General features: G+C 46.2%; 1 protein-coding gene and 1 long non-coding RNA gene across 4 annotated transcripts; both read left to right on the forward strand.

The window, feature by feature from the left end:
- The first annotated feature begins 1,258 nt into the window (after window positions 1-1,258).
- LOC132240226 (uncharacterized) lies at window positions 1,259-14,001 on the forward strand. The gene is made up of 3 exons (XR_009454231.1): window positions 1,259-1,898; window positions 3,286-3,457; window positions 13,922-14,001. It is a non-coding gene; the product is annotated as an uncharacterized LOC132240226 (long non-coding RNA).
- Window positions 14,002-17,288: 3,287 nt separating this feature from the next.
- Window positions 17,289-42,215, forward strand: ZNF217 (zinc finger protein 217). 3 transcript variants are annotated; one of them, XM_059705273.1, is made up of 6 exons: window positions 17,289-17,483; window positions 27,774-29,509; window positions 33,754-33,870; window positions 34,985-36,547; window positions 38,144-38,275; window positions 40,128-42,215. In XM_059705273.1, exons 2-5 carry the CDS (start codon window positions 28,123-28,125, stop codon window positions 38,251-38,253), a joined length of 3,177 nt encoding a protein of 1,058 aa, XP_059561256.1. In that variant the 5' UTR covers window positions 17,289-17,483; window positions 27,774-28,122; the 3' UTR covers window positions 38,254-38,275; window positions 40,128-42,215. The 3 variants fall into 3 exon arrangements, with proteins under 3 accessions (XP_059561256.1, XP_059561255.1, XP_059561257.1); XM_059705272.1 differs by lacking the exon at window positions 17,289-17,483 and adding an exon at window positions 17,586-17,828; XM_059705274.1 differs by lacking the exon at window positions 17,289-17,483 and adding an exon at window positions 19,158-19,178.
- Window positions 42,216-71,047: the final 28,832 nt, after the last annotated feature.

Consider the following 71,047-nt stretch of genomic DNA (forward strand, 5'->3'; position numbering starts at 1 on the left):
CAGAGTCTCATAGAATAAAATAGGATGAAATAAAAAACAAAGTAAAGCAGTTTAATAAAACAAATTAAATAACACTATTTAGATTTCCAGACGTTATGGAAATCCTCTACTGAGCTCTGAGCTCGTGGGGTGTGCCGGGCCAGCTGAGTAGCTGGATGAAATGGGAAACTCCACGCAGGAAGTGCTGCTGGTGCTAATTAAGGAATGTGGAACCCTTCCTTCTGAGTCAGCTGGGCGGTATGTGGGACTCTGTGCTGCTTACATGAGGATTGCAGGCGACTTTAGAAAGAAAACCAGAATATCTTGCCACTTAACATTTAAGAGGCAAGACGTGGTGTGTGTGTGTGTGTGTGTGTGTGTGTGTGTGTGTGTGTGTGTGTTTAAATGGTTCCTAATCTTTAAAATGGCTCGTTGCAGCTGGCCTTTTATCAGCTGATGGTATTCCAGCATCATCTCCTCCTCGGATGGCACGGAGCTATCCCATAGAATAGATATGGGCCATTTACGAGCTCACATTTTCAGGTACACAGCCTTATCACAGCATTCTGACGATTCACTACTCTTACACAGCAATAAAAACATCTCTGTCAGCCCTTACTTTTTATTTCTTTTTGTAAAAAAAAAAAATCAAGTTAATTTCATTTATTTCAAATGTAATACAGGCACAGTATAAAGACATAATTCAAGAAAAAGAGGAAATAGGGAAAGGTGGTGCAGATCTCATAATCAAAAGACAACCATTTAAAATTTTGTATATGTGGCCACTAGCCATATATGGCTATTAAAAAAAACCTACATACAATTTTTTAAAGAATTAAATCTTTATTGTTGAAAGTATTACATATATCCCCATTCCCCCCATTGACCCCTTCCAGCCCACCCCTAAAACTTTTTGAAAGGTACACAAAAGTAGAGAGAATAATAATAAAATGAACCCTCATCCCCAACACCCAGTTCTGCAGTTTCAACTTGTTAAGCACATTTGCTTCAATTCTTGTTTTTCAAAATTTGTTAAAGTATTACAAATTCCAACATATTATGTCATTCTCCTAAATGTCTCAAAAAATACATATACTTTTTCTAATAACCCATAATGCCACTATCACAGCTAATGAGTGTTCTCAGCAGATCCATACTAAAATTTCCCTGATAAGAAAACAAGTTTAAAATTTTAATATGTACCTATATCCTCCCTTTTTGCCTACTAAAAAAAAATACATATAGTTTGTTAAAAAATACAATTTTGCATCTTGATTTTTTTTTCAGTTTGATATAACTATTTCCCAATAGCATATTTTTCAAAACTTTCTAATTGCGAAATGGCTGTGTGCAAGTGTGTGTGTGTGAAGTTGGGCGATGAGTTATTCCTCTCTCGGTCTGTTTCCTCGTATATATGGAGCGAGTGTGTGTGTTTTTCTGCTTCTCACAGTCAACTTGTTGCCATGAATGTCTTTGTTCATAACACCTCTCCTTGGTCCAGGAGTGTTATTGCTGCACCCAAATGTATGAACACGGCCAGGCCCTTGACTCGTCTCCCCGAGTTGTTTACAAAAGGACTGTACCAATTTACACTTCCACTTACAAAGGATGAGAGCGCCGCTATTACAGTGTTTAAAGGCAGCGCTTTTCAGAGCTCGTATACAATCATTGGCTAGGGCTGGCTTATGTTTGTACCCATCTCAGAATAAATAAAGACACATTTTCCTCCAGCCCTGCAAACACGGCATGCGCAGACGGCCAAACAACCGCAAACTAACTTTGATTAGAAGAGAAACCGGTCTATTTGAAAATGTGGTAATGAGATAGTTTCCACCCCCCGGGAAGCCGTCCTGGCGGGGGAGGGGCGCTGCGTTCCTTCTGGCCTCTCCTCCCATCCTCAAGAAGGTAGAAATGAACAGGTCAGCGTTCTCTTCGTTTACTTTGCGATTTTCATTCTTTTTTATTTTTTTAAAGCTGGGTATTTTATTTGCTTCCATCTGGCTGGGTTGAGGATGCAGAAATACGGCTGAAAACTCGCAGAAAACTTTGGTGGCAGGCGTTTCCTGTAAACGCAGCCCCACGGTACTGGGTAACAGAGGATTAAGGCAGAGCCATTTTAGCTTCGAGTCCAAATTCTACTCTGTTTCCTTGGGGACACGTTGTTCGTATTTGTTGACTTCAAATAAAATCGCCTCAGTCGCTGTTTATTTCGGTGCATAAAATTCTTATTTTCTTTAAAGAATAGAGCATATCAGTTACAGATCCTGGTAGAAAATTCAGTTGTATGGGGCTTGAGAAGTTTATGTGACAGATTTGTGTGTGTGTGTGTGTGGCTTTTTGTTTTGTTTTGTGTTTTTTTTTTTTTTTTTTTTTGGAGTCAGGGAGAAAGAAAAAAAAAACAACTCGTTGCTGTCCTGTTTATGGGGGAGAAACAAAAAGAGGAACTTGATAAGAAAGTATTTAGCAGGATGGTCTTTAAAAGCCCAACATCTGAATCTTTATTTTCTTTTTCTTTCTTTCCCCCTTTTTTGGGGAGGTGAGGTGGGAGGGAAGTTCAGGAAAGATGGTCCTGTTATTCTCATTTGCTTTGCACTGTTTTCACCCCACTCGGAGGCTCGAGTCCTGCCTCAAAGCAAGTGGGGACAAAACATAATCTCATAAAATATTTTTGAGAGAGAGCATGCAGGCGTGGTATGTTACATACATATATACTATATATTAATATATATATAAATAATTATGTATAATATATATTGTATATATGTCAACAGAATGGGCTACCCACATTTTTTAAAGAGTCAAAGATTGCAGAGGGATTTGGTTAAGCTGAGGCTGTTTTAGAATAGGGACAGACACATGGGGACGAGTAATGGCTAATGTCATTTTGACTGGCGTTTATTGAGTGATCGCCACGGGCCAGGCAGTTTTAAGATTTCATCACAATTAGCTCATTTAATGCTCAAAAGTGCCCCATGTGCTGGGCGGCCGTGTTATTCCCAGTTTACAGGTGAGGCCCAGAGGAGGGGTCACTCGGCTGAGGTCCCCCGGGAGCGGAGCACTTGGATTCAGCCAGGTTCTGGGGCTGTTTTACTCAGTTCTGGTTCCTGGGACTAACCTGCTGTGTTGGCGTGGGGAGCTGCTGGGCCAAAGCCCCTCAGCTGAGAGTGGAGTGGAGTGGTGAGGGAGGGTAGCTCTGGGTAAGCTATTGACATGAGGGCAGCTGAGCTTGGGTCTAGAGTAGACTCATGATTTGTTGATCACTTTGGCCTATTCAAGGCGTGGCTCTGACTCTAATCTCTTCCCCAGCATTTCCCCCCAATCCCAGCATCCTCTCTGAGGGCGTGGCTGGAGAGGGCACACTATATTCCTGAGACTTGGAGCTCAGCCAGTTCACGCTCGGGCCTCGCTTGGAGAGGGTGCCCATCGGACTCCCGAAGGCCGGCGGTCTCCCAGCCCCCTGAGGACCCCCCAGATCCTGGTATGTTCTGTGCTTTGTCTACATTGGTTGGTCTATGACTGCGAGTTATTCAAGTTCTGGAGCAGACAAATCTGGGTCCAAATACGACTCTCTCTCTTGCCCGCAATGAACACACTCGCTTCTCTTTCCCAGCCCGGGAGTGAGGACCCCGCTGGGCCCTGCGGGGGTGAAACCCAGACCAGGCTGTGCAGGCCTGCGGGCTTCTGCCTGTGGGCAATGGTCTTCGTAATAATAGCATGTCTTCGTTGCGTGCTTGCTATGTGCCTAATTCCCCTGGAGAAGTTTACAAGTGAGGACTTGCTTATTCCATCCAAATATACTTGTTGGGAATGCTATTGCCTCCATCTGTAAAATGGGGACACAGAGGCAAAGGGAGCCCAAGGGCGGTGGCAGAGGCCGCAAGCCCAGAGTCTTGGTTTGAACCCAGCAAGCCAGATCCAGGAGCTCACTCCCTGTATCGCCACTCAGGCACAGCTTTCTCATCTGGGTGATGGGCACTGAGTCTGCCTAGGTATCCAAAATGGTGCTTATCCTAAGTATGTAACCAGTGTTAGCTGTTAGTATTCTCTATTTTCCTAAGGCCAAGGTCAACCACTTACTATAGATAAGAATGACATGAGTCAGCATGGGCTAGTAGACCAGGCTAGAAATCCACGTTATTCTTGTTACAGAACCTCAAGGAAGTTAGAGAAGTTGGTAAGTCAGAAAGCAGGTTAACCCCTGATGGCTACCGTTTCCTCATCTGCCCAACGAATTACATATACAGGTCATTAGGAGAACTAAATCACACTATGATTGGATCAATTGCATGTGGAGTTAAGACTGGCACATAGCAGGGGCTCAATAAATTGTATTGCTTCCCCCTTTTCTTATTCTTCTCTCTTCTTACTTTTACTATGATCGCTGTTGTTGTAAAAGTAAACCAAAAACATGAACACGGGTAAATATCCGAATGATTTCAGCAGAGGGGATTATCAGCAGTGCTGTTGTAGGCGTATCCTTGGTTTTATCAGTCTATTTAATAAGCCTCTTAATATTTGAGCCAGGTCATTATGCCTCTGCTCAGACCATTACTATGACTTTCAGTTCATTCACAGTAAAATGTGGTCTTTTTTTTTTTTGTCCTTTTATTATTATTACTTTAAATTGAATTTATTGGGGTGACATTGGTTAATAAAACTATATAGGTTTCAGGTGTACAATTTTATAGCACATTATCTGTATATTGTATCGTGTTTACCACTCCAAGTCAAGTCTCCTTCTGTCACTATTTATCCCCCCTCTATCCTGTTCTATCTCCCAACCTCCCCCCCACCTCCTAAAATCTGGTCTTTACAATAACCCAACAACCCCATCTCAATTTTCTGACTTGTCTCCTCTTCTTTTCTTTTTTTTTTTCCAATTAGCAATAATCGCGCCTTGGCTAAACCTCATTGGCACTGCGCAAAGCTTTGTCTCCTCTTACTCCACACAAGCCACAGCAGCGTGCTGGCTTCCTTGCTGTTCCCTGAGCCACTGGGCACATTGCCTCCAGGCCTTTGCATGTCAGTGCCTTAGCCTTGAATGCCCTTTCCCCAGCACTCCGCATGGCTCTCACTGTTCCCCCTTCAGATCTGGATCTGTGTCCTCACCTGTGCAGTCTTCCTGGACCCGCCCATTTAACATCACCCCCACCTCCTCCTTCTACTCTCTTCACGCAGGTAAGTAACAGCACATACCCTTCAGCCATATGCCCCAAGGCACCTAAGGCGATAGGCTCTTATTTTTCTCCATAGCGTTAACATTTGATACACGATAATCTCGTTTAATACACTATGTTAACTCCACCAGGATAGGGTTGCTTTCCTGCTGCATCCCCCGGCACCTAGAACAGTGGCTGGTCCATGGAAGGTGCTTAGTAAATATTGGATGAGTGAGAAAGTAAGTGAATGAGTGGATGACAGAATCCAGGGGCATGTTTATTTAATTAAACAGAACAGCTGTGTATTGGGACACTTCCTGTGTGCGGCCATATTCCACAATGTGGAGGAAATGGGCCCTCCCTTTGAGGGGCCTGCAATCTAGTCAGCTGGTAGGACGAGCGCACATCCAGGTCGAGGCATAACCCAGCAAATGTCGTAAAGGAGACACTGAACAAAGGGTAACTGACCAGAGACAGTGAGGGCACTGGGAGTGGGCCTGGGGGCTGGCAGGAGGGGTGCAGACTGATTTTGGCACATACATGGCATGTGGTTTAGGGAGAGTCAGTGTGGCGGAGGAAGGGGGGTCAGGCAGCGGGCACAGAGCAAGGAGATGGGTAAGCAGAGTGGTTTCTCGAGTGTTTATCTGAAGCTTAGTATATGGGAATCCTCAACATTTTATTCCCCAGGGCGTTGAACGGTTTGGGATTCTGCTAATTTAGAAAAAGTTTATTTCTTGATTTTAATGAGAGAGCGAGAGAGAAAGAATAATCAGTTTATCGTTCCGTTTATTGGTGCATTCATTGGTTGATTTTTGTCTGTGCTCTGACCCAGTGGGACCAGCAATCTTGTATTGGGACAGGCTTCAACCAACTCTACTCCCACAGGGCCATTTTTCAGCCCCACCCCCCTCCTTCCACACTGTGCCTAGGCCACGCCTCTTCCTGTCCTGGAGGCCCGCCCCTCAGTGGGATTCTATGTTAATAGGCAGCTATGTTTTAATTATACAGGTAAAATATGAATATGTTTTACCAGTAAAAAGATAAAAATATTTAGCCACCACCAGATGGTCCTGGATCCTTGCCCACAACTGAGAATCACTTTTGGTAAGGGTCTTCCCAATTTTCATATATTTCCATATTTCTTTCCTTTTTTTTTAAAAAATATGTTTTTATTGATTTTAAACAAGAGGAAGGGTGAGAGAGAAAATTGATGAAAGCCCTAGCTGGTTTGGCTTAGTGGACAGAGCGTCCACCTGCAGACTGAAGGGTCTTGGGTTGATTCCAGTCAAGGGCACATGCTTGGGTTGCCAACTCGATCCCCAGTAGGGGCCCCCGCAGGAGGCAGCCGATCAATGATTCTCTCTCATCATTGATGCATTTATCTCTCTCTCCCCCTCCCTTCCTCTCTAAAATCAATAAAAATATATTAAAAAAAAGAAAATCGACGAGAGAGACTTATCGGCTGCCTCCTATACACCCCCTACAGGGGACAGAGCCCACAACCTGGGCATGTGCCCTGACTGGGAATTGAACCAGTGACCTCTTGGTGCATGGGACAATGCTCAACCACTGAGCCAGGCCAGCTGAGCCTTTCTTTCTTTCTATTTATTTGCTTATTTAGGCACAATTGACATATTACTATATTAATGTCAGGTATGTAACATAATTATTTGATATTTATGGATTATGAAATGATCAGCATATATATTTATGTGCATGTAAACATAGGTATGTATTTATGCATAGTATATGTATATACACATGCATACCTATATATTATATACACATATACATGTTTTTCTTTTAGAAAATAAATTATGTTATGGTGTGTGTGTTTAAACAAAAAATGGTATACCTTTTTGTAGCTTGATTCCCTTTTTTTTAAACTTTTTTTTTATTGCTTAAAATATTACAAAGAGTAGTACATTTGTCTCCTTTTTTCCCCCCTTGACCTTCCCCCGGCCTCCCCTACCCTGCAGCGTCTTGTGTCCATTGGTTGTGCTTATATGCATGCGTACAAGTCCTTTGGTTGATCTCTTATCCCTCCCCCGCCCCCAGCCCTCCCCAGCCTTCCTGCTGTAGTTTGACAGTCTGTTTAATGCTGCTCTGCCTCTTGATTCCTTTTTAAAAATTTTTATTTAACGATGTCTTGGTGATTTAGCCACATGGGTACATGTGGCCTTACTTCATTCTTCCCAGGGTTGTCTATTATGTTTGGAGATACCATAGTTTATGTGGCCATTTTCCTTTGATGGATGTGTAGGTGGTTTCTAATTTTTCACGATTATAAATAAACAGTGCTGCAGTGAACATCCTTGCGTCCCTGAGGGGTTATTTATTACTCTAGAGTAGGCATTATGATTATATGCTTCTCTATTTATTTATGCTTTAATTTGTTTAATGCCTATTTCTCCTATTAAAACCTAAGTTCCACAAGGACAGAAATACAATTTGTTTTGCACCTCACTCTTTAATTACTACCTTAGTCAAGTGCCTGGGACAAAGGAGTCCTCAGTGAATATTTATGGAGTGAATTGGTAAAAATGTTGGCTGGGGTCACGGGGTGGTTTTGCATCCTGAGAGGCGGGAACAGTGACTTATGTTGGCACAAGGTGAGATCTTGGCACAGGGCAGCAGCAGGTGGCTACTAGGGGGGTTAGGAAGAAGCGTTCTGGGCTAGAGGAAGACAGATCCAGGCGGCCTGGCCATGAGATTCCTGGACTGATCAGGAAACCGGAAACAAGGAACAGGAAGGAAAGGGTGCAGTTGAGAGCTCTTGGGATGGTAGGATCTGTAAGATGTGCTAATTGACTAGCTCTGATGGAAAGGCAGGCGTGGAGGGTTAAAACCTAGTTTAGGACACTCATTTTTTAAACATTTATTGCCTCCCACTTCTATGCAAAAAACACTGCTAATTGCTTTCGGGACATGAGTTTGCACAGCCTTTCTCTCCTCCCTTCAAAGAGGAGTTGCAGTCTATTGGGGAAGATGGACAAATGCACAGGGACAGCGAGGGAGTGACTGGGGGGGAGGGACCTGACCGGGGCCACACCAAGTGGACTCCTGCTGTTCCAGAAATGGGCGGAGGGGAGGGTCTTCTCCCTGGCCCCCGGGCCACACACGCCGACTGCTGAACATTCAGGAAATGGGGTGTCCAGAAATGTGTGTCCGTGTACATTTTTAGAAATTAAGGACATTTAGGTTGGTGATAGAGCTGAGGGTTGGCCTCCGTGTAGTCTGGAAGACAGGACACGCACTGAGGCCTGGGACCTCAGGCAGGCTACTCCACCATCTGGTGCCGCAGTTTCACCTTTTTAAAGAAGGGCAGTAACAACAAAAAGGGCGGAGATTGATAAGATTGCAGCGAGCCCAGCGACAGGTGTCCTTATCAGTGACATTTCTGATTCTATGGCCGTGCCCTGGACGCCAGGACAGGAAGCTGTCCATTGAGGTAAAGGACTGCGGGTCTCAGTTTTCATGCCTCTTTGTGTAGCCAGGAGGAGATCACTGAGGAAATAGTCTGTTGAGGAAGAAACCCTTCAAGTTTAATAGTTCTCGTGGTTTTACTTCCATTTCCTTTCAGTGGCTTCCCGGGTGCCCTTGGAGTAAAATCCAGTCTTCACAGGCCAGGGGATCCTGCCAGCCACGCTCTCAGAAATTCTGTCCTGATCCTCAGAGACACTGGGAATTTTAGGCAGGGCCCTAATGTACTCAGGTTTGACTTTTGAAAAGCTCAGTGTGACAGATCTATGATTTCTGCTGGAAAGGTAGTTCTTTGAACGTGGAGTTCACGTCCTTCCAGCTGAATCCCTGGTATTGGGGAAAATGCCAGGCACATCATGGAGTCGGCGTGCATTCTATTGATTGAATGCATGCCTCGCCTCTCTGCCTTTAAAGCAAGATTTAAACTGGGCCTGGCCAGGGTGGCTCAGTGGTTGAGCATCGACCTATGAACCAGAAGGTCACGGTTCGATTCCCGGTCAGGGCACCATGGCCGGGATTCGGGCTTGATCCCCAGTAAGGGGGTGTGCAGGAGGTAGCCAATCAATGATTCTCTCTCATCATTCATGTTTCTATTTCCCCCTCTCCCTTCCTCTCTGAAATCAAATAAAAATATTTAAAAAACAAAAACAAAAAAAAAAACAACTAGCCATTTGGTTGTGTTAGGAGGAGGATGTAATGAGATGATGGAGATTATCTCATGCCTGGCACATGGTAACCATTTACTCATATTTCATCCAGTATTTAATGAACATCTACTATGTGCCAGGCATGGCTCAAGATTCTGGGGACACAGATGGGGTGTGGGGGTGAGGCTTGGCTAGTGTCTGCACAGGAAAGGAAACCCTGTGGTGAAGGGTGGTAAGGAGGCGGGGAGGAGATAGGAGCTGAGGTTGGAGACCTAGTGAGGCGGGGAGGGAGGAATGGGCTACAAGGGAGGCCCCATATCTGTGGATAAGGACAAGGCCCAGGAGGCAGGTGCTGGATGTAGACTCCTAGCTCTGCTGCTTCTGACCAGTGGGCTTTGGGAGAGCCACTTCATCCCCCTCCCCAGGTTCACCTACAAAGATGGAAAACCATAGGCTCTACCTCAGGGGGTTCCCAGGAGTTAGAGTAAATGAGTTACAGAGTGGAGAGCATACTGAGGACGAAATAAATAAACGTTAGCGCTTATCAGCCAGCCTCTTGGCACTGGTCCTGCTTTTGGCAGAGAATTTTTGGAAGTATCAGGGCTCCATCCCAAGGCAGAGAAATGCAGAAGGCACTCCTGGGTGTGGGTTTGCACAAGTCCCTGCTCTCAATGGAGTGAACAGGCTGACTCAGACCAGAAAGTAAAAGAAAATAAAAAGCCTAACCAACCAACTATATAGACAACTTACTAGGCCATTTGTGGCATCGGATTGAGAGAGCTGGGAGAAAAGAGGAAAGTGAGGTCAAAGACTCTCAGTGTTCTTCCTAGTAAACTGCGAAATCTTTCGGGTCCCAGGTCCAATGTCAATAGCATTAGGAGAGCTGACACTTGGGTGCCAGGTATATTCAAAGGCGAGTCCTACACAGCCCTTTGTGGAGTTGATACTCCGTGTAATTGACCATTGATCAACACAGGAGTTGGGGGTGCTCACCCAAGTGCAGTTAAAAATCCAAGTATAACTGCTGATGCCCCCCCAAACTTAATTACTAACAATAGCTTAGTGTTGCCTCGAAGCTTTTCTAATAATGTATATAGTCAGTTAACACATATTTTGTGTGTCATATGTATTATGGACTGTATTCTTACAATAAAGTTACCTAGAGAAAAAAATACTATTACGAAAATCATAAGGAAGAGAAAATAGATTTCCAATATTGTTCCAATAGGAAAAAAAAAATCCATGAAGGTGGATCTGTGCAGTGCCAACGCAACAAGCGTCACCCTAAAAACAACCCTTTGGCTAGGGTGCAACACAGAGCTTCCCTGTGCTCTGACTTGGGGCAACACAACTATCCAATGAGGCAGGTGACTAGAGATTATCATTCCTATTTTACAGATGAGGAAACTGAGGTCTAACCAGACCCCAGTGACTGGTTAGAAGACCCACATTTTATTTCCCTTCCCATTGGAATGCATTTTGAACACATTGATTGATCACTGCTGCAGGCAGACATCATGGAGATACAGCAGAGAATAAGACACGGTGGCATCTGTTTTTACGGAGTTTAGTAGGAGGAGGACCGGCAGGCATGAATAAATTACTGGGGTATAATGTGTAGTGAGTATAACCACGTGGGTTTGAGATCTGGGGGTACCTGGCAGGGGTGCGTGATTTAATGTTAGTGGCTAACCCATCTCTCTACCCATTCTTTCTTCGTCAACATTCCATGATACTAAATATCATTAGGGGTGGAGAGTTGTGGGAGGAGGTCTGAGAGTGAAATCGAGAATTCATTACTGGACATCTAAGTGGACACAGAGTAGGAAGTTGGAAATATGTTTTGGGAGTCGAGGTAAAGGCCTGGGTGAGAAAGATATACATTTAGGAGCCTTGTTAGGTCTTCTGAGGCACTGAATGGGATGAAATCACCCAGGGGATAAATGAGACACAGAGAAGGCACCAGCATTGAGTCCTGGGCGTTTTAAAGTCTGGAGGCCAGGGAGAGGAGAAAGGACCAGCCGAGGGGACTTAGAAGGAGCAGGGTGGGGGGGGTGGGGGTTGGAGGGGAGGCTGGGGGAAATGAGCAGGCTCCAAATCCAGGGAAGAAGTGTTTCAAGGAGGAGGAAGGGATGGACTCTGTCAAGTACAGATGTGGCAAATAAAATGAGGATGGAAAATTGACATCCTACCGCATCTAGAGATACTAGTAAAAACCAGGTCCTGCCTTATTCCCGTGAGTTCTGTCCTCCCTCCCTGGGCCCCACACACTGGCCTCCTAGTTCCTTCTGTAAGCAGCTTCCCTTCTGTCCTGAGCCTGCCCACCTTCTGCTCCCCACCTGGCTTCCTGATGGAGGGCCGCTGCTCCTCAGGGGGCCCCCACCCCGAAACAGCAGGCACCTTCCCCTCTCCGGTGACCCTGACTTTGCCAATATAACTTTCTGTGTATTGTCTATCTCCCTCCAGAACGGTGATTTTCCGTCACTGGCAGAATTTTTAAAACCTGCAAAACCTGACTATTTAGTCAGGGGCACTGACCTCTTTCCCTTAGATGGTCAAACACACAACACGCACACACAAACAATAGCCAGCACAATAGCCGCCTGGTGTGAATGAATCAAAACGACACCTGTTTTTTGTGGCCACAGAACTGTTTAGCAATTAGTGTTGGTGTGTGCCATGATATGAAAAAGGTTGAGAATCGCTGCTCTAGAAGACAGAACGAAATCCAAAGGGGCAAGAACTTCATTTGCTTGGCTTCCTCTAGGCCAGTGATGGTGAACCTTTTGAGCTCGGCGTGTCAGCATTTTGAAAAACCCTAACTTAACTCTGGTGCCGTGTCACATAGAGAACTTTTTTGATATTTGCAACCATAGTAAAACAAAGATGTATATTTTTGATATTTATTTTATATATTTAAATGCCATTTAACAAAGAAAAATCAACCAAAAAAAAATGAGTTGATAGGTTCGCCATCACTGCTCTAAGCTCTACCTCCGGTGCCTACAAAAGTGCCAGGCCCTCCCAAACTCTGGGCTTACAACTTTGCACAGTGTGTCTCATTGAATTCTCCAGTCTTATTTATTCCAGTAATATAAATATACATGTTTTCTCCAATTTTATTGAGATGCAATTTACATGTGACACTATAAGTTTAAACTGTACAATATGATTTGAGGTATGTGTATGTTGCAAAATCATTATCACAGTAAGTTAACATCCATCATTTCATAGTTTATTCCTTTGTGATGAGAATTTTTAAAAAAAGAAATATATTTTTATTGATTTCAGAGAGGAAGGGAAAGGGAGAGAGAATCATTGATTGGCTGCCTCCTGCATACCCCACACTGGGGATCGAGCCCACAACCCCAGCATGTGCCCTGACTGGGAATCGAGCCATGACCTCCTGGTTCATAGGTCCATTCTCAACCAGTGAGCTGTGCGGGCTGGGCTGTGAGAACTTCTAAATAGTTATTTTTTCTTCCTCTTCCTCCATTTTCTTCCCTTTTCTACTTCCTCTTCTTTTTCATCATCCCATTTTATGGATGAGGAAACTGAAGCCCAGAGGGATTAAATACTACTCTAGAATTCATGCAGCTTTCAAGAGGTGGCGAGGAATATTTGAGAGTCCAGAGTGACTGGAGAGAAGACATTCCGACCCCCCTCCCCCCAGAACACGCAGTTTAAACCTCTCTTAGGAGCAATAGAAGCTGATTTTCTGAAAGAATGGGAAAGGAGCGCTAGGCGGAGGGCACCGCAGATCTAAAGGCTCTGGGTCGGACAGGTTGCAGCTTAGAACCCTTAAAGGAGGGTTGGCCAAGACGAGGCTGGAGAGTTAGGCAGGGGCCAGATTACAGGCCTGGCGAGGCAGCTCTGGAGTTTGTTCTTTTTTCCTGAGGCAAAAGGAAGCCATTAAGCAGGGTGGGGACATGATCTGATTGACACTGTGAAAGCTCTCTTGGGCTGTGGGGTGGAGAATGGTAAGGCAAACCTAGAAAAAAAGAAAGAAGCTTGGAGAAACCTCACTTATTCAAATATTTGGAGGAGAGAGTGGGTTTGCGGAGTAGGCTCGTGTTAGAGAAGAAGTGGACAGAGTTGAAATATATTTAGAAATTATAGGGTTTGCTGATGGATTCAAGGTGTGTGGGGAAGGAGGGTGAAGTATAGTTTAAGCCAAATTATACGAGGTTTTGACTTGAGTAAGTGGGTGGATGAAAAGAGGGTTCCGTTTATTGAGATGAGGCCAGGCATCGGATTTCAAGAAATGTTATTTACCTTACTCTTCCCAGACTTCCTCTTAGCCCAGAGTTCCCCTTTTGGAATATCAGATGAGTGCAAAAAGCTTTAAAGAGGTGCTCCCAAAGTTAGGTGACTTTTTTAAAGAAAGTTTACATTTACATGTCGAGTGACGTCAACCTTGGAAAACCTTCCAGAATATTAGAGGAAGACAAAGTGCTTGCAGAGGGGAGGGAGGCACTGATCTATCTTGTCAATGGGACAAATGAAGTTAAAAAATTAAGTCTCTCCCCCCTCCCACTCAAGTTAATCTGATGAATTTGTGATTGGATCTAGACTCCTATTTAAATGGAGCCTTATTCTTGGCCCCTCCCTTTTTGGTTTGCGAATAAAATCCAGCAATCACTTCTCTTCCAGGATTGTTCCAAGCCAGGTGGACTGGCAGGCTCAGAGAGCAAGTTTCCAGGTTCCAGACACTGCCCCCCCCTTCCCAAAGTAAGTGCTGCTATTTATTTTTGTCATCTGTTCCGATGTTTTATAGAGGGCTTACGATTTTGAGACGACCTGAGTGAAATCAAGAGACTGAATAGAAGAGAGAGGAGTGTGGTGTTCCCTGCAGTTGTTGGTGATCCCTGCTTAATTTAGTGCATTCAGTCGAGTTACAAGGGCTGCCCCGGTTCTTCTCAAATGTCCTTTGTAGTTCGCAGGAGACTGGCAGGTTGGGCTCACTTTTTCATTCTCTTTTCCTGCTAACTCCTCACTGCAGTTTTTCAGGTTTTCCTGCTCTGAACCACTAAGTTTTTTTTTTTTTTAAGCCAAGTATCTACGTTGGCTTCATTTCAGCTCCAGGGTTTTGCACACAGTTTCCAAATTGTTTTTCTGTAATAGTTCCACAGTAAAATAAATACTTGCGAAATAAGAAGATCATACCGCATTCTGTTCTTCTTAATTATGGCTTGGTCCCCAAACATGATTCCAGTAGACGGTAAATATAGCAAACGAGAAGGGCTTTTTGTTATTAGGTCTGGAGAGAAAACCGTAAGTTGGCTAAAAGAAGAGGTCTCATATCACCAGGATTAAATCAGGGATAATGGGGCTATATTTTAAAGTGTACACTGGGAAACATCTTAAGGCGGGCTGGTCTGTTTAGATAATTGTGAAAAATGAAGTGTAGCTGACATTTGTCGCATTAAAAAGGGGTGAAGTGGGGCTTTTTCTGCCCTTTCCCTGAGTGGCGTGCCAGCTCACAGCGGAAGGGACGTTTCTGGTCCCATTCTTTGTGCTGCCTGCTTCCCTGTAGCACCTGACTCCGGAAGAATGAGCCTAAGCCAGGGAGTGATGGTAAAACAGGATTACTGGTGGGTGGGTGGAGCTAAGTAGATGCAGACCAACCTTTGATTTTCAATTTTCATTTCATACCATAACAATATGAATTCTTCGCTCTCATGACAAAACCACATGTTCCTAGTGGTCTGTTACTTTTGGAGTTTCCATTTTTAATTGTTTTAACTATACCAGCTTTCCCAACGCATCTTAAGTATGAGTCTCTCTCTTCTAAAGGGAGATTGTGTCTCACACGTGCCCTTACAGCAAATTCAGATCACTCTACGTCCATTTAAAAACACAGTATGTGTTTGCAACCCAGCACTCAGTCACTGGCAGAATTTTGCAACCATTTCCCAGTTTTTTGTTGGCGTGCCTCCAAGAATAAGGTCTTTGTAATTCCTTGCTCAAACATAAGGATCACATATAAAACTCTTAGCAGATAGATCAGTTAATACAATCATCTTTCAATTTTAAAAGCTACAACATAATAAGGTTTTTTTGGGGGGGGGATAGGGAGAGAGAAATAGTGGTTAACAGACCATATGATGTTATTATGCTAACAAAGTGGTAGCTTTGTGAGGGCATAGAGGGAAAAAAAAGCACAACCCTTTTTTGCTCTGAGAATAATTCAGTAGCAACAAGGTCTGAGAGCCAGGAGTCCTATTGTTCTTAGTGAAACGAGTATTTGTCAAAACATTTGATTGTTTCCCCATTCCTACTGAAGAAGTTTGGACTTTTCTTTCTTGCTCAGTTTTGATAGCAGGATTTTAAACTACCAGTAGTGCCATTGTGTTTACAGCATTCAGGGTTTCAGAGTTCAAAGGTTATCCATTAACATGTAGAGTGAGGCTCCTCTTAGGTTAAGACTCAACCTGGTTCCACTAGTTCATAGCTTCTTTGTTGAGGAGCGAGGGTGGAAGTCATTTGTTTTGGGAAGTTCAGTGAAGCTTCTTGTTTATGAAGAGGATGCCTCTGGACTGTGTTTCAGGATGTGACTGTGTCTGAGGCTCTGAAAAGTATCTTAAAGAGAGGTATTCATCTTCCCCGAGAAAGGGAACCTATTGCTGGAAGTAATCGGTATCAGTGTACTTGATTAAAAAAAAAAAAAAAAAAAAAGAGTTCTGGCCTAAGAATCTACTTCTGGCACTGCTAATTGATTGCAAGTAATTGGCTCATTTCTTTGGAAAAGGCTAACCAGCCCGTCTGTCTGTGGGGCTAGTAGTTCTGTATAAGACGACAGCAAAAACATCATGCTGTGTGAATGCTTCCCCTTTGCTGAGAAGCTGCCTCAAATTCCATTTCCTATTTATTAAGGATTGCATTGCTCACCAGCCAAGCACTTACGGAGTGGCTTTTTTCTCTCTTTTTTTTTTGGTCCTGATTTATTAACTGTTGTACTTCAAATGCCTTTCTTGTTATGTTTTAAGTTTTTCCATTTTGGATACACCGAAGGTAAAAACAAAACACACACGACAAAAACAAAACAAAAACGGGGCTATTTTGTTCGTGGTGACTTGCATAGCTCCGTTCGCATTTGCATTCGTTTGCATCTTGGGGCAGAAAACTTAGTGGGTGCGATTGTGCTTCCGTGATTACTCCTGGGGCTTAAAATGGGGGGGATCAGTGTCCTTGGAATCATAACCTTTTTTTTTTTTTTTTTGTGAGCAGAGAAAGAACAGTAGGAAAACGCTTTAAATGAGTTAGGCGTGGGGAGGAGGGGGAAAGCTTTTTTTATTTTTGGTTTCCATTTTAATAAGCCCGGTTTCATCCACGTGGATTTCTATCAAAGCCAAGTGGATTCTTGGAACCTAGGCCAAGTGTATAAATCCGAAGTTATAATAGCAGCGCAAACCCAGACCTTTTAGAAAAGTAACAACAAAGGATAGCTTTCTGAAGATACTCATTAAAAAACATTTTAATCGTCTTGTCTTATCGACCTTCCTCACACTTGAGGAAAACCTGAAAAATAGTGCTGTTTGTGCACCGCTGCCGGTTAACCTGCCCACATGGGTGTGAAGGCTTTTTGTTTGTTGGTAATTCTGGATGACCCAGGAGCTCGGGCGGCCAGCTCCGCCCCTGGCCCGGGCACACCTTGCAAGGGAGGGGGAGGCGGCCCGGCAGGCCTGGGTCTGCGCCTGCGCGCTGCCCTCGTGGCCCCCTCCTCGCGTACCTGTCACTGGAACCGCCGGGCGTTCGCGGTTCCACGTTCGGCCGGATGGCGGGAGGGGGGGGGGGGGGGGCGTGTGTGGGCGGGGAAAGGCGAGCGCGTGCGCGGGAATCTTCGGGGCGAGAACTGGGAGTGCGCGTGCTCGTCCGCTCGCGCCCCGGAGGCGGCTCCGGCGGCGGTGGGCGGGGCAGGGGCGCGCCTGCGGAGGTCACGTGGCCGCGGGGCGGGGCGGAGCCTCGGGGGGCGGCCGCGGCCGGTGTCGGCAGGGGGCGGGGCGTATTCGAACGGCGGGGCCGAGGGAGGGCGCAACAGCTGCTCCCTGAGCACTTTCTGACCCAACAGTCCCGGTGCGCCGGACGCGCCTCGCCCCGGCGGCTCTAGGGACCCCCCGCGCCTGCACTGTCCCCTCGCGGACGAGTAGGGGGCGCCCGAGCCTTTGCCCCCCGTGCGCACCCCCACCCCGCTCACCTTAGCCCCGCGCCCGAGGTGAGCCCGGCCCCCAAATCCTCCGGGCGGGGGTGGGTGGGGGGTCGGGGACGCGGGGCGCTCCTTTTGGGGGGGTCTTCCAAGGCTCGAGGCCCCCGTGAGGGATGGTTTCGCCCCTCGACCCGTGGCCCCCCATCTGTTTCGGGGGGCCGGGGCCGGTGAGGAAGCCGGGAGGTGTCCGCACAAAAGGCCGAGAGAAACTCCCCGTCGCCTCCCCTCCTCCGGCCTCCCCGCCCCCTCCCCTCGCCCGCTCCCTCCTCATTCAAACCTCGGCCCGCTCGTGTGGTGTCAGTTCAGTCCCGGCCGCCGCCGAGCGAGGAAATGGCCGAGGAGCCGGAGCCGCAGGTAAAGGGGGCGCGCCCCCGCCCGCGCCGGGCCCCAGGGGGCGCCCCCCCGCGCCGCCCTCGGGTCTCCGTGCTCGTTACCTCGCCCCCTCCCCGGACGGCCGCCCCGCCCGCGCCCCGGTTCCCACTCGGCTCCGCTCCTCTCGGGCGCCCCCTCCCCACCCGGCGCGTGCAGGCAGCGCTTCCCCGTCACACACTCGGGAAGCAGCCGAGCTGGCTGGGGGCGGGGGGGCTGCGTGGGGGTGCGTGGGGGCTCCCCGAAAAGTTGGGTGGCGCCGCGGGGCGGGCCTGCCCACTCGGCCGCGGGGGGCGGCGGCCGGCGCGGGGTCCCCCACGGTGGCCCGGGAGGGGCCGGGCAAGTTGGCAACGGCCAAAACAATGCGTCCTAACAGGCGTCCCCCGCAGACAATGGCCGGGACCGTCCACCCGGGCCGGCGGAGGGCGCGTCCTCCGGGGTCGGGGGAGGGGCCTGGCCGGGCCCCGGACCCCCACGCGCATCCCCGCGAGCCCCCCCGGGCGCCTCAAATCCGTGCCCGGGAGTCCCGGTCTTCTGCTCATCTCTGAGGAGGCGGCGCGCAGGGCTGTGCTTCCTGGGTGTGAAACGAGGATTTTTATTCACCCCCTTTAATTTTAAAGATTAAAAGAAAAAACACAAAACCCTAAAAATAACCCATAGATTAGGACCTTGAAGAATGTCTCCCTAACTCAGTTCTAGCGGGAGACCCCGGCCGGCTGGAGGCAGAACCAGGAACTCCGAGGGGCAGGAGGGACTGAAATGTTCGCCTGAAAGTGTGTTTTTTTCTAAAAGGGAAGTTTCTGCCAGCGGGCGCTGAGTGGCGAAACCGCGCAGTTTCAGATGTAGAGCCCTCTTCCCTCTTGATTTGGCCCCAAAATGCTAGCGGCACGGGATTGGGGTGCGGGGGGGGGCGAGGGGAGGGGAGGGGAGGGCTCTGGTGGGGGCGGCCTGGCGGGTCCTGCGCCGCCGGCCGGGCGAGAGGTGGCCCGCGGGGGGCCGAGGCCGGTACCTGCGCGCCGGGGTCCCAGCCGTTCAGGTCCTGGGTGGGACCCCACGTTTGAGAATTCGAGGTCCGGCCGCCGAGGCCGGGCAGCCGCGTTCCTGGGCGGAGGGGGCGGGCGGGCGGGGAGTTGCTCCGCGGGGAAAGAGCCACCGGTGGCCACTCGGGACCCCAGGAGCCTGTTCCCATTTGGAGCCGCAGAAACTTTTTTTTTTTTTTTTCTTTTTCCAAGAGCAGGAGAGTCGCTTCGGGGTGGAAGGCTGCGGTGTGTGGCTCCCCCGGGAAATCTTTCTGGCCTCAGTTTACCTCCGAGGCCGCTTCCGGGGCTGGGAGCGGTGAGCATTCCTGAGCGGGCGAGGCAAATGGCGGTTGGGGGCGTCTTGCGGGCGGGTCGGGGCCCGGGGCCGGCGACCCCCGTGCGCGCCGCAGCCTCGCCGCTTCCCCGGGTTTCTAGGTCGTTTGCAGCCATTACACTGGATGTTTTAAGGAGCCTCGGTCTGATTCCGTTCAGGTTGAGGCAATTACGTCTTCATCGCTTTTGAGTTGGTTGAATGAGTTGACATGAGATTAAGCCCAACAAAAGGAAGGCCGGGCCCCAGCAGCTGCCGGCCGGGCCGGGCGTAGGTAGGGGTCTCGGGAGGCCCTTTCCCTTCCCTCCTGCGTGTCAGGAAGTTCATCAGCGCTTCTTTACTGCCCCTTTTCCCGGGGGTAGATGGGCCGCCTTGGTACCCATAGACTTAAGGCGCCCAATTTTATAATATGTGGAGAAGGAGTAATAGACCTAGGGTTTCTAATGGGTTTAGGGTCTGTAGTGACAAGTGCAGAGCAATCACCTAATGGTTTTTTGTCTGAAAGAATAGAACAATCGAACCACTAGTGTGTGCTTGCTTAGTTAATGTGTGCTGAGAACTTTTAAGGTGTGTCCTGAATGGTAGATGGCTTTTTCTGAGAAGTCATGTTTATTTTAGATACTGTTTTGTTCAGTATTCCAAAGACTGTAGTAGTGTGTTTGTGTTTTTCAATCCTGGTGTTTCAGGTGAAGTCACCCCTTCCCCCCTCATTGCTGCCATATTTAATGTTATGTAAGTATTAGGTTCTAGAGACAGGGCCTTCTTTAAAAACCCAGAAGTCAATTTTATTATTTATTTGGCTCATTTGTTAGAATAGGGTTACTAATCTGATCGTTTGGAATTTTAGTTATTTGGTGTGAGGAGGAAGCCTGTAGCTCTGCACATTGATTTGCATGCCGGAGGAGGAAGTAGGGGGAAGATTACCACTTTTCTAGGTGGACACATATTTTAGTGTCCCACTTCTTTCAGTCCTTTTATCTTAACACCTTCTAACACTTTGCTGTTTGACTTTTGCCGTTTTTTTTTTTTTTTTTTTTAAGAAATAACTTGTGAGGTCGAAGTTTAGCAGTTGTCTTGGGTTCATATTATTCCCTTTCACTTCTTAATTAAAAAAAAGGGAACTAATATACCACTGAAATAAAGCTTGTAAAGTATTTTCCCCCTTCAGCCAGAAGAATCTGTTTAGATAACAGCGTAACCCCCTCCCTTCTGTGGGTAGTAGGGAGGAAGGAGGAGGAGTGAAGGTTCTGGCTCTGCCTTTACTTTTAAGGTTTAAGGTGGAGGTGGATTTGCATTCTCTTTGTAAGTAAGCCTCCATGTTTGGCAGCGGAACTTCTGGGAGGAATAGCAGCTCAGTCGTCCTTTTAAAGAGGAAATCTGAAAATAAGACTTAAGTCACTTACAAACTGATGAAATACTCAGGAATATAATGGCCTGGCAAGGACAGTCCCTTTATCTCATTTCAGATAAATGCTCATCACTTTTCTCTCATGTAACAGTGTTTATGATGAAATGGCATGTTCTTGCCACAGCGGGGTTGCCTTTTCCCAACTCCAGAGCACTCTTAATTCCGAGCCGCTTGGTGAGAGCCTCAGGGGTCCCGAAAGATGTGTTTTCCCACTTTATAAAGTTATATTCTTTTCTCTCCATTGTCACGAGCGTGATATTGGCTGATAAGGACTTTGGAGTAGTTTTAATGACTCTTGACTGCCTACAGTGTACTACTTATAAAAAAGAGATATGCTTTTATCTGACTCTGAAGGCTGTGATTGGCCTTCTCATGTTTTACAAGAAGCTTTGTTTCCACTTGCTCAAAAAAAATTTCAGTTTAAGGTGTTCCAATATGGCTTGTATGTTATGAGTTTTGAGGTTGCTGTGTATGACTTGTCTTAAATGGTTTAGTCCTAATTTCCTACTTCAATCAAATTCTGTAGCAGAATGGTTAATAGGTGGACAGTGGCTAGGTATTTTCTTTCTCTTTTTTTTTTTTATTGGCTAGGTATTTTCAAGCCTTAGGAATAAAAACATGAGGCAGTTCTACATACTGATGAGCATGCCAATAGAATAAAACAAATGTAATGAGACTTTAAATTAAATGACTAAATTGGGATAGCTAGAATAGTTTTCACATTACCGAGGTGTTACAAAATAAAAACCTGAAGGTATTTACAGTCCAGGCAATAAAGGAATCCCAATCATATCAAATGCTCTAAATAGTGAAGGTTTTGGTCCCAACCTGTGAATTAAATCCAGGGCAGTAGGAAGAGAGAAGATTTGTCTACTCATCTCCAGATGTGGGGGAGGGGTGTTGACTAGTTTAAATGCACGTGGGAGACTGAATTACACAAAGACAGCAGGAAATTTCTTAAATTTGGGTGAGGGAAGCTTGATCATTATACCTTAATGGCCTCATTTTGGGTGTAGCAGAACAACTTTACTGAAATGCTGGCTTAAGAATAAGGTGATTTAGCTTGTTTTTCTGCAACCAGTACTACAGTTAGGCACATGTGCAGTGGTATGTGGGGCAAAGGATTTTGAAGTGAGACCATGAGTGAGGGCAGATAGGAATCTGACTTTGAGGAAGTGGGAGGACAGGGACCATCCTTTCTTCAAATCTGCAGCTCTGATAAGCAAGCTCAATTCTTGTTATAATCTATCTTCCTGATAAATAAAAGGGCAGCCCTTGCCAGCGTCTGCTGTCTCCAGTTGTCCCTTTATGTCTAACATTGGGACCCTCCCGAAAAAGGGCATTGGAACACTTGCTGGCTGCCTGTTCTTCACATCCCCATTACTTCCTGCCCAGGGTAACAGCAAAGCTGAGTTACTGGAAATTTGGGGCCAGTTTGGTAATTTTATGATCAAGTTGAGAAATAAAATTACTAAACCTGAAAAGACAGCTGAGCAAGTTGTATGAGAGAATGAGTTTAATTCCTTAGGCTGTGTTCTTAAGCTTTACCAAAGATTCTGGCTTTTTTGTGGGCTCTTGTGTTTTGTGTATAGGTGTTCCTTATTTTCTAGTGTCAGAAAGCCTTTTGAATTTAAAATTGTTCAAAATTTATAGTGATATGGCCTGGAGATTGAGAGCCCAGATATGTTTTGTTCTTGAATCAGCATTAGGGTAAATACTTGTGTGTTTTTTTTCCTACCTATATCAAATCTGGATAACTTCAAAAACAGTTCACTGATACCAGAAGTATTTTCATTCTTAATCAGTGGATAAGTGTTGTTCATATATGAATCCACTGAACACTGACTATATGTATTAATTGAAAAGAGGTTTTTTTTCTCTTAATTTTGAAAGCAAACAGGTGATTTAAAAGGGCCAACTTACAACTTTAGTATTTACTCTCTACAAAGACAGGGAGGGCAGTATTTATATGTCTGTAAAGAACCACCTCATGCCTTTAAAAGGCATTGACTGCCATGTTTATGTTTAATCTGAAGTTAAGTTGGGTACAAATAAAAACACTCACTTTGGCCTTGTGGGAAAAGAGGTGTAGGGGTGTAGAGTAGTGGTATGGTATGGTATAATGCTTAAAGTTATTTGTATATCGGTTTATATACAAATATATATATGTGTGTGTACCTGTACGCATTCACTATTTTCTTTGTAGAGAGTTAAAGAATACAGGTAAAGATAGAACAATTTGCTTTTTTAGTTCTCGCTCCCTCTCTTTGGTACAGCAATATTCTAAAATCTTTTCAAAATGTTAAGGTAGTACTGGTTAAGTCATAATAAGAACTCATTGATAGTAATGCTTAATCTTGCTTAATTAAAATTCTTTTTTTATCCATTTTCCTTATAGTTCTCTTTCAGGACAAGATAAAAAATTTCAATGCCATTTTACAGACCACAGTATCTGTAATACTGATAATACTGAAACTAAAACTAATACACGGTGCTCTAAGTTCACATTAATATCCTTTAACTGACTTAATTGATTTGGAATGAAGCAGGCAGAGTTTTTTTATTTTTTCCTGAGGCAGAGTTTTTAATTGTGACATTCAAATATGCTAATGTGATTACATTTTATAGTACTACTGTGGTTTCTAATCCTATTTAGAACTAACTGGGCACTTACATACAATTTCAAGAAAATGAGCTTATAGCCTTTAGATTAGAATCTTCCCAAACTCTGCCTTTGAACAGTCATCTGGTTTTGAATAGTTTAGGTTGGGATGTTGAATATCAACTTTGAGTATTTTAATCTTTTTCTGTCACTTAACTTTTAAACATCTTTCCACAACTATTTTAGGAAAGTTGGGGGTTGACTCCTGGGTGTGACGTTGGTGATTTCCTTGAAATGGTACTGAAGGATTTTAAGTTACAGGTTTTGATTACTACTGTAGATTACTATATAGAGTTATCTCCACTAGTCAGATTAAGAAAAAATAGTATGTGTAAAATATGGAAGGGAAACTTCTATAAGAACTGTAAGTTTCCTTAACCAGATCTTGGAGATAATTTTACAGTTTAAAGGTTCAAGTGAATTCGTCAATGACTAGCAGTTTGTTTAGGTTGTATGTTTTAATAATCATTTTATTGGGCTCTTAACTGGGAGGGGGGGTAGTAGATTTACTGGTTACTTCACAATGCGTGGCTATAAATAGAATTTTTATGTGTTTTGGACAGGTTTTGAGGACCATGAATACCTTACTGCTCCATACTATGGTAATGAGTAGTCCACATCAAGAAATGTAAGATACCTCTTACGAAGGACAGCTGTGCTGTCTCAGAAGGTTAACAGTCTGGTTGCTTCCACACATAAAGAACAATATTTAAAGTTACAGCAATTATCCACCTGGTGGCATTTACTTCTGACTTGTGCTTACGCTTAAATTATTGTGCTTTTCATTAAGCACTGTATAATTGTGTAATATTTGCTGATTTCTAGATCTATAGGGAGTGGCAGAATTCACAGTAGCTTTACTCACATTGAGTATCTTAAAAAACAAAACAAAACAGAAGAAATGACCTAAAAAACATCAGACTTCTATTTCAAGCAGTTAGAGCAATAGGGTTCCTATTTTTTTTAGAAAGATGGTGTTGTGGTAAATTAAAAAAAAACCTATTAAGGTAATCACAATATAAATAAAACCCTAGTGTTCTTTCAGAATGTAAGGTTAAACTGAAGAACTTCGTGCCTTTAGTGCCTTGGATATATATGGCTGAGGGTTAAGTGCTATTTATGAGAGTAAAGGTTCTAGGAAAAGTTTTTAAACATTGAAAACCATTTTTGCGAAGTGCTTTTTAGTAGCTTAGTGTGTTTGGAATGCTCCCTTTTCTGCCACTAAAAGCATTTAGAGTGTAAGTGTTGGGTTAGAATGTCCTCCTCCCTCCCCCCTCCAGTGCTTTGTCAAGAGAGACAATTGACATTATCAATAGTCATCGTTCTGTGGCTTCTGTGTGCTTCACATGAGAGCACTGAAGGTCTGGGAAGGCTGTGTGCACTCACCCCATTCAGTTGGAAATGGTGGTTGGTTAACAGTAATTAGGGTAGAATGTCTATTTCTCCTAAGTTCTGTATTTATTAGAAAGCCTTTATTATTACAATCCCTCTAAATATTTTTGTTTAGCGGATTGGTTTTAAGTGACATAGATACTGATTTATAATTTAAGGAAGTGTTTTGTCTACATATAATTTCTAAGGCAGGCGTCGGGGCATTTGCTATTAGGTTTCCCAAGCATGGCCCGCATTTTTGTTTCAGTGGGTCTGTGAGTTGAGTGGTTGTAAACCAAAGTGATGGTTGCTTGTGCTGGTCAACTTTATGGTATGGTTACATGATTTTACTTTTTATTACTCTCTTGAAATTGCAGAGAATGGTAATGAGATGGCAGTGTGGAAGTTGTGATGAACATTCAAGTTAACAATATCAGGTGTGGTTGGTGACCTAGGCCAGAGATTCATATACTGACTGTACTATGTAGTGCTGTTCATTTATTCACCAGGAGTTTATTGAGGGCCTAACTCTGTCCGGGGCCCCTTCTAGGCGCGCACTGGAGGTGGTGGGGGAACAAGGCGACGGGTCTCTGCTCCTAGGCTCTAGGCTCTTTAAAGGGGTGGTGACCCAGGGTTTTCAGTCTTTGGGCGAGTAGCAAGGATTTCAATGACCCAGGGTTGTCTAGTGCCTGGGACAGTTAGGCAAGTTACTGACTATCAGAATCGATCTCAGAAGCCTCCCCGGAGGAAGAGCTTCAGTTTTCCCTGGGAGGGTGGTCTTCCCCCTGCTACCCTGGAGGACTCCTTGGCCTGTGCCATCTTCCCTCATCTTCAGGCCTCCACCCTGTTCACAACTCTCCCCTCTCGCCAGGCAGAAAGGAAAGTGCTTTTTCTTCCTTTACCAATCCTTTCGGTCTTTTGTTAGGCTGATAACTTAACCCAGATATTTAACATTTCAGAGATAAAAATCGAACCTACACTGTCTTTCCAGGCTGCTTTTCCAGTCTTTGCCTGGTGGGAAGTCACAGGGATACCCACCTCATGTTTCTAATCCAGAAACTGGGTGTAGGTTGTGTCTTTTGGGGAAAGATTATTTTTAGAAAAGTGGAATTCCCCAAAACTTAAAAATGTCACAGACTAGTGAATTTTCTTCAAAAAAGAAAAGTTAATAATGTTTGAGGTTTGACATGGGGGGGCGGGAGGGGGGGAGGCTAACTTTGATTTTTGCCAAATTAGGACATTAAAAAAACAACAACACACCTCTACTATGTGCTATTGCATCCTTTGTTTTTTTTAAAAAGGTTATGTTAGCACCAAAAACTAGAAAAGAGCTTAAATAGAGGGCAGTCTTTATTCAAATTGAAATGAATATGAACTCCTCGAGTTGTTTTTCTTTTTCTCACTTAGCTGTTGGCCAGTGAAAACAGTGTTGTCAGGGTTTGGTAACTGCTTTTCTAGAATACGTGCTGGTAATTTCTTCAGTTAAAATAGTACGCGGAATGCTGGCAGTCAGTAAATATTTGTTGAATGATAAATGCCTGAATAGAAACCTAAATGATCAGTCATGTATTCAAATATCATTTAGTGTTTTGATTAGTATAGTCATTAAGTATCCTTTTGACTATATCTGTCCATAAATATAGGTCTGTCCCCCAGAACCATAGAATTTTGTAACTATGAGGTGACCTATAATTTATCACCTTTTCTGCCACTAAAAGCATTAAGTAGATACGGTTGAGATAATGTGGTGACCACTTTAAGGTTGTGACTCAGGCAGGACTAGAATTCAGGTTTCCGGAGTCTTCTATGATATCCCTCCGAGTTGGTAGTCAGCCCATGGGTTGACCCTCTATTGTGATGGCAAACAAAAGACTAAGAAATTAACACAGAATACTTCAGTGCATTCTTTCTTTACTCTGATCTTTGATCTATAGTCTTATTTGGAAAAGTTTAAAGTTTAGTTTTTTTCAAAATGAAGATAAAAGGAATATGAACAGTTTCTCTTTGATGAGTGTGAAGAAATGTTTCCTCGTCTTTGAGCTTGCTCTTTGAGGAAGTGGAGAGAAGGAAAGTAAGCTTTTTTTTTTTTTTCTTTAACATTGCCTGCCTGTGGTGGGAGTAGTTAGCATGCCCTTTTGTTTTCTTGGGTAGAATGAACTGACTTCAGTTAAAGTAGTTGGGATTATTTAAAAACGGTTCCTATACTTGCTGTGAAGGTGGAGGTTTTTGGCTTTAGAGGTTAATTCTTCTCCAAGAGTGAAAATTGACTTCTAAATCAGCCGTCAGAGCTAAATGCAGTCACATTCTCCCCCCCCCCCCCCGCCCCCGCCAGCCAGTGCACATGCGAAAGGTGGCTACAAATGAAAGGACCCATTTCTGACTTCAAGACTAAGTAAGGCATATTGAACCAGTTATGTTAAGGATCTTATTTTAAACGTGTACATTCACAAAGTAGTGTTGTATGTATTTCCTTATTGGACAGGAAGCCTTCCCTGATGCTTGTTGAAGATAGAGAGTTGTCAAAAGCAAACTGGGATTGGGCAGTGGTTTGGGGTGTACAGTATCCAGTGAACCAGAATTTCTCATGGTTCCCTTGGCCAAGATGAACCACCATCTTGAGGTGTTCTGTATTTCTTGAGGGGAATTTTAGGAAAGGTCCCTATTTTGTGTGTTCGACCTGTGTAATCCCCTAGTGTGCTTTCAGGCATGTGTGTTTCTTGTCTGTTCTTTTGTATATAAGACAGTTTGAAGCTCTGGCTTTTAAAATTTTACCTTTCTTTGTCATCTTATTCTTATAGTCTCTAGATTTGTAGAGGCTGTTTATAAATATACAGATGTACAGTTCAGTGACATTTTAGATGTATTATCTGAATTGGATAGTTTCTATCCTGAAACTGCACAGTTTGGATTTACACCATTAAAGCACCATGTTTTAAGTTTCCTAACTGGATGGAATTCTAGTGATGTAATAGGTGTGCTGATTGGATAAATGAAATCGTTATTTAATCAACAAGCTTGTTTAACAGGCTGGCACTGTGTTAAGTTATGCCTTCTCTGCTACATGGAAAAGGTCCCTGTGACCATGCACCCAGCCCTCTCTTTCGGGCCGTAGCTAACCCTTTCTGTTTTCCCCCTCTAGGTTTTGGAAATCTTGTCTCCAGATTGCTGGAATTGACTTGCTCAACTGACTCATTCGCTCTCAGTGGAGACAAAGAGAAGTAATGCTTTGTGCTGACTCATATTTGAATCAAAGCATCGCGGAAAGAACCAGTGACACTCTGTCATTGAGCTTCCTAAGACTTCTGAAGATAAGAAGTTAGAGGAATATACATTTTCTTTTGAACTTTTATAACAAATATTTGCTCTAGTTTTGAAGCCCAGGACTGCTGGGGGTGTGAGTGACAAGTATTACAAGTGGCCTTATTCCAAGTCCAGAAATTCCTCAGCCAGATTCTTATTTTATACACAGTCCTGAAGTGACAGGAAACATGCCAACTCAGTCTCTCTTAGTGTATATGGATGGACCGGAAGTTATTGGCAATTCTCTTGGCAGCCAGATGGAGCTAGATGATGCCATGTCAGTAAAAGGGACCACCACTGTTCCTTTCAGAGCCACGCAAGAGAAGAGCATCATCCAAATCGAAGGCTACACGCCCTTGGACTGCATGTTCTGCAGTCAGACCTTCACCCACTCTGAAGACCTCAATAAGCACGTGCTGCTGCAGCACCGGCCCATCCTCTGTGAGCCCGCAGTTCTGCGTGTGGAAGCAGAGTATCTCAGCCCTCTGGATAAAGGCCAAGTGCGAACAGAACCCCCCAAGGACAAGAGTGGCAAAGAGAATGAAGACCTGAGCTGTGAAGTGTGTGGGCAGACGTTCAGAGTTGCGTTTGACGTGGAGATCCACATGAAGAAACACAAGGACTCTTTCACCTACGGGTGTCACGTGTGTGGACGGAGGTTCAAGGAGCCCTGGTTTCTGAAGAACCACATGCGAACACACAACGGCAAGTCGGGGGCCAAGAGCAAGCTGCAGCAGGGCTTGGAAAGCCCGGTCACCATCAACGAGGTTGTCCAGGAGCAGGCTGCGGAGAGCATCTCCTCTCCTTTCAAGATGTGCATGGTTTGTGGCTTCCTATTTCCAAATATAGAAAGTCTCATTGATCACAGGAAGATGCACACCAAAGACACGGCTTCCGGTGACAGCAGTCCCCAGGCAGACTCTCAGCAGACGGGGATGCCAGCCCCTAGAGACGAGTTCCTGCAGTTCTTAAACCTCAGACCCAAAGCTCACCCTGAAACCGTGAAGCAGCCCACCAGATGGATACCTCAGCTCGACCCATTCACCACTTACCAGGCCTGGCAGCTGGCCACCAAGGGCAAAGTTGCCGTCTGCCGGGAGGTGAAGGAGCAGCCCGGGCAGGAAGGGAGCACCGACAACGATGATTCGGACAAAGAAGAGCTTGGAGAAATCTGGAATGGGAGTAAAAGCCATCCTGAAGGTTCTGGAAAGTCCAGATCCAATAAGAGCGGTTGTACAGGCCTAGCACAAGATAAGGAGAAGCCTAGACATGCCAACGGTGAAGTGCCTTCTGGGGACGTGGACCCCAAGTTGTCCAGTAAGAGTGAGAAGCCCACGCATTGCTCTGAGTGTGGCAAGGTGTTCAGAACCTACCACCAGCTGGTCCTGCACTCGAGAGTCCACAAGAAGGACCGGAGGACAGATGCTGAGTCGCCCACCATGTCTGTGGACGGCCGGCAGCTGAGGACGTGTTCTCCAGACCTAGCCGGCACCCTGGATGAAAACGGAGCCACAGATCGAGAAGGAGGCTCTGAAGATGGATCCGAGGACGGACTTCCCGAAGGCCTCCATCTGGGTAAGCTGCGTGCTGGATGCGGCCCTCGGAGGGCACGGTCAGCTCAGGGTCCGGGGCCTTGGAGTCCAGGCTATTGGGATACCACCCTGTCGAAAGTCACTTGACCCCATCTGGGTTGAGTTAAAAGGCCTATCTATCAAGGTTTCTTCCTGTTCTGAAAGTTCTGGGATTTTATATTTTGCTAATAAAGGACACACATTATTTTATCTTGTGCATCAGCCTAAAGTGATGCTTCGTAAGGGGTGGTTTTGCCCCAGAGCAGTGGTCGCCAACCTATCGGACCTCACGGACCACCGGTTGGTGACCGCTGCCCCAGAGGACATCTGGCAGTGTCTGGAGATATTTTTGGTTGGCACAACTGTGTGGGGGTGTGTGCTGCCGGCACCCAGTGGGCGGAGGCCAGGTACGCTGCTAAACATCCCCCAGTGCACAGATGTCCCCACAACAGAGAAAGATCCTCCCAAACTCAGTAGCTCAGGGTTGAGACCCTGGCTTTTGCTTAACTTTTTTTTGGCATTCCTGATCTTACCTATAAAAATAAGATACCCTTATGCAGTAAACTTCCCTATCTGTCAAGGCCCAGCTCTCATATGTTTATTGCAAATGGATTTCCAGTGGTGACAAGGCACTAGGAATGATGGGTAACCAGAGTGAGAATACTGCACACCACTTGGTGTGCCTGGTATCCCGTCCTTTGTGTCTGGGGGTAGTGTTCATTAAGTTACCTCAGAAATAAATGTGTCTGTAAAATACAGGGCATGTGAACACACCAAAGGGGTTCTCAAGCAATCTCATTTGCTCTGCCAAGTTTCTACTGTGCTAATGACATTTCATATGGGAACCGGAAGCTGCTATTGAAGGCTGGTTAACAGGTTGCTGGAGTCCCAGTGGACGCTAGCCAGGGCAGAGGACTCCACCTGTGGGGAGCCTTGTCCACCCTCTCTTCTCTCAGAGCTTCTCATCCATTTGACCATATTTTGCTTGAATAAAGAATTCTGCTGCTGGAAAGCAGTTATAAAACCCAGCAAGTGGATGATGAGAACATGAGTTAGTTTTAGAGAAACGTTATCATTTAGGAAAGTGTTTTCAGTTGAAACAAATGCTGCCTTTTGTTGTAACTTGACTAGATGTCTGTAAGAGAGAGGTCTGCTCATGAGACCCAAGATGAGTTTGACCAGATAATACATGGGACTTGCCATCCTCTTTTAAGCTTGTGCCTGGTTCTTTTTCTGATCACGTGGTAGATGTGAGAACCGTGGTTTTCATGTCAGATATTTAGACTGCTTTGAGTTTCCTGGGATGCAGGAAACCTAGCACTTACAGAACTACCATCTTCAGTGTTCAGAAGTCCAGAAAATACATTATGGTGTTTTAGTGACATCATAAAAAACTTTAAACCCAGCCCTCTAGTCTTCTAGGTGGTATCTTTCAGAGTTGGTTCTGTTCAGGGCCATGTGATCATTGGGAAATAATGAGGCTCTAGAGATGCCCCAAAGCTCCGAGAGGAATGAAATGGCCTGTCCATGTTCTGCCAGCAGGTGGTGTGGGCAGAAGAACCTGGTGGAATGTCAGTGTGGCTAAGTGGTTGAGCATGAACCAGGAGGTCACAGTTCAATTCCCGATCAGGGCATGGGTTGTGGGCTCGATCCTCAGTAGAGGGCGTGTAGGAAGCAGCCAATCAATGATTCTCTCTCAATTGATGTTTCTACCTATCTCTCCCTCTCCTTCCTTTCTCTGAAATCAATAAAAACATTTTAAAAATTTTAATTAAAAAAAAAAAAAAGAACCTGGTGGAAAAATTGGGCTTGGTCGTCGGGCAACTAGAATACCCATTATAGCTAGGAGCGCCAAGACCCGGGTTTAGTCTGGTTCTGCCACTGCATTGTTTTGTGGCCGATTATGTGTTGCTTAACCTTTCTTTGCCCTGATTTCCCTGTTTGCGAAATTGGTTCATCGAAATTTTCCTCGTCTTTCACCTCTCAAGGATGATTTCCACAGCTTGCCTATAAAAAGTTCAGTCCTTAAAGGACAGACAGCACTGTAAAATCAAAGGTGATGCTAAAAAGAGCAGGAACCAGGTAGATGGGGACATTTCATGTCCTTTCTGTTAGAACAAAGGCATTGCCTAACCTTTTGGATCTGATGCAACATACCATAAATCCTGACACATAGTTGGAAGTAGGAAATTGCGATTAAGGCACCAGCCCAGCAACAGACTCGGCTAGTTGAGTGTGATTATAAGGAGAGCTAGGTGTTCTGTATGCGGGGAATTGTTTTTCCTAGATTTATGAGACTGGGGCAAAAGTAGGTTTGCAGTTGTGAGTTGTGACAGACTTTATTCTTGTATTTATTAATTACTGTATTTTCCATTTGAACAACTGTAAACCTACTTTTGCCCTGCCCTGTATTCTGATGATGCCTTCTGGTCTAGATTGAGTTTACTATAATTTATTATCAACTTGGCTTTCTTTAGATTTATTTATTTTTGTTGTTGTTTTAATATGAGAAGAACGGAGAAGAGAGAGAGGGAAATATCAATGATGAGAGAGAATCATTGATCAGCTGCCTCCTGCACACCCCACATGGGGGATTGAACCCACAAACTGGGCATGTGCCCTGACCGGGAATAGAACTGTGACGTGGTTCACAGGTCGACATTCAACTAGTAAGCCACACCGGCTGGGCATAGATTTACTTTTAAGAAGATCCAAAAGTGAAGTAAATAATTCATTACAAGTTTTTTTCCAGCTTTTAGAAGTGGGTTTAATAATAGTTCCTGTGATTACTTTTTAAAGTCCTTGTGGCACCTTTTTTTAGATCCAGGGTTGTCTCTGCCATGTTAGCACATGTAGAGGTGTTCAGAGGTTAAGCGGTGGACACATTTTCCTCAGGGGAACTTAGGGTGACGGAGTGTACGGTCCTGTCTTTATTGTACCTGGAGGCTGACTGAGGGTTGGCTTGTAAGCTGCTTTTTAAAATCAGTGAGCTATAAATAATCGAGAATGTGAAATGTGGAAGGAGCAGGGGAGAGAGAAGCCGTTTAGCTGGAAATAAGTTTTTCAAGGCAAAATGACCAGTTTAGTTATGCTAAATTTTAATAGTTGTCCCACTCATCATATTGTAATGTTCATAAGATGAGCTCTGCAATAAAGAGGACATTGAGCTAAAACTTAACCACTTATTTCTGGGGGAGCGGGTATTTTTACTGCAGCACATAATAATTGTCTTTTGGAGGGCTGGCGTGATATTTAACGATCCTTTAATTATGTGTCCCCAGTTGACCTTTGCTCTGTTGCCTGTAAGATACACTGTCCTGATCATCCTGTCCAGATTGAAGTGTAAAGTTTAATGCATTGTAATTGAGGACAGGTTTGATTTGTCAGCTAGATTGTGGCCATGTGTGTGCTGTGGACAATACAATCTGCTTTCCAGAACGTTGCTAAGTGTTGACAAACTTTCCTAGGTGGTTGCTGGTGCCAAACCTTTTATTTTCTGTGAAGATTAAGTTGTGATTGCTACCCTCTAGTGGTAACTTGCCCAATCTTAAGATAAAAGTCTATTTTCCCTGGTGGTTGGGAAAATTGGTGATTTATATTGGCTCAGTTTTCTAAATTAAACTTGCTCTGAAGAAGCTGGTTGTTCCAGCCGTTTGTGTAGGTCTGGCTCCAGCTGGCTCAATCCTGCTCACTCTGCCACGTGGAGAGTGCTGCCTGCGCATCTGGCTGTCAATGATCTTTCCCTGATTAGCAAATGGAAAACTCAGTCTTTTTTTAAAAATATATTTTTATTGATTTCAGAGAAGACGGGAGAGGGAGAGAGAGAGAAACATCAGTGATGAGAGAGAGTCATTGATCGGCTGCTTCCTGCACGCCTCACACTGGGGATTGAGCTTGCAACCTGGGCATGTGCCCCGACCAGGAATTGAACTGTGACCTCCTGGTTCCTAGGTCGATGCTCAATCACTGAGTCACGTCAGCTGGGCAGAAAACTCAGTCTTTAACAGCAAACTGCTGCAGTCCAAAAACCCACCCTAAACAAACAAAAAAACTAAACACGTGCTTGATATAAAACCGCAGACAACCTCAAAACATTTGGTGTGTTTTTAGCCTTTTTGGTTTACCCATCACTAATATAAAAGTTATTGTATGCTTTTTGAAAAATGTTTCTATCAAGACAATTTCAGTCAGCTCGCCTTATTGATGTACTTGAGCTGTCTTTTTACATATTTTTGTTTCTGCTTTCAGATAAAAATGATGATGGAGGCAAAATAAAGCATCTGACATCCTCAAGAGAATGTAGTTACTGTGGAAAGTTTTTCCGTTCAAATTATTACCTCAATATTCATCTCAGAACGCATACAGGTAAGGAACTTTTTAGATTTTCTTAAAGGATGTATTAATCAAAAGAATTACAGTGTGCTTTGTGTCTGATTTTTGTTGCTGTTCAGATAATCTGGTAGGTTCTTGGACTAGTTTAAGAATAAACGTGTAGCATGCAAGTTGCAGCTGTCATGTTAATACTTTCAGTATCATTGTAACTTGAACTATAGTTCCTATTTTGAAATTAGTTTCCTGTTTAGTTTCTGATTACTGTATTCTCTCATTTTCAAACCTCTTTCATGTGTTTTTAAAAAATTTTATTTATTGATTGCTTTTAGAGAAACATTGATTTGTTACTTCTTATTTATGCATTCTTTTACTTTTAAATTGAACTTGTTGGGGTGACATTGGTTAATAAAATTATAGGTTTCAGGTATACAATTCTACAACACATCGTCTGTATATTGTATATATATTTAACATCCCAAGTCAAGTCTCCTTCCATCACCACTATTCCCCCTTTACCTTCTACCTCCCCATTCCCTTCCCTCTGGCAATCACCTTCCTATTGACATTGGTTGATTCTTGTATGTGCCCTTTCTGGGGATCGAAACTTGAAACGTTGGCAAAGTTAGCAGGACAATGCTCTAACCAATGAGCTACCCAGCCCGGGCCTTTAATGTATTTTAAGGTCACAGCTTCTTTCTATTTTTATAGTGTAGAATGAAACGGGAATATATTTTACAGTTTTTTCTTTAGATTATAGAAGCAGTTGTAACAGTGGGTAGGAAGCTGCATGCACTTGAATTTCATCTCTTTCTCTCACTAGCTATGCAGCTTTGGTCAAATGATTGACCTGTTCTGAGCCCCTGTTTTCTGAGCTGTAGAGATGGGATAATAATATTCACTTCCATAGGGCTATTATGAAGGTTAGAGAAGTATAAAATGTTGCTATTTTATTTTAAAAATTAAGACGTATTCACATGTTCAAATACTCAGTATAGTAAGCGTGATAAAGAAACACCTCATGAGGACCTCTGGATATGAAGATTAGTAGATGGAGAGGGAAAAGGAAAGAGCCCTGTATTCTGTGTGATAAAGATCTCTTTTGATTTTTTCATAAACTTCTGTAATATGGTAGTGTTTCTTGTTTTAGGTGAAAAACCATACAAATGTGAATTTTGTGACTATGCTGCAGCCCAGAAGACCTCTCTACGGTATCACTTGGAGAGACACCACAAAGATAAGCAGGTCGATGTGGCCGCTGAGGTCAAGAGCGAAGGGAAAAACCAGGAAACGGAAGATGTACTACTCATCGCCGACAGTGCGCAAACCAAAAATTTGAAAAGATTTTTCGATGGTGCCAAAGATGTGAAAGGCAGCCCACCTGCCAAGCAACCTAAGGGGATGGCCCCTGCCTTTCAGAATGTTCTGGGCAGCGCCGTCCTCTTGCCAGTACACAAAGATACTCAGGATTTCAATAAAAATGCAACTGAAGGTAGTGCTGATCAGCTAGGCAGACACCCAGCCCCTGCTTATTTGGACGTGTTAAAGAAGAGACCAGCGCCCGAAGCTCAGACTATCAACCTCGCGCACAGAGCAGAAGTGGCTGCTCCGCCTCATCCTCACCCAGACGCCACTGCCGCCCACAAGGCCGAGGTTGGCCTCAAAGAGAAGGCAGAGGTGGCAGCAGACAGCAGAGTGAAGCCCAGCATGGACTGTCAAGAGAAACCTTTAAATTTATCCCTCGGGGCACTTCACAGTTGCCCGGCAATTTCTTTGAGCAAGAGTTTAATCCCAAGTATCACCTGCCCATTTTGTACTTTCAAGACCTTTTATCCAGAAGTTTTAATGATGCATCAGAGACTGGAGCATAAATACAATCCCGACGGTCACAAAAACTGTAGAAACAAGTCTTGGCTTAGAAACAGACGCACTGGCTGTCCACCAGCTCTACTGGGAAAAGACGTGCCTCCCTTGTCCAGTTTCCCCAAGCCCAAGCCCAAGCCCAAGCCCGCCTTCCCAGCCCAGTCCAAGACCCTGCCGTCTGAGAAGGGGAAGCCGGGCCCCGCAGGGCCAGGCAAGGCCCCTCTGGCCTCAGGGACTGACTCTAGCACTTTAGCCCCCAGTAACCTGAAGTCGCACAGGCCACAGCCCAGCATCGGGGTGCAGGGGGCTTCAGCCGCCAGGCAGCAGCCCTCAGAGATGTTTTCTAAAAGCGGAGTTTCTCCTGCCCTGGAGAAGACCAAAAGGCCAGAGACGAAGTTCAAAGCCCCAGTGGTCTCCGTGTCCCAGCCCTCGAGCAGCAGCACCATGAATGGCTCGGCCGACTTCTCGGCCAAGCACGACGGTCTGTGGGCGCCCGCGGGAAGAGACTACTTCTGTGGCCGCAGCGCAGGTGTTGCCAGCCCGGAGCTCGGAGAGCCGCTTCCCAAGCGGCCGAAAGCCGGGCCCGTGGTCCTGGATGCGGAGCAGCCTGGGCCCCACTACCGAAGGGTCCTTGACCTGCCCAAGTACACGGTGGGCCGCGGAGCCACAAGGCTGCTGCCCCCGGAGTATGCGTTCCCGCCGCCGAAGGTGCTGCCCGCCAAGCCGCGGTTCCTGGCATCAGGCGAGATCGACTCCGCCAATGTGCTGACCTTACACACGCCCTACAGCGGGCCCGGGTCGCTCTACACGGGCACCCCTGCGGGCTCTGCGGCTGGCGCGGCGCTGGAAGGTACTGCCCAGCCAGGTTCAGCTGTGCCTTCTTGTGGGGGTTCCTCCCGGGGACAGAGTGGGGGGGGGCGTGTCTGACAGTGGGGTGTTCCTAGGTTTGGCAATGGTTTGTGGTCCCCAAAGCTCAGCCCTCCAGGGTATGGTCTTATTCCTGAGTATTGACTTTCTCTTGCTGATTTAATCTTTCTACCTTGTGGGGGTGATCATCAGAAAGGCTGTTGAGGAACCCTGACCTGACCCTCTCCTGCTCTGAAATCTCAGGTGCCATTTAGCCCTGGTCACCTCCCCCCATCAGGTCTTTTCCTCCCACAAATGTGGTATGCCCAGCACTCACGCCCAACCTACCCTGGGATTTGAGACTTGGGGAACTTCTGCCCACATCTTACCACTCCTCCTAGGCTGTCAGCTCCTTTATTTTTTTTTATTTATTTATTTATTTTATTTTTTTTTATTGCTTAAAGTATTACAAAGGGTATTACATATGTATCCATTTTATCCCCCCGCCCTAGACATTCTCCTAGCCTCCCCTATCACCCAGTGTCTTATGTCCATTGGTTATGCTTATATGCATGCATACAAGTCCTTTAGTTGATCTTGTCAGCTCCTTTAGAGTGGAGCACGCATCTTGGAGAACTTATATTGCCTGCAGCGCTCACGTGCCCCCACAAGGGAGGCCAGGGGTAGGGAGTAAATGCTACCTGACGACCTTGACCTGTCAGGAGCAGACCCTGTGCGAACTGCTCTTAATCTTTTGAGCAGTTTTGATGTCAGGACTAATAGAATTATATTGCCTACTTAGTCCTTGGGAAATACTAAGAGAATTTCAAAAGTGCCAGTACTTCCTCATATATGTCAGTTGTTAGCGTGTAGATAACTGGTTCTCTCCCCATGGGAGTGTGTTCAAAGCTTCGGCTTCCTTTTGGCAGCGCTTCACAGGGGTGTCTGCCTGTGAAAGGGTAGATGAGAGTGTCCTGGGCCTTTCCCGCTAACCCTCCTGCAGAATGTAAGCTCAGTGCTTACTGATGTCAGATTGTGGATTGTGTATGGTGATAGTACCCATCAGGGGTAGCTTGATGTGAATTGATCGCTAATTAAAAAACAATTGCTTTCCACACTCCAATGATTTTAAAAGTTGCGATGAAATATTAATTTTTGTTGCCTTTTGATTAAATGCGCCCATTTTCCCCCCTTGCACTTAAAGCGAACATGAGTCAAAACTTTGTCTTTACTTGATGAGAAGATACATGTTGCAAGTAGAGTCCTTTTTTAAATGAGTGGTTTTCTCTTCCACAGTTTTGGTTCTTGATGGATTTAGCTTTAAAGTACCTTATGCTGCCTTTTTTTCCTCTGGCTTTTTAGTTCTTTCTACAACAGCCAGGACTTTGAGGATTTAGCTTTAATGACCTAAGATCCTGTGGTAACACATGTCCTCCTGGCTCTTAAAGACGCAATGGACTGGTGGCAACGGACTGGTGTGCTCCGATCACATTATCAGTTAGGAATTTAGAAAATTGACCTCTGACAGCCCACCCACAGCTTACCTAATGGCTTAAACTGAATTCTAAATGCCCTTTTACACTTTTTTTTTTCCAAACAGGAAAAAGGCCTGTGTCTTATCAACATTTATCTAGCAGCATGCTTCAAAAGAGAAACTATGAAAATTTTGTTGGGAATGCACATTATCGGCCAAATGACAAGAAAACTTGATTTCCTATTTTGGGGAAGAAAGGTGAGTGTATATATAATGTATTGATTTTGTTTAATTGAAAATAAGCCATCTAGCTTTGCCAGTAGAAAAGAAAGTAAAATTGTTTTTCATTTTCATTTAGATTTTTTTTAGGTGTTTTATTAAAACTTAGAGTGCTCAGGAGAGAAACAGTAAGATAGCAACTGAAAGTTAGCAGTTACTTTGTGGTAGGTAGGCATTGAATGTTTTTGGTTTTTTTTTTTTTTTAATATATTTTATTGATTTCTCACAGAGAGGAAGGGAGAGAGACAGAGAGTCAGAAACATCGATGAGAGAGAAACATCGATCAGCTGCCTCCTGCACATCTCCCACCGGGGATGTGCCCGCAACCCAGATACATGCCCTTGACCGGAACCGAACCTGGGACCTTTCAGTCCGCAGGCCGACGCTCTATCCACTGAGCCAAACCGGTTTCGGCGGCATTGAATGTTTTATAAACATGGTTTTATTTCATCCTTCTTCCAGCAGGTGGCGGTAGGTCAGGCATCAGCAGACTGTGTTCTCTGCTTGTTTTTGTCAGTACAATTTATTGGCCCCAGGCCATGATATTGTCTGTGGCTGCAGAGTTGGGTAGTTGTGAGTGGAACAGATTATTACTGACAGATTACTTGCACTGTGCACTACAGCCCATCAGTAACAGTACAGGCTGACTGTCCTGTCTGTCCAGCACTGGCCTTTTTCTGCATCCTCCAGACTTAGAGAGAGGAAGGGAGAGCGGGGGGGGGGGGGGGGGGGGGGGAGAAGGAGGGAGGAGGGAAGATAGAGAGGAGGAGAGAGAGAAACATTGATGTGAGAAAGAAACATCAATTGGTTACCTCCAGTGTGCACCCCAACCAACTGGATCTGATCCTGCAATCGGGGCATGTGTCCTGATAGGGAATCAAACTGGTATCCTTTCGGCACATGGGAGGATGTTCAACCAACCGAGCCACAGTGGCCAAGGCCCTGCACCCTCTTGTCAAACAACCTTTCTGATACTTCAGGACCAGCTCACATACCATTTCTGCAGATGTTTGCAGAGAGCCAGGCTGCTTCCCCAGGTGTGTTGCCTCTGCCAGTGTGGTTCAAGCCCTTTTCTGCCCGTCTCACCTAGATGTCTGGCTCCCACCACTAGCTGAGCGCCAGAGGAGAGTCCTTTGTCCAGTGCCTAGCCCAGGGGTGGGCAAACTTTTTGACTCGAGGGCCACAATGGGTTCTTAAACTGGACCGGAGGGCCGGAACAAAAGCATGGATGGAGTGTTTGTGTGAACTAATATAAATTCAAAGTAAACATCATTACATAAAAGGGTACGCTCTTTTTTTTTTTTTTTTAGTTTTATTCATTTCAAACCGGCCGGATCCGGCCCGCAGGCCGTAGTTTGCCCACGGCTGGCCTAGCCCATAGCCGGGACTGTCATTGATAACTAGGTAGATGTTGAACAGATAATGTTACAAACTTTTTATGTACCTTCTTGTGGATGGAGGTCACTCTGAGTCACTTGTTTTGTTAATGACTCCTGGTCTGTCCATACATTTTCCTCTCAGACGGTAGAAACTTGCAGAGTTTGTTGGAGTGGCAACTGGCTTTGCAGACTGAATTCACTGATGTGAATTCTGAGTCTTGGTTCATTCCTCTCCGCCGAATCAGTGAAATAAATACCAATGACCATGGAAGTTGTGTGGCTTTATCTGTCTATTTGTCTGTCTCCCGCTACTTCCACTGCAGAGTTCAAGCTCCAGCGCTCACGCAGGGCTCGAGCTCTGGTGGTTCTGTTGGTTTGGTGCACTTAGGGTTGTTGTTTAAACCCGCCTTCCGTTTTATCGCAGTCACTCTTTACACCTTTGTTTCCCTTAGGTCTTGATGGATGTGTGCTCCATGCAGTTGAGTCAGTTCATCCTTCGAGAAAGTGAGTGGTGAAAGCTACTGAAATAAGCTGTGACTGTACTGTACATACGCGCAAGGAACACTACGTGCTGCAAAGTGGTTCTGTTAACTTTTGTACCAAATAGCAATAAAAACTATAGTTGGAACAGTTGAGTTGTATACAAATAGAGATGGGAAATCTCTATTTTGTCCCTGAATAATATTTTTTTTTTTTTTTTTTTTAGAATTGACCAAATAAGCAGAGTTTTTGCATACTTGAGCGCTGCTGAAAAGAATCATTTGGGCTGGGGGTGGGTGGGGGAGAAAGTATATAATGCTTGCACCTCAGGTAAAATCTGTACATATATAAGTTGTACCTGCTTTTTTCAGTACCCTGTGCATCCTTTTCCTCATGTAGCTCCTCACTCTGAGCAGTTCCTGCTATTTGTGCTCTTTCATTTAAGATGTACGTTTTAAAATTTTTGATGATTTGTATTATGTTAAATTGTCCGCAGTCTGTTGTCTTAAAATTTGTTAATGGAAGTATTGACCCTCTGTGAATATTGCTGCGTATGTCGAGGTCAGCTACTCCGATTTGGTGCCCTGTTATCACAAATGTCACGGTGTCGCCGAGGAGGAGCCGCTCCACGCTCCCCTCTGGGGAGTGGGTGTCTGTGGGCAGCGCTTCCTCTCCGAGCAGCCAGCTGCCCGCACACGCACCAAAGTGTATGTGGAGCTACTCAAATTAGTCTCCTCTCAAATGAATCATTTTTGTTGGCAAATTCAGTTTTTTTAGGTGTTTCCTTAAATTAGTAGATAAAAAATGAAAACGCTAAATTATACATGATACAGATATTGGAAGCAATTTTCAAGGAAATTAAAGTTTGGGGGAAATTTTTAGGTTTGTATTGGAAGTAAGTGCGTCTGCATTGGGGTCAACAGTGGGCATATTCAGACACGTTGGTTCTGAATAAGAACTTCTGGCCTGAGCCTTCTGGTAACCGGGGAAGAAGTGGCCTGCTTCTAGACTTCGGTTGTCTTCCCATTTTTGATTTTAAAGCAACAGCGTTTTCTCAGTACACATGCAATTTGGGTTTTAAAGAGAATAGAGCCACCAGTTGGCCGACTGGATGTTTTAAATTCCCGCCCCTTAATTTGCAGTTTGTAGCCGAGTTCTCCAGCAGCCCCTGGGTTTAACATTTTACTCAGAAAACTGTTTGAAAAATAATTTTGCACTGTTAATGTTTCTTGTCTTAAGGGTAAAGTCCTAAAAGAATCTTGATTTTTTTTTTTTTTTTGGTTTGTTTTGTTTTCATTATGCAACGTGAACGAGAAGTCTTAACTCCCGTGTGACAGACAGGGAGACCGGCCTGAGATCAGTCTGCTGGCCTTGCAGCGAAGTGCTCTGTATCAGGAAAGCGTACACTATTAACCCCTTTTCCTGTTCACAAGCTGAGCCATATGTACATAATCTAGATTTTTGTTTCCATAGTTTTGCACTTTTATAGCCTATTTTTGAAGATTAACACATTTGCGAAGATGATTGACTTGATCATTGCTAATCTGATGAGTGTTACAGAAAGCTTGCTCTGACTATAAGTGTAAATCTTAAAGGGGATACATCATAGTTGAGGGCTGAAACTTAAACCTTTATTTAAAAAAAATCACCAAATCTATGTGAAAACAAGTCAGTTTGTGTTATGCTGAAATTATGGGGGTTTTCATATTTCTCCTTCCTAACCACATTTCTAAAAGTATAAAAATACCAGTTTTTTTTTTCCTTTTTCACAGCCCTTGTATTCCAAAATATGTTGTTGTTGTTATTTTTGTCCATCAGTATTAACTATTGGGATACTACTGGTTTTGTATGTTTTTTTTCCTTTGGGACAACAGTACATATAATAGAGGTACAATCTGTTGGATTTTTGTTTATGTATTTATTTCATTCCAGTTTGATTTATTTTAATTGTTGATACGTAAGTTGTCAAACAGTAGATGTTACTTGTTTTATTTATGATATATTTCAGCTTAAAGTTATGTTATTATATGTGGATGTAAATATAGATTTGGTGTTTTGCAGTCTTGGTTTCTGGTCTTTATTGTGTTCGGTTTCTGACTTTGTTTCATTTAACTATTTATAAACAATTTTAAACAGACACGATAGTAGCGAGATTAGTATAATGACTACCCTCATCCTGAGCAACATTTTGTGTCTTTCTGCACCTCCCTGCCCCTCTCCCCCCAGCTTTCTAAAGCAAGTCTCAGACTGATTTAATTTCATCCCTAAAACAGCGCTTTTTATGATCATGTGGCTGAATGGCCAAGGTTCCTCGAGCCGGCTGCCATCTCACAGCTCGTAGGTTCAGGGTCCAAACAAAAGTTTAGCTGGTCTGACCCCCCTGGGCGACATTTCATCTAAGAAACTGGGTCCTTGGTCCTACGCATTCTTGTTTGGGTTTCTTGCATACTTGCGTGTGGTTTCCTCTAACCTGTTTCTCCAGCCTCTGTATCCTATGAACTGGTCACTTCAGCTAGAGGTTTAAGGTAGACTGGAGCTCAGATTGGGGGGAGGGGCTATGGACATCTATGGCATCACCACTGGACACATATAGCACGGGGCTTTCCAACCTGTAGTGGTAAGTCGGGCTGGTGGGTTCAGAAGTCCCGGTGAGCAACCTGTATCGAATTTCCCATCAACCTTCCTCCTCTGGGTTTTAGCAACCCTTGAACGTTGGGAATGTTGCACAAGGTGATTTTGTAATAAAGTCTGTCATTCCTTACGCATTTGTGAGTTGGACTCCTGTGAAGACCTCACTGTGGTTTGGTTCCCCTGACAGCTTAAATGTAAAGGAGTCACCAGATTGGGGACCAACCAGCATCTTCCAGACACGACTGCCGGATGGACTTTTGATGCTCAGTCTCCTGTCTCTGGCCAACAGGCTCCTCTAAGTTGGCTCTGTGTTTGAGTTTGAGACAACGGTCTGAAGGCTTCTTAGCTTTTTGCTATGAGACTTTTTGGGTTCATCCTGAACACTTGAGATGCAGACCTGGAGACATTTTCCATGGACCCTGGGCTCCATTGATGGGAAATGGTGATTGCGAACAGTCATCTGGGGAGAAGGGGTGCATCATCGGGTTGCTTCAGCTCCGGAGCTGAAATATGTATTTTCTTTCATAAAAATACCTCAGCTCTGCTGGTTTTGCTCGGTTGGTTGGGCATCATCCCCATACACCAGGAGGTCACTGGGCTGCAGGCTTGATCCCCCAGGAGAGGGTGTGCAGGAGGCGGCCGGTCTGTTTCTCATGGATGTTTCTCTCCCTCTCTCTCTGAAATAACATTTCTCTGAAATAACATTTATTATTGAAGGAAAATACCTCTTTAAGATGATGCTTTTTTGTTGTTAATCCTCAGCTGAGAATATTTTCCCCTTGGTTTTTTAGGGGAGGGAGAGACAGAAATGTCAATGTAAGAGATACATCTTGATTTCATATTTTGTTTTTCTGAAACCCTGGGTTTCTGATGATATTAACATGATAAACTACTTTACCTTACTAAAGGGTGTCCCAAAATTCACGTAAGAAGTAATTTTGACAGGAAACACAGGTTTATAATTAAAAATTGTAAATTTTTTATTGATTCATAAAGTACACAGTATAGGGTTATATATGGAATAGCACATCAAGTAAATGGCCTCCACCGCTTTGCTGGCACATACGCAAAGCCGTGGTCTTCATGGGCCTTCATTGTCCCTGCTCCTGGGCCATAATTGGTACTTGGTAATGCTTATCAAATTGAAGGGATTGAAATCAAAGGGCAACAGATACTAGAATCTGATTCAATAAACCAAGTAAAATTAGGCTTTTATTTTTTCTTGTTAATTAATGCTCACACAAAATTCAGATCTTGCCTGAATTTTGGGACACCCTTTATATGTAACAAATCCTGATGCTGTTATTATTGATAACATGATTACATAAATGAAGTTTTCAAAAAAATTTTTTATATAGTTTTACTTGTTTATAGCAATGGTTCTCAACTGTGGCCCCAGACTGGCAAATCATCACCATGGGAACTGGGCAGGAGTGCAGGTTATCAGGCTCTGCCCAGGCCTGCTGAATCAGGAGCCTGAGTCTCCAGTGCTCACAGGTCTGCTCAGGGGGTCCCTCTAGGGGACAGTCGTGGTAGAGAGTGAAATGACCTGGGAGGTATGGCAAGGTCAGATTCATTGCTTTCCATCTTTAGACACTGCTTTACCTCGCCCTCCTTTTTCAATATAATCTTGTTATGTAAAACATGCTTTCATAGTCAAACTCTAAAACCAGGCGTATTCAGGGGTGTCTAGCTCTCCATCCCCTCACCCTGTTTCCTTCTATAAAGTAACCATTTAAAAAAAATGTTTTTATTGCTTTTAGTGAGAGAGGAAGGGAGAGAGAGAAACCTGAAGGAAAGAGAATCATGGATCGGCTGCCTCCTGCATAGTCCCCACTGGGGATGGAGCCCAAAACCTGGCATGTGTCCTGACCGGGAATCAAACTACGACTTCTTGGTTCCTGGGTAGATGCTCAACCACTGAGCAACACCAACTGGGCCCAAACGTTAGTTTTTGATTTATCCTTCCATTGCTTATTTTTGCAAGGATAGGTGTATGTGCCGGTCATACCTAGTCCCTGCCCACCTCACGTTAGCACAGCTGACAATGGCTGCTTCGTTTTTCCTTGAGGAAAGACGTTTCTCCTGAAAAATCAAATGACTTCCAAAGAATCTCATTGGTTTTGTTTACTCAGCAATATCATTGAACTTGTCCTGTGTGCTAGGCGCCTGCTGTTGTGGGACCTGCCTACAGGAGCCAAGTTCCAATTCCTCCCCTCACGGAGCTGCCATTCTTTTTTTTTTTTTTTTAATATTTTTTATTGATTAAGATATTACATATGTGTACCCTCTACCCCCCCCCCCCCCCCCGCCGCTCATCCCCTCACCCCCCCGTTGTCCGTGTCCATTGGTTAGGCCTATATGCTTGCATATAAGTCCTTTGGTTGATCTTTCCCCCTTGCCCCCACCCTCCCCTACCTTCCCTCCAAGGCCCGACAGTCCAATCAATGCCTCTCCGTCTCTGGATCAGTCCTTGTTCATCAGTTTATGTTGTTCATTATATTCCACAAATGAGTGAGATCCTGTGGTATTTATCCGCTCTCCAGCTCCATCCATGCTGTGGCAAATGGTAAGTTCCTTTTTCTTCTTCCTCTTCTTAAAGAATACCTTTCAGCATTTCATATAATGCTGGTTTGGTGGTGATGAACTCCTTTAGCTTTTTCTTATCCGTGAAGCTCTTTATCTGACCTTCCATTCTGAATGATAGCTTTGCTGGATAAAGTAATCTTGGTTGCAGGTTCTTGCTATTCATCTCTTTGAATATTTCTTGCCACTCTCTTCTGGCCTGCATGGTTTCTGTTGAGAAATCAGCTGACAGTCGAATGGGTACTCCCTTGTAGGTAACTGTCTTTCTCTTGCTGCTTTTAAGATTCTCTCTTTATCTTTTGCTCTTGGCATTTTAATTATGATGTGTCTTGGTGTGGTCCTCTTTGGATTCCTTTTGTTTGGGGTTCTCTGCGCTTCCTGGACTTGTTAAGTCCATTTCTTTCACCAGGTAGGGGAAGTTTTCTGTCATTATTTCTTCAAAAAGGTTTTCAATATCTTGCCCTCTCTCTCCTTCTGGTACCCCTATAATTCTGATGTTGGTACGCTTGAAGTTGTCCCAGAGGTTCCTTACACTATCTTCATATTTTTTGAATCTCTTTTCTTTTTTCTTTTTCGGTTGGGTATTTTTTGTTTCTTTGTATTTCAAATCTTTGACTTGATTCTTGGGATCCTCTTGTCTGCTGTTGGATCTCTGTAAATTATTCTTTATTTCAGTCAGTGTATGCTTAATTTCTAGTTGGTCCTTTTTCATGTCCTCCATGGTCTCACTATACTCCTTGAGGGATTCATTAAATTTATCGGCGGTTTCCATAAAATTCTTGAAAAACCTTATAACCGTGGTTTTGAACTCTATATCCAGTTGTTTGCTTTCCTCCGTTTCTGCCATTTGTGACCTTTTTCTTTGTCTCCGCATTTTGGCTGCTTCCCTGTGTTGATAGAGTGGCCCTGCGCGCCAGGTGTCCTGTAGGGCCCAGTGGCTCAGCCTCCCCAGTTACCTGAGGTGGACACTCTTGGTGCACTCTTGGTGCCTTGGTTGTTGTAGGATCACTGGGAGGAATTGACCTCCCGGCCAATTGGCTGTGGGAATCAGCTGTGTCTGAAGTGGGAGAATGGTCCCCCTCTGACCACTGGGTACAGTGGCTCCTGGATCTAAGGACGTGCTAATTCAGCCCCTGCCTGAGGCCACACAGCAGGAGCCACGAAGAGGCTCAGCTGTGAAGCAATGCAAGCTGCTGCGGGGCCTTGGGCCTTCTCTTGGAAATTCCGGGTCTGCCTGGCTGGGCTGTAGTTAGGTACATTCACATGCAAAAGCCTCTGCCGCAGCCTGGGTGGGGTGGGGTCTCAGGGAGTCAAAGGGCGGTGAAAGCAGCTATGGTGATTCTCCGCGCCCGGAATTGCGCGTCTCAGTGTCCCGGTAACGGCTGCAAGCACCTCTGAGGGAAAGCCGCCCTCAAGTTCGCCCGCTGCCGCCTGACAGACCAGCCTCTCCCCGTATGAGCCCTGGGTCCCCAGAGACCCGCTGGAACCGGAGTTCAGAGCAGTCGGGAGCTTGTGATTCAAAAAGACAGCCGCGTCCGCAGGCGCCACCCCCTTTCCGCGCGCGCGTGCGCGCGCGAGCTGCCGCCATACCTCTGCACTTCACCTCCGCAGCTCCGCTGGCTCTCAGCGTGCCCCTCTTTTCTTCTAGTTGTAGAAATTACACTCAGCCAGCCTTCCTGTTGTTCTGGACGATGTTTGCTCTGACCCTTGCGGCATTCTTCAATTGTTGTGTGAGGCGACAATTTCCCGGTGTTTATCTATGCCGCCATCTTAGTTTCTCCGGAGCTGCCATTCTGATCCCACCCGAGAGGACAGGCAGGGGCAGACACGGGCGGGGTGGCCAGGCCAGTTTCTAAGCAGAGACCTAAAGGCTTCTCCCCCTTTCTTCTGTTCGTGATGGCAGCCACAGACTTGCTTTTCCTTCTGGAAACTTCTAAGGCGCCTTCTGTCAGCAGGTGCTCCTGCTGTTTTGAACCTGGTGACACTTTTATTTTGGATAAGCCACACTTGAGGACTCACGTGTCCCCTACCCCCGGGCCTTTCCAACTCTCGGCTTTGTTTGGCCTCAGTTTCCTCCTGGCACTAGTACTGCCTCCATTGGCCAAAGTGAGCTCCCTGGAGGCAGGGATTTATGTTATCTGTGTATCTCCTGGGCTTCGTGCAGGGCGGGGCACTCCTAATATTTGCTGCTGGGACGGGTGGAAGTCCAGCATTATTTCTGCATAACCTCCTGCCTTTGAGAGTATTTGCTAAGTTACTCCATGGAAGCAGTCCACCTACCATAGCCAGAAATGGACCGCACCCCCAGCACGTGGCCATTTATTATTCTCTACACACCCCAAGTGGAAGGAGTTTTCCTGACAAGATGGTGAGGGGTGAGCAGGTGTTTTAGAAGAGACGAAGGTGTGTAGGAACTAGAGATGTTTTGCTGGTTGATTTTTTCCTAGGTGTGTGGGTGGGGAGGCTGCTGTGATAATCAGATTACAGGAGATTAGAGGTAGAGGCACACCGTACTTTATTCACTTCAATACTGCCTGTTTTTTTTTTGTTTTTTTTTTTGAGCAAGTTTATCAGGGTCATTTTACCGACAGGCTCATGATGCTTAGCATTTTTTTAGCAATAAAGTATTATTATTTATTTTTCATTATGTGTCCTGACTGGGGCTTGAACCTGCAACTTTGACATATTGGAATGACGCTCGAACCAACTGAGCTACCTGACTAGAGCTAAGGTTTTTTTTGTTTTTTTTTTGGTTAATCCTCGTCCCAGGATATTTTTCCATTGATTTTTAGGGAGAGTAGAAGAGAGAGGGAAAGACAGAGAGAAACATAGATGTGAGAGAAACACATCAATTGGTTGCCTCCTGCACAAGCCCCAACCAGGGCTGGGCCAGGGAGGAGCCTGCAACCGAGGTCCATGCCCTTGACCGGGATCGAACCCAGGACTCTGGTCCAAGGCTGACGCTCTACCCACTGAGCCAAACCTGCTAAAGGCTAAAGTATTTTTTAATTAAGGTGTGTATTATGTGCCAGAGACAGCACAGAGGACTTACATGCAGTATCTTAAGGTGGTGATTTATTCTCACCATTTTACAGATGAAAAAACTGAGGCCCACAGAGGTGAAGTAACTTGCCCAGGCCCAGTAAAGGGGTTGAACGAGGCCTGTGCTTTCTATGTTTTAGATAGGTAGCTGGCTACAGGTCATACGTGAAAGATGGATAGTTGTAAAAGGGGGATATTTTGGTGAATTTAGCAGAAGCAGTAAAGTGGATTTGATTACATTTGGAACCCAGCCCTTCTCTGGTCATGAGGAAAGTGACGAGCACAATACACTTTTGTCCAATTGCATGCGAGAGGGGTGTTCTGGGAGATAGTCAGTAAATGAACCTTTGAATAATTCAAGACTATTTTCCCCAATAGAGCTAACTAACCCACCAGACCACAGACATTACAATACAGGAAAGTGTTAAATAAACTTTGCCACAAGGCGGCGCTGTTCCAAACAAACTGCATTTACTAGTACTTGTCCCACCAGCTTTGGTATTCAACTACTTGGGACACATTTTCAAAGACAGAACATTTGTGTCATTTCCAATGCTACAGGAAATATGAGACTCTATGAAAGCGATTTTATTGAGATATTTAGAGTTTTTCTAGTTCGACTTACCAGGAGCTGGCCTTTACTTTCATTACCTAATTTGCACTTACTGATTGAAACACTGAAGTGAAATGATACCACTTTCATTTGGTATTGATTTCCGGTAATGCCCCAAGCCCCGCTTTAATTTTTTGCTGGCTTCTGAGAGACAGCACGGAGGATGTTGGGCAAGAAGGTCCAGGCTCAAACCCATTATCCTGGCAAGGAGGGGTCAAGTCTGAATAGAAAAAGAAATTAGCCCTGGCGGGAGGGAGCCTAGGATTCCAGGTGGGGCCCATCTAGCCTCTCTCTTCCCCTTTCTCGACCACACCCTCCTGCTGGTTCTGTCTCTCCACTTCTCTCCCTCCATCCCTGAGTCTAAGGTGCCTCCACTGAGAGCTTTTGGAATGGGACCCGGCTTGGTGTGGCCCGTGAGACCTACAGAAAATGAACACAGGGGAATGCTCAAACACACCGAATCGCCCCAAATGGGAATGAAAACAACAGCAAGACAAGCCTTCCTGAACTTCTGTTCAGGCCAAGTTTAACACAACAAATAACCCTTTGGGTGTGCTGCAGGATAGAAACAACTTTGATTCAGATGTTTTAAGGTACAGGAGGGATGGTATGCAGGCACAATAATACTATTTCGGTACTTTATTAATTAATAATGTTTACTGATTTTTTTTTGAAAGAGAGAGAGAGGTATGTGAGGGAGAAATATTGACCGGTTGCCTACCGTAGGCATCCCAGCCAGTTGCAAACTGGCAACAGGCAACCTAGGTGTGTGCTCTGACCGGGAATTGAACCCACAACCTTTCAGTTTATGGGACACTGCTCCACCCAATGGAGCCACACACAGGCCCGGGCATCATTTTCTTTTTAAATATATTTTTTTTAAACATATTTTATTGATTTTTTACAGAGAGGAAGGGAGAGGGATAGAGAGTTAGAAACATCAATCAGCTGCCTCCTGCACACCTCCTACTGGGAATGTGCCTGCAACTAAGGTACATGCCCTTGACCGGAATCGAACCTGGGACCTTTCAGTCCGTAGGCCAATGCTCTATCCACTGAGCCAAACCGGTTAGGGCCTCTTTTTAAATATTTTTTTATTTTTATTGAGAGAGAGAGAGAGAGAGAGAGAGAGAGAGAGAGAGAGAGAGAGAGAGAGAGAGAGAAACGTGGATCGGCTGCCTCCTGTACACACCTCGATTGGGGATGGAACCTGAAACCTGGGTATGTGCCTTGACCAGGAACTGGGCATTGAGCTGGCTACCTTTCAGTTCCAGGGATAATTTGGTTCTTTAAATACATAGGTGCACATGCCTAGGGCCAATAGGACGGGTAAGTACACTGTGGTATACTCTTGTACAAAAACGGGCTCAGCTGACCTATGCTTTTAGGCATGGCGGGTGGCGTGGAGGTGGGACTTCAGACGTCAGAGGCCTTCGGGGTGTCGGCAATGCTTCATTGGGTGCTGGTTTATTCTGCGAAAATTCACTGAGATTTGGGCACTTTTATGTACATCTAGATTATACATAAATTTAAAGATATAGCAGAGGAAGGCACTGGGGAATGCTGGAATATAAAAATCAGAGCAATCTGGAGATTTCAACTCACAACCTGCCTTTCTGATCGGCACAATTTAATGCTGTTCTCGAAACAGGTAAACTGAGGCTCAGATAGTGCAGCACTGAGGGGCTGGGCGCAAGTGGGTCTGGGCAGGGTGGGGTTCGATGCAGGTGTGGTTGCCCAGAGAGCCTTGGCGCCTCCTGCATGTCGGGCCCCTCTCTGGGTTGTATGGTCACAAGACGAAGTGCCCATTTGTGAAGTTGGCTACAGGTGGACTCTCTCTTGCAAGACTGAGCTCCATGAGGGCAGGGCAGGCTCATCCACTCACTCATCCACTCACTCACTCACGCATTATTTATTTGAGGGCCTATCATGAAAATATAAAAGTTTTTGGCCTTTATGGGGCAATAAATAAGTATATTATACAGGATGTCAGAACTCATCCGAACTATGTAGAAAAGAGACTGGTGAGGAGAATCAGGAGGTCAGGTCGTGGGGTGAGAAGGGGGACAATAAAAAATACGATGGTTTGGACAAAGACTTGAAGCAGGTGAGAGAGTGAGCCAAGTGGTCATTTGGACAGAAACATTCCAGGCAAAGGAAACAGGGTGCAAAGGCCTGGATTACTCACCAGCGAGAAGGTGCGGGTGGCTGGCGGGCCAGGTGGCAGAGGAGACGACATGGGGCCTCGCCGGGCCATTGGGAGGATCTTGGCTTTTGCTCTGAGTGATGGGAGCCACTGGGGGGGTGGGGGGGTGGGGGGGGGAGGGTCCTGAGCAGAGGATGAACATGATTGGACTTAGTCACAACTGAATCCCCAGCTCCTAGCATGGTCAGACACATGGGTCTTTGAACCATTGATATTACCTTCAAATGAGGTTGAACATTCATGCAACAGAGACACGGACGGGGCTGTTCCTCCCCTCTGTGGAACTTGATTTTCGTTTTTGGAAGACGCCCCCCCGGAGGAAGGCCAGGAGGGCTTCCTGGAAGAAGTTCCAGCTAATCTGAGATTTGCACAAGTTGCCAGGAGGGCTTGCACCTACAACATCCCCCCTGAGAGGTTGAAAGCAGCAAGGCCCATTCAGGCACCACCAGTAGGTGGGGACCACTTGAGTAGTTTTCTGCTGGGAATGATGTGAAGAGGAGGAAAGGGGCTGGTCACTGATGAGTGAGTTCACATCATCTTGACCATGAAAAACGCCGCAGGGTGTAACGTCAGATAACTTTGGTTGAACTTGTGTTAAAGTCTCCCTCATTATTATTGGTTAGATTTTGAAGGTGAGCCAGAGAGGGTAGCAAATTGCAATCCTTAAATGACTCCTTTTATTGCTTTTTGCTGATCCTTAATAAAAAACAATCCTAAATCACAGCCAGCTCGATGGCCTCCTTTCATCTACAACACAAACGACACCTCAGGTGGAGGAGTTTAAAATTTGTCAGATGTAGCATCAGAGCGACTAGACTCCGGCTGCCACAGCAAGGTCTTTGTATGCAAATCTGAATTATGCAAATTTAGAATGGTGAAATGCAAGTTTGAATTATGCAAATCTAAAATTGTGAATTAGAGATGTGTTAAATAGAGTTCCATCGTATGGATCAAATTTGCAATAGTGTGATTTCCACAAAATTAGAAATTCTCAGACAATCTTATTTCAGGCAGGGAGAACTGAAGATGGCTGAAACCTCACTGCCACACGAGGGCGCCCGCCACTAGGTAAACAGACTTGGGTAATCCTTCCTGGAGGTGAGGCTTGGGTCCTGTGGCTTCAGATGATGTCGGGCTTTGGGTTTTCTTCCCTTGACAAAAGCAAAACCAAAAACAAAATAAAACAAACTCGCAGCTGCTTGTAATTCCAAGCAGAATACGCTTCTGAAACCAGAGGCCATTTGGGCAAAGGAAATATTCAAAAATTCAAATGAAAGATCGTAGCTGATGCCTTCATTGAACCACGATCATGTTCCTTTATGTCATACCCCCCCTTTCTATACGAGTTTATTTGAGCCAAACTGACAAAATGCTCCATGTCCTAGTCCTGTCTGTACCGTTGAAATTGCCACTGAAATAAAACAGCAAGTGCTGGAGAGGATGTGGAGAAAAAGGAACCCTTGTGCACTGCTGGTGGGAATGCAGACTGGTGCAGCCACTGTGGAGAACAGTATGGAGCTTCTTCAAAAAACTAAAAATGGAACTCCCATTTGACCCAGTGATCCCACTTCTAGGACTATATCCCAAGAAACCAGAAACACCAATCAGAAGGGATATATGCACCCCTATGTTCATAGCAGCACAATTCACCATAGCTAAGATTTGGAAACAGCCTAAGTGCCCATCAGCAGATGAGTGGATTAGAAAACTGTGGTACATCTACACAATGGAATACTACGCTGAGGTAAAAAAGAAGGAACTCTTGCCTTTTGCAACAGCATGGATGGAACTGGAGAGCATTATGCTAAGTGAAATAAGCCAGTCAGAGAAAGATAAATACCACATGATCTCACTCATTTGTGGAATATAGAGAACAACATAGACTGATGAAAAGGGACAGATCCAAAGACAGAGAAACAGCGATCAGACTATCAATCCCTAGAGGGAAAGTGGGGGAGGGTGGGGGTAAGGGGAAGAGATCAACCAGAGGACTTGTATGCATGCATATAAGCCAAACCAATGGACATGGACAACAGGGGGATGAGAACATGAGTGGGGGGGTGGGGGGGTGGGAGGATGGGAGTTAATGGGGGGGATGAGGACACATTTGTAATACCGTAACTAATAAAGAATTTAAAGATAAAAATGGACAAAATTATATTTGCAGCTGGTGAAAAACAACCGAATACACAGTATCCTATATAATAAAGAGGTAATATGCAAATTGACGCCTTGCACAAGATGGCTGCCCCCATGTGGTCAAAGATGGCCACCACAAGATGGCTGGCAGGGGAGGGCAGTTGTGAGTAATCTAGCCAGCAGGGGAGGGCAGTTAGGGGCAACCAGGCCAGCAGGGGAAGGCAGTTAGGGGCAACCAGGCCATCAGTGGAGGGCAGTTAGGGGTAACCAGGCCGGCAGGGGAGGGCAGTTGTAGGCGACCAGGCTGGCAGGGGAAGGCAATTGGAGGGTGACCGGGCCTGCAGGGAAGGGAGGGCAGTTAGGGGCAACCAGGCCTCCATGGGAGGGCAGTTGGGGGTGACTAGGCCTGCAGGGAAGGGCAGTTAGGGGTGACCAGGCCTGCAGGGGAGGGCAGTTAGGGGTGACCAGGCCTGCAGGGGAGGGCAGTTAGGGGTGACCAGGCCAGTAGAAGAGGGCAGTTGGAGGGGACCAGACCTGCAGGGGAGGGCAGTTGGGGGCAACCAGGCCGACAAAGAAGGGCAGTTGGTGGGGACTGGGCCGGTAGGGGAGGGCATTTGGGGCAACTGGGCCAACAGGGGAGGGCTTTTGGGGGCGATTGGGCCAGCAGGGGAGCAGTTAGGTGTCAATCAGGCTAGCAGGGGAGTGGTTAGGGGGTGATCAGGCTGGCAGGCAGAAGCGGTTAGGGGCAATCAGGCAGGCAGGCAGGCGAAGGGTTGGGAGCCAGCAGTCCTGGATTGTGAGAGGGATGTCCGACTGCCGGTTTAGGCCCGATCCCACAGATTGGGCCTAAACTGGCAGTCAGACATCCTCTGAGGGGTCCCAGATTGGAAAGGGTGTAGGCTGGGCTGAGGGACAACCCCCTCCAGTGCACGAATTTTGTGCACTGGGCCTCTAGTTTATAATGAAAACTGAGGGTGTTGTGCTCTGCCTGTGCCAGGCCTCTCTCCAATGGAGGCGGACACATGGCTGGTGCAAGGCTTTCAGTTTGCAGTGGTTTCTAAAGGAAGTGCTGCTGGCATTTGGGGTGGGACAACTTTTTCTTGTGAAGGACTTCATCCATGGCCCCTGGCCTGGGAACATCTCTGCCCCTCACCCCACGTGAAGTGGGGAACTGCCAGTTATGCGAGGAGAGTTTCCAGATGCCCTCTGGGGGTGGTGCTCCCTGCCAGTGGGGGATGTCCCGACCGACACCTGTCATTCCAGCGGCCGGGCCTCGCTGGCACCCACTGCCCCGACTCAGTATTCCTTGCCGCCCACTTGTGAATGGGCTATAGTTTTCAGTTCTTTGGGATGTACACCCAGGAGTGGAATTATTTGGTCATATGGGTCACACACGTTTTAAATTTTATTTTAAAATATGAAAACCCACATTTTTGCCTCATGTTCCTTTTATTTTTAAAAAGTTTAATTACATGTAAACCCATTTTTTAGTGTGATACTTTCTCTCAGACTTTTACTCTAAACGTTAAAAATTGCCTTTTTTCCCTATTGAATCTCTACTGCAAGTGACTTCAATGCTGAATAAATATACTTTAGTAAGCGAGTGAATGATATTCATCAACACAACCCTTAATGACAAAAACCACCAAGACTTTTATCAGCGAATTTGCACCTTATTCATGACAACATTTGAAAAATCGCTATAGATGCCGCATATATTCTGGGCAAGAACTGAGTTATAATTAATGGTTATGGAACCTTTATTTACACTAAGGGGCACAGGTGATATATTTAAAAAATTTTTCTCTCTCAGTCTGACAACTGGTCTGAGCTCTGTTTATGGGACGGTGGTCTCTCGGCAGCGAGCGGGGAGCCACACCCACGTCCCAGAGCCGTCTCCACTTAGCTGGGCTACTCTCTCTATCCGGAGGCTCTGAGACACTGCGAGCCCAGCACAGGTGGGGAAGGCACGTTCCTCTTTTTCTAAAGAAAGCCCCTTAGAGCGACTTCCTCAGCCGGTGGACTAGAGAAAAGCTTTTTCCTCCCAGGCAATGGCAATGCAAGCTCTGTCCACCAGGGGGCAGTATTAGCCAAGACTAGCAATTGTTGGGACAAAGAAGCTGGCTGCTAGATTTCTAGGGCAACTTAAGGAAATTAATCAGCAACTGTAGAACTCTGGGTAAACAAATATAAAACAGCCCCTGCATCGGCCCGGGAGGCCACAGCCAGGCCTCTCCCTTAGGCAGCGGGAGGGCGAGGGCGCACACCACGCTCCTGCCCACTGGACAGTGCCCCCAGGGACCCCAGGTGTGATCCTGGGAGGACTCCCCCGGGCCAGGTGGTCACAGTCAGATGGTGACGCACAGTTCAGGGCACCCCTCAGCCACGGAAGAACGTTTTAACTCTCCTTTCTCTGGCCGGGCAGGTAATTGCACGACATGCTTTTAAAATTTTTTTTATTAAATCTTTATTGTTGAAATTATTGCATATGTTCCCCTTCCCCCCCCATTAACCCCTTCTAGCCCACCCCTGCCCCTGACAATATGCTTATTTCAAACGCAGATGAAAGCAAGTGGCCAGGCCGGCCTACCCTTTGGGGGGGGGCAGCTTTGGAATTCATAAACCAATAACATTGAACAAAAGGGGTGGCATCGTACGGCTGGATACCAAGTTTTGATCTTGCCAGTTAAGGATATTAAGAAAATACAGTTGGCATTTACTGTCACCATTATTTCATAAAAGAGAGGGCTGCACAGTTGAAAACATAATTGAAGACTAAAGGGCAGTTGTTGAAATTGACAAAAAAGGAAAAAACCCCACCCCCAAAACAAACAAACAAACAATCCCCCCCCCCCCCCCCCAATAGCCCCAAACCAAGAAAACAACCCGCAGGAAAAACAAATTGGTGAAAACTTCAAGACTTGCACAGAGATCCCTGTTGGGAGGCGTCATTCTCAAGGTCTTCATTCTTTTGGTTTGAGAGGAACTTAATAACTGCCGCAATATTTTGAATTTAATTTAAAAAGGTCGGCCGCTTGCGTCTATAGACGCTTATAGTGTACAAATGGTTAAGAAAATCAAGATAACAAGGACAAGTAACTCCTCTGAACCCCCAAATCGGTGGCCCCTTTTCACCAGACCAGAGGGGAATGTCCTTACTGAGCACGCTCAATGGACCACTCACCGTCAACCCACCTCTCATTTAATTCTCACGACTCCCCTGGGAAACAGGAACTTTCTGTCATCCCCATTTCACAGGAAAGGAAACCAGTCCTTGAAGAGCTTACGTGGGCCCCGGCCAGGTACTCAGTTGGCTAGAGCCGTGGTCGGCAAACTGCGGCTCTTTGGCCCCTTGAGTGTGGCCCTTCCTAAGCCTTAGGAGCACCCTAATTAAGTTAATAACAGTGTACCTACCTATACAGTTTAAGTTTAAAAAGTTTGGCTCTCAAAAGAAATTACAATCGTTGTACTGTTGATATTGGGCTCTGTTGACTAATGAGTTTGCCGACCACTCTAACTTAGAGCATCACCCACATACACCAAGGTTGCAGGTTCGATCCCGGTCACGGCACATACAAGAGTCAACCAATGAATGCATAAATAAATTGAACAACAAATTGATGTTTTTTCTCTCTTTCTCTCCCTCTCCCTCTCTCTAATGAAAAAAGAAAGTTGTGGGCCGCTGATTTGAATCCAGGCTGTGGCAACACAAAGCCCCTGCCTCACAAGGGGCTATCCTGCCTTTCTGTTCTCTGGCTGCTCGAGAAAGAAAAGGGTTGCGTTTCCTGATAAATAAAAAAAACAACCACCACCCTGATTGACCATCAAAAAAGAAAATTGCCCATAACCTCCCAGCCAATGTGTGAGGGTGAGCAGGGTGCTTTTCATTACTAAAGAAAAGGCTTGCCCTGACCGGTTTGGCTCGGTGGTTAGAGCGTCGGCATGCGGACTGAAGGGTCCCGGGTTCGATTCCGGTCAAGGGCATGTACCTGGGTTGCGGGCACATCCCCAGTAGGGGGTGTGCAGGAGGCAGCTGATCGATGTTTCTCTCTCATCGATGTTTCTAACTCTCTATCCCTCTCCCTTCCTCTGTAAAAAATCAATAAAATATATTTAAAAAAGAAAAGAAAAGGCTTTCTTTTTTTTTTTTTTAAATATATTTTATTGATCTTTTACAGAGAGGAAGGGAGAGAGATAGAGAGTTAGAAACATCGATGAGAGAGAAACATCGATCAGCTGCCCCCTGCACATCCCCCACTGGGGATGTGCCCGCAACCCAGGTACATGCCCCCGACCGGAATCGAACCTGGGACCCTTCAGTCCGCAGGCCGACGCTCCATCCACTGAGCCAAACTGGCTTTGGCAAGAAAAGGCTTTCTTGAGGCTGAACTTTATAAGCAAATTTGCATCCTCCTGGGCTCCCTTGACAGGATAAGATAAAACATTTCCCCAGTTATTAATATTCTTTGTCACTGTGATTTTCAAAGGTTTCATCTTCCACTGATGAGTGAAATGTGTATGTTGATATTACTCGTCTATGTTAGTGTCGTGGTCTGTTTGGGCAGCTATAACAAAGTACCACAGGCCGGTGGCTTATAAACAGCAGACATTTATTTCTCCGAGTGCTGGATGGAGGCTGGAAGCCTGCGATCAGGGTGTCACCGTGGTAAGGTGGGGCCCTTTCTGGGTTGCAGGCTTCTTGCTGTGTCCTCACATGGTAGCAAGGCTGGGGAGCTCCGTGGGGTTCCATTCCTGAGGACTCCATCTCATGACCTAAGCACCCCTCAAAGGTCTCACCTCCTGGTGGGGGGGATGGGTGAAAACGGTGAAGGGATTTAGAAGTAACACGCCTGGCGGGTGTGGCTCAGCTGTTGATCATCGACCCAGGAACCAAGAGGTTGCTGGTTGATTCTCGGTCAGGGGACTTAAAAAAAAAAGAAGCACAAATTAGTATTTACAGTATAGTCATGGCGGTGTAAGGTACAGCATAGGCAATATAGTCAATAATCTATATATATAAAAGCCCAAGCGACCATTGACCATTTGACCGGTAGCTATGATGCGCACTGACCACCAGGGGGCAGACACTCTGACTGGTAGGTTAGTTTGCTGCTGGGATCTGGCCGATTAGGACTGGGTGAGATGGGATGGACAGCCCTGGAGCCCTCCTGCAGCCACTCCCTGGCCCTGATCATGCACCGGTGAGGTTCTGGATTTCGAGAGGGTGCAGGCCAGGCCGAGGGACCTGAACGGTGCACGAATCCATGCACGGGGCCTTTAGTATTCTAATAGCTAGGTATGGTATCAGATGGGTAGGAGATTTTTCAGGTAATCACTTATAAGTTTCATAGTGTCTAATCACTGGGGTGTACACCTGAAACTGACATAATATATGTCAACTGTAATTGACAAATGAAAAATGATAAAAAAAGGCCCCGCCTCCTAATACCACCTTGTTGGGGGTCAGGTTTCAACATATGAATTTTAGGGGCACACAAACATACACACCATACCACTTATTCTAAGTTGCTTCTAAGTCTTCATTGTTCATAGAAAACACTGTGCTGGACATCTTTGTGCTCTTACCTTTGTTCACATTTCGGATTTTCTCATGGTTAGATTTTACAGGAGTGGAATTACCGGGTCAAAGGCTGGAATGTTTTACAGTTTCTCAGACAGTGTGCACAACAAACACACAAGGTGGTGTGTCAGAGGCCAAGTAGGAATAACATACTCGTTTTGTTGATTACACTGTGGGCAGTTAGTACTAATTGTTTCTTTTTCAATCTTTTTTGTTAATCCTCACCTGAGGATATTTTTCCTATTGCTTTTCAGAGAGAGTAGAAGGGAAGGAGGGTGATGAAGGGGAAGAGAGAGAGAGAGAAAGAGAGAGTGGAAGAGAAACATCATTATGAGAGAGACATCTTGACTGTTTGCCTCCTGAATGAGCCCCGAGTGGGGACGGGGAGCGAACCCACACCCAGGCATGTGCCCTTGACTGGGAATCGAACTCTGGACCCTCTACTCACTGAGCCACACCGGCAGGGCAGTACCAATTGTTTTTAGGTAGTGCCCTGGGCCTGGGTTTGTTTCAGTTCAGTTAAAGGACGGCGTTTACACAATTTCCATTAAAAAAAAACAACACACAAAAAAGCTGCTCACATTCATCTAGATCAGCGATTTTCAACAGGTGTGCCGCAAGAATTTTTAAAACATGGTTTAGCATCTCTTCTTCAGAATGCCTACATGTTCCCCTGAAAACATCGTTCTCCAAGAAACTTTTTTTTTTTAAATATTACAGTAACAAAGCACAGTTTCAGTTAAATAGTTATTTCCATAAAATATGTCCAAATTTCTGTGTTAAGTTCCGTGTGAAATGAGGCATAACATAAATTTTAAAATGTCATAATAAAAGGCCATGTGATCTAATCTAATATACATAGAAAAATCATCTATGAATTTTCTTACGAGAGAGGAGAAAGTATCTCTCTTTATTTAGTCATTTCTGGAGCCTAAGCCTAATCAGAAACATCATTTAAAAATTATATGTTTTCTTGGGGGTCGGGTGGGGGGGAATCTGAATGTAGGGAGAAGGGGGCTTATTTCTGAAACTCCCAGCATTTCAAGGCAGGGCTTGCCTTAGTCTGTTCAGGCTGCTGTAACAAATACACTGTAGATGGGGTGGCTTAAACCACACTGATTTCTCGCTGTTCTGGAGGCTGGGAGTCCACGGCCACGGTGCCAGCTGACCCAGCGTCTGGTGGGGCTCGCTTCCTGGCTTGCAGACGGCCGTCTTCTTGCTGTGTCCTCACAGGGCAGAGAGCAGGGAGAGGAAGCCAGCCCCGACTCTGTGCGGAGAAGTTACATCAACAAGGCTCGACTCTCATTACCTCCCCCACAAACCCCTACTGAGATTAGGGTTTGAAACCCCATGCATTTTATAGGGGATGCAAACACACAAAACAGGGGCCAATGTCATTGCCTTCCAGTTTCTTTTCTTTCTTCCAAAATTTTATTTTCAGCGACAGTTTACACTCAATATTATTTTGTATCAGTTTCACCTGCACAGCCGAAGTGTTCCCCCTAATGTTTCCAGTGCCCCCTTAGCACTCTACATAGCTACGGGGATAGCACTGACCGTGTTCCCTGTGCTGGACTCCGTGCTGATTATATTTCCTGTGTCTATTTCATGACCACCCATCTGCACTTCTCCATCCCTTCACCCTTTGCACCCAGTCCTCCCCTCTGGCAACCACCAACCAGTCCACGCTCTGTGTCTATGGGTCTGTCTCTGCTTTGTTTGTTCACTTATTTTGCTCTTTAGATTCCACGTATAAGTGGGATCACATGGTGTTTGTCTTTCTCTGGCTTGTCTCACGAGGCCTAGCTATGCAGTCGAGAATGGTGACATTTTATTCTTTTTTTAAATAGCAGAGTGGGATCCCATTGTGTAGCCGCACCACCACTTTTTCAATCCGCTGGTCGGTTGACGGACACCTGGGCTGCTTCCATGTCTCGGCTGTTGTAAATAACGCTGCAATGCGCACAGGGCACAGATATTCTTTCAGATCAGTGTTTCGGGCTTCTTCGGGGATAGACCCACAAGTGGAATCGCTGGGTCATAAGGCGATTCTATTAAAAAAAAAAATTGAGGACGCTTACTGGGCTGAGCAAGGCTGAGAACTCCCAGTGGGAGGGGAAGAGGAAAGAGAAGAGAATGAGGAAGATGAGAAGAGGGAGGACGAAGGCCTGGGGAGCGCAGAGCGGGGAGGACATGCAGAGGTGCCGACTCAGCCCCTCCGGACCAAACCAGGTCCTTCCCTCGTCCTCAGCTTCCTTTATTGTCTTTCCCAGCTTTACTGGGAAATACTGGACACAGACAGTGTGGGTGTGGAGGGTGTGCGCCTGCTGCTTTGATCACGCGCTGGGAAAGGATTACACCCCGTAGCCTTAGCGAGCACCTCCACCATGCCCCTCAGTTACCATTCTTTTTGTGCCGAGAACACGTGAGATCTATCTTCTCGGTCACTTCCAGGCGCATAGTTCAGTGCTGTTAGCTATCGTCACCAGCTGCACGTCAGGCCTCCAGAACCCATTTGTCTTCCAGGAGCTGGTGGTCTTGACTAGACTCTCTCCGCTCCTGCTCCTCCGTCGGACCCGCCTTTTACGTTGCAATTCACTTGACTGTGGGCTCCCTCCTCTCCCGGCCTCCAGACTGGAGGAGGGCTGGAAGGGTCCAGGGTTCTAGGCGCCTGTCCCTGCTGGGCGTCCGTCTTCGCTGAAAGACACAAACATCTCTGTGCTGCCCTCTCTCACGGACCCTCAGTTGCAGTGGCTTCTGGGTCATTAGGGGGAGTGTGGGACCTCCCTGACCCCACTCCCCCAGTTCTCCATCGAGTCCTGGAACAAAGGTGACATGGACCTTCTCCTCCTGGCACCTGGCCCCTGCCTTGTCCCAACATGTGCCCATGAAGGTGCCCATGTCAGTGGCAGGTTCTGCCTCTGAAAGTTCCAATGCCCGCCCCCCTCCCTGAGGGGCCAGCACTAGTCAGTTTCCCCACAGAAGATTCCAGAAGGCTTTTCTCCCCAGCTCCTCGTTATATGCTGTCTCTGGACCCCTGGTCCTGTCTTTATTTCACTGGTATTTTGTTTAGCATGGATTTTTTGGGAACAGTAATTGTGATTTATAAAAGACATTGCATTGGAATACTATGCAGCAGTGAAAAAGAAGGATCTCTTACCCTTTGAGACAGCATGGAGGACCTGGAGAGTATCATGCTAAGTGGAATAAGCCAGTCAGAGAAAGACAAGCATCACACGATCTCACTCTCATGTGGAATCTAAATAACAAAATAAACTGATGGACAAAATAGATCCGGAGACACAGAAGCATGGAACACAGCGCGGAACCTCAGAGGGAAGGTGGGGGAGGGTGGGTGGGAAGAGATCAACCAAAGAATTTGTATGCATATAAGCATAACCCATGGACACAGGCGATAGGGTGGTGGAGGCCTGGGGCAAGGGTGGGCTAGAAGGGGTCAATGGGGGGTGGTGGAAGGTGACATATTACTTTCAACAATAAAGATTAAAAAAAAGGACAATGCGTTAAAATATCCTTTATCATCCTGGTCAGTGTTGCTTAATGGTTAGACTGTTGGCCTGAGTACGGAATGTTTGAACATTCAATTCTTAGTCAAGGGCATGTGCTTGGGTTGCATATTTGATCTCTGGCAACCAATTGATGTGTTTCTCTTGCTCTCTCTCTCTCTCTCTTCCTCCCTCCTTCCCTCCCTCCCTCCTTTCCTCCCCTCTGTCCTCCCTCCCTCCCTCCCTTCCATTCTCTCTAAAAATCAATGGGAAAAAAATCCTTGGGTGAGGTAACAACAAAAACCAACCAACCAAGCAAACAAACAAACAAAATTATATATAATTTATTGCTCGGGCCAGTGTGGCTCAATTGGTTGAGCATTGTCCCATGCACTGAAAAGGTCACAGATTCGATTCCCAGTCAGGGCACATGTCCAGGTTGCGGGTTTGATCCCCAGGAGATCTGATGCAGGAGGCATCTGATTGATGTTTCTCTCTCTCTCAAATCAATAAAAACATAATTTAAAAAAATGTAATTTATCTTGATTGTTGAGTTTTTTGGTGACCCCTTACATGTGTCACAAACAAGTGCCTCACTTTCTTTCCAGTCTGAGCCCTGCCTGGGCAACTCTGCTTCAGTTTAGCGCCTCCCAGAGGGTCCTGGTGAGTCAGCACCTTTGGTCTCTATCACCTGTTTTGAACTGGTCCAAAGGTGAGGGCCACGACGCCCTCCTGTCCCGCCCTCCTGGCTTCCAACTCCCTTCCTCGGGCGTTCTTCCACCCAAGGCAACCACATTGAGCACGTGCCCGCATGCACACACACCGAGCCCCGCTACCAAAATGCCACAGCTACCTCCCGCACCCGAACCAATGGCTTCGGCACATCCCCATGTACAGAGACTTCTCCAGAGGCACCGAACCGCTAGGCAGCTCAGCAGACAGCCGGTTTGGCTCGCCTCGCTCCTCCTGCTAGAGGGTAGAGTTTGCTTTTTTTTTAAACGAGAAGACCGTTCCACTTTGAACCATCTCTACACCATAGAGAATGTGACTCTTGGGAGGAGAGCTAACACCCCACCAAGCACGCCTTCCTTTGAGGCCTCCCAAAGATTTGCCAGCAGAAGACAAAACTTCCAGCTAAAAAAGGAATGATTTGGATGGAATTTTAGGCATCCATCGTTTTGGGGTTTACTCATCTTTGTGGCTCTAGTGCCAAGGCTGTCAGATTCTCAATATTGGGTTGTTGAAAGAGCAAAGAAGAAATGGAGGAGACAGATTTTGGAAGTGGGTCATAAGCAAGTCCATGACTCTCTACCTCAGTGGTTCTCAACCTTCCTAATGCCGCGGCCCTTTAATACAGTCCCTCATGTGTGGAACTGTTATTTTCATTGCTACTTTATAACTGTAATTTTGCTACTGTTATGAATCATAATGTAAGTATCTGATATGCAGGATGTATTTTCATTGTTACAAATTGAACATAATTAAAGCATAGTGATTAATCACAAAAACAATATGTAATTATATATGTGTTTTCCGATGGTCTTAGGCAACCCTTGTGAAAGGGTCTTTCAACCCCCAAAGGGGTCACGACCCACAGGTTGAGAACCGCTGCTCTACCTGGACCACAACTGTAGTCTGAGTCTCACTGTAGTGGCTCTGGAGGCTGGGTTTAAATTCCATCACTACCCCTCCCGGGCTGTGCCACCTTGGCTGTGCTACTTAACCTCTCTGAGCCTCTGTCTCCTCATCTATGAGATGAGGATATCAACAGTGTCAGTCTCACACTATTGGGAGGATTTCAGAGTTAATTTATTCCAGTTGAGAGAAGCCTGGTACCTGGTAAATGCTCAATAAAGGCAGACTATTATTATTTAAAACTAGAGGCCCGGCACCTGAAATTTGTGCCCTTGAGGGGGGGGGTCCCCTCAGCCTGGCCTGCACCCTCTCCCAGCCCGGGAGCCCTCGGGGGATGTCCGACTGATGGCTTAGGCCTAAGCCAGTAATTGGACATCCTTAGCACTGCCACAGAGGCAGGAGAGGCTCCCGCTACCGCTGCTGTGCTCGCCAGCCATGAGCCCGGCTTCTGGCTGAGCAGTGTGGGAGCACACTGACCACCAGGGGGCAGCTCCCGTGTTGAGACGCTGCCCCCTGGTGGTCAGTGCATGTCATAGCGACCGGCCATTCTGCTGTTTGGTCGATTTGCATATTAGCCTTTTATTATATAAGGACTAGGGGCCCGGTGCACAAAATTCGTGCACTGGGTGTGTGCGGGGGGAGTGTCCCTCAGCCCAGCCTGCCCCCTCTCACATACTGGGAGCCCTCAGGTGTTGACCCCCATCACCCTCCAATCGCAGGATCGGCCCCTTGCCCAGGCCTGACGCCTCTGACAGAGGCATAGACCCCCATCACCCTCTGATCACCTGATCGGCCCCTTGCCCAGGCCTGACGCCTCTGCCAGAGGTGTCAGGCTTGGACAGGGGACCCCCATTTCCCCCCGATCACTGGCTCTGGCCCCCGCCCAGGCCTGAGGCCTCTGGCCCAGGTTTCAGGCCTGGGCAAGGGGACCATCATACCCCCCCAATCCCCGGCTCCGCCCCCCACCCAGACCTGATCCCTCGGCCAGAGGAGTTGACCCTCATAACCCTCCTATCACCAATCACCGGATCGGCCCCTTGACCAGGCCTGAGGCCTCCGGCTGAGGCCTCCGGCTCGGGCATCGGGGACCCGCAGCTGCAGTGGCCCCGTGATCGTGGGCTCCGCTTTAGGCCCAGGCAAGGGACCCCTAGCTCCCGGGACTGCCAGCTTCGACCGTGCCCAGCTCCCATCGCTGGCTCCACCCCTACTTCCTGCTATCACTGGCCAGTGCGGCAAAGGCGCCTGATTCTCCGATCATGGCTGGGGGGCAGGGCAAAGGCGGCCCCAGGGCCACCTTTGCCCTGCCCCCCAGCTCTTAGCTCCCCCCTGGGTTTCCGATCACTGTCAGTGGCAGGGGTCTTCTTCCTGTTTTCCCTTTCGCCTCCCTGCATTGTGCCTACATATGCAAATTAACCGCCATCTTGTTGGCAGTTAACTGCCAATCTTAGTTGGCAGTTAACTGCCAATCATAGTTGGCAGTTAATTTGCATATAGCCCTGATTAGCCAATGAAAAGGGTATCGTCATACGCCAATTACCATTTTTCTCTTTTATTAGTGTAGATGTATTGTTATTCATGTAGGTGGAAAAGCAGTGGAGGTTCCAGATGCTTCTACTGTTGAATCAGGTACCCTTCCTCTCTGGAGTAATGATGTCCTTTCTGGAAGTTTCTGGAAATGTGCATTCATTTCCCAGCTTCTGTTTCCTGCCATATGTTGCCAGCTTCTACTCTTGACAGAGGAGTGTCAGGAATGTGCAGATGCATTTGAAATGCCCTCAGTGGCCCTGTGTGATCTTAGCTGTCAATCACAGCTATTGCCATCTCCTCGTCTGGCCCCTCGGAGCGGAGATTCTTAGTCTGGGCACTTCAGTGACAAAATGGAGAAGGTCTATGACCGTGCACAGGAAGAAAGCAGCAAACAGTGACGTTCACCGAGTTCCAACCCTAAGGCAGCATTTCTTTGATTGTGAAAGTTGGCAACAAACCACGTAGTGGCCAGAGTACCTGTGACTTTGCCACCAATAGAAGCCACAGCTGTTTTCCTGTTATTACATCAGTCACGATGGCTGGGACTCCTATGCACTCATCACGACTTTGGTCATAGTCAACTCTGCTCTGCAGCTTGTCACTTAATGCATCAACAGAGCAACACACATGGTACACTAGTTCAAATTTGTAATTTATATTTTAATACCTTTATTTATTACTATTTTTTTTAAATTAAATCTTTATTGTTCAGATTATTACATTTGTTCCTTTTTTTCCCCCCCCATAACTCCCCTCCTCCCAGTTCCCGCCCCACCCTCCGCCCTCACTCCCCACCCACTGTCCTCATCCATAGGTGCACGATTTTTGTCCAGTCTCTTCCCACATCTCCCACACCCCTTTCCCCCCCAAGAATAGTCAGTCCATTCCCTTTCTATGTCCCTGATTCTATTATAATCAACAGTTCATTCTGTTCATCAGATTATTTATTCACTTGATTCTTAGATTCACTTGTTGATAGATGCATATTTGTTGTTCATAATTTGTATCTTTACCTTTTTCTTCCTCTTCCTCTTCTTAAAGGATACCTTTCAGCATTTCATATAATCCTGGTTTGGTGGTGATGAACTCCTTTAGCTTTCCCTTATCTGTGAAGCTCTTTATCTGACCTTCAATTCTGAATGATAGCTTTGCTGGATAAAGGAATCTTGGTTGTAGGTTCTTGGTATTCATCACTTTGAATATTTCTTGCCACTCCCTTCTGGCCTGCAAAGTTTCTGTTGAGAAATCAGCTGACAGTCGTATGGGTATTCCCTTGTAGGTAACTGAGTTTCTTTCTCTTGCTGTTTTTAAGATTCTCTCTTTATCTTTTGCTCTTGGCATTTTAATTATGATGTGTCTTGGTGTGGTCCTCTTTGGATTCCTTTTGTTTGGGGTTCTCCGCGCTTCTTGGACCTGTAAGTCCATTTCTTTCACCAGGTGGGGGAAGTTTTCTGTCATTATTTCTTCAAATAGGTTTTCAATATCTTGCTCTCTCTCATCTTCTGGCACCCCTATAATTCTGATGTTGTTATGCTTGAAGCTGTCCCAGAGGCTCCTTACACTATCCTCGCATTTTTGGATTCTTTTTTCATTTTGCTTTTCCGGTTGGATGTTTTTTGCTTCCTCGCATTTCAAATCATTGACTTGATTCTTGCGCTCCTCTGGTCTGCTGTCGGGCGTCTGTATAATATTTGTTATTTCAGTCCGTGTGTGCTTAATTTCTAGTTGGTTCCCCAATATAAGATCGAGGGTCTTATTAGTTTTCGTGTAGATCTCATTAAGTTTATCGGCAGCTTCTAAACAGTTCTTGAGAGACCTTAAAAGTGTGGTTCTGAACTCTATTTCTTCCATTGACAATTTTGTCCTGTTTCTTTGTCTCCGCATTTTGTTATGCTTCCTTGGTGCACCCCCTAGTGGTCTTTGTTCGCAGTCTTATAGTTAAACCTTGATTGTTGTAGCTAATTCCAGGGAGGGTTTGACCTCCAGGCCAAGTGGCTATGAGAATCAGCTGTGTCAGCAGTGAGAGAACTTCTGTCCTCTAGGGAGGTGCTAATCTAGCCTTTGCCTGAGGCTATCTGGCAAATGCCTCTGGGCAGGGCTTGGGCGGGGCGGGTCGCACAGGATCAGCAGGGTGGGCCGGAGAGAGCAGTTATGGCGGCTCTCAGTCCTGTCCCCAGGGGCTCTGCCTCTCTGAGTCCCAGCACCCGCTGCAAAGCTCGGAGAGAAAGCTGCACTCGCTCTGACCGAAGCCAGACAGTCCCGCTTCTCCCGTTTGAGCCTGGGTCCCTAAAGACTCGCCTGTATCTGGAGCTCAGAGTCTGCGACTCCCTCCCGATTGAAAACAACAACCGCGCCCTCCGCCACCAGCCCACTCCGCGCACTCCGCACCTCAGAATTTGACTTTAGCACTGCGCCTCCTCTGAGTGTCCATATGCGTTTCTCTTTCCTCCTAGTTGTAGGACTTCCACTCAGCCAGCGTTCCTGTGGTTCTGGGTGATGTCCGTTCCGTGTTTTAGTTTCACTTTTGAAGTAGTTGTTCAAAGCAGCAAACTCCGGCGTTAACCTATGCCGCCATCTTGGTTCTCCCTAATACCTTTATTTAATATAATTGTTTTTGCCCTGGCTGGTGTGGCTCAGTGGATAGAGCGTCGGCCCTCACACCAAAGGTCTTGGGTTCAATTCCCGGTCAAGGGCATGTACCTGGTTGCAGGTTGGATCCCTGGCTCTGGTCCGAGCTCGTGCAGAAGGAAAACAATGAATGTGCCTCTATCACATTGATGTCTCTCTCTCTCTCTCTCTCTCTCTCTCTCTCCTCCTCCTCCTCCTCCTCCTCCTTCTCCTCCTCTCACCTTCTCTCCATTCCTTTCTCTCTTCTATTTTCTCTAAAAATCAATGGAAAATATATCTTCAAGTGAACATTAACCACAACAGAAAATATAGATATATAAAATAATTGATTTTGCTTGTAATCCTGGGGGTTTTATTTCATGTGGTTTAAAATAAACACTCTCCTGAGCAGGGATTTGTGGGTCCACCAGACTGCCCCAGGGGTGGCTGGCACCAAACTGCCCAGGAACCCCTGCTGTGGACCAACTTCCATCCTTTGGAAATGGCCTGGAAGAGAAACTGGAACAGAAGGCTAAAATTTTCCTTTCTATCATCTTGAAGCAGAAATCAGAGTCATCCACATCTATAAATATCTGTTGACAACAAGGGAGCTGGGAGCCAGAGGCCTGGCGTCCAGTCCCAGCTCCGTTGCAAGCCGCAGTGTGGCTTTGGGGGGCCACATATCCTGGGCATCGGCTCCCTCCCTGAGGAAAGGACCGGACTGGGCTAGAGCAGAGGTGGCCAACGCCGATGCCTCAGGGCAGTGATCCACCAGGGGCTCAGGTGTGTGAGGGGGCACGTGCTGTGAACTGTGGGGGGAAACTGGGGGCCTTGGCCCACTTAAGGGAGCAGGGGCTACTTAGCTGTAGCCGATGGGTGCCAGGTGCGAATGCTAGCCCAATGTTGCCATATCTTCAGTTATTTTTTTTAAAGCCAGACACTGAATTTTTATGTGAAATCTCCCTTTATAAAAATTACTAGAGGCTCGGCCCACAAAAATTTGTGCACTCGGGGGGGCATCCCTCAGCCTGGCCTGTGCCCGCTCCCAGGGGGATTGGGCCTAAGCTGGCAGTCAGACATCCCTCTGGCAGCCCGGGAGCCCTCAGGGGATGTCCACTTGCCAGTGGGGAGCAGGCCTAAGCTGCAGTTGGACATCCTTAGGGCTGCTGAGGAGGCGGGAGAAGCTCCAGCCACCACAGCTGTCCTGGCAGCTGCCAGCCTGGCTTGTGGCTGAGCAGAGGTCCCCCTGTGGGAGCACATTGACCCTGACCACCAGGGGGCAGCTCCTGCATTGAGCGTCTGCCCCCTGGTGGTCAGTGTGTGTCATAGTGACCAGTCATTTCCAGTGGTTCTGCTGTTAGGGTCAATTTGCATATCACCCTTTTACTATATAGGATCATTTCAGCCAGGATGATGTGGCTCAGTGGTTGAGCATCGACTTATGAACCAGGAGGTCACAGTTTGATTCCTGATTAGGATACATGCCAGGTTGCCCCCTTGATCCTCAGTGTGGGGTGTGCAGGGCACAGCCAACCAATGATTCTCTCCCATCATTGATGTTCTCTCTCTCTCCTTCTCCTTATCTTTCTGAAATCAACAAAAAGATATTAAGAAATATTGTTTCACAATTTAAAAGACACATGTGGGACAGGTGAAATACCTGTGCAAGCTTCCAATTTATGTGTCTTGGTTTATGCAGCTCACATAATAACGGTGATGATGGTGATGTTGATAATAATAATACTAGACACACTCACAGCGCACTTGCTGTGGGCCAGCCATGCATCAGTCATCAATTACAACAATCCTATGAGGTAAGTATTACTATTACCCCTATTTTTCAGACGAGGAAACCATGCCCAGAGAGGTTAAGTGAGTCACCTGAAGTAGCACAGCTAGAAAGTGCCTGAGTGGGGATTTGAACCCGAGTTACCTGGGCTGAGATGCAGCCCTGAAGGATTCCTGCCCCCGGGGCTGTGGCTGTCTCTGTAGCTGTGCCCTTCGCCGTCTTTGGGGAACAGTGCCCGAATGTATGCGGTGTGCTCGCCTGTAACCATGGCCCTTTTCGGCATGGTGACTCTGAGGTGCCTGTGCAGCTGGGGACCAGGGCAGCTGGCGTGGTCCTGGGTGGCTGAGCCTGAGGACCACATTCTCCCTCCCTCCCTCCTTCCCTCCCTCCCTCCCTCCCTCCCCCACATCCCTGCCCAGGACACTGCTGAAGACTCTGGGAGGAGCAGGTGACTCAGGAGGGGGGTGGCCTGGAGGATCCAAGTCCGAAATGAGATGTGTGGGATGAATTGTGTCTCCCCCAAAGATATGTGAGCCTCCGAATGTGACCCTATTTGGAGTAGGAGCCTTTGCAGATGTGATTAAGGTAAAGACCTGAAGATGAGCTCACCCTGGATTAGCGTGGGTTTTGTGGCCAATGAGACAGAAAGGGGACAAACAGACACAAGGAGGAGGCCACGGGAAGGCAGAGGCGGGAGTGATGCGGCCACAGCCAAGGAACACCTGGCGCCCCAGGAGCCGGGAGAGGCAGGAGCTCCTCCCGGAAGCCCAGGAGCGCGGGGCCCTGCCGACACCCTGCTTTCCGACTTCCAGCCTCCAGAGGGCGAGGGACACATGTCAGCTCTAAGCCCCCTGTTTGTGGTTATTTGCCGCAGCAGCCCCAGGAAATTAAGACAGAGGCACCCCTAAAACAATGAGAAAGGAAGAGAAACAAAGCTGCTACTTCTCAGCTCGCAGTCTTCGGACTGAGAGGGGCTGCGGGGCTGTTGGGGTGAACACGGCCGCACCCCGTGTGAATGCGGTTTTGATCC

This window comes from Myotis daubentonii, chromosome 8 (assembly GCF_963259705.1).
Source record: "Myotis daubentonii chromosome 8, mMyoDau2.1, whole genome shotgun sequence".
NCBI lineage: Eukaryota > Metazoa > Chordata > Mammalia > Chiroptera > Vespertilionidae > Myotis > Myotis daubentonii.

Bases quoted from the DNA above. Each gene is read 5' to 3' on its own strand.
- ZNF217 (XM_059705273.1), top strand. From the start codon at position 28,123: ATGCCAACTCAGTCTCTCTTAGTGTATATGGATGGACCGGAAGTTATT. The intron at 33,871-34,984 runs GTAAGGAACTTT...TTCTTGTTTTAG, and splicing joins TCATCTCAGAACGCATACAG to GTGAAAAACCATACAAATGT. The intron at 36,548-38,143 runs GTACTGCCCAGC...TTTTCCAAACAG, and splicing joins GGCTGGCGCGGCGCTGGAAG to GAAAAAGGCCTGTGTCTTAT.